Source organism: Rhinoraja longicauda, chromosome 12, assembly GCF_053455715.1.
Source record: "Rhinoraja longicauda isolate Sanriku21f chromosome 12, sRhiLon1.1, whole genome shotgun sequence".
NCBI lineage: Eukaryota > Metazoa > Chordata > Chondrichthyes > Rajiformes > Arhynchobatidae > Rhinoraja > Rhinoraja longicauda.
The window spans coordinates 52061275-52128109 of record NC_135964.1 but is presented as its reverse complement, the minus strand read 5'-3'; the positions used below and the strand labels follow the sequence as shown (position 1 = coordinate 52128109).

The following is a 66835-nucleotide window of genomic DNA, read 5'->3' as shown; positions in this document are numbered from 1 at the left end:
ATATCTCTATCTATCTATCTATCTATCTATCTATCTATCTATCTATCTATCTATCTTATACTACTAAAACTCTGCGGTCCAACATTCCGTATGTATGTATGTATATGTGTATGTACGGAAGATTCCGAAGAATTTCTGTCCATAACTTACAAACCCTACTCCTCCCTGAAGGTACACCAAAGCGCTACGATTTTTGTACCGCCATATTCACCATTAACGTGGGCAACTATTGTAAGTACTTTCGTTCAAATTGAAGTTACCTTTTTAAAGCTAGAGAGATATTAAAGTTTAAATTTTCATTTCTAACCCTTTTCTTGAAGGGGCTTCAGCGCGTGATGTCACAATGGCACCCGTGCACCAATCAGAGATCAGCTCGGTTTTAAATTTACATCTTCAGCTTGTGACGTCACAATGCTTGTGTGAGATTGTTGCAACATTGTTGCGAAAGGCAACTGCCAGTTTTTTAAAGTTGTGCAAGTCACTTAACATACACAGATCAGCATGGGGCCCCTATTCCCTCCCTCCCCCCCCCTTCTCCCCTCAACCCCTTCCTCCCCACTCCTTCCCACCTCCATCCCCACTCCCTCCCCCCCTCCCTCCCCCCTCAATCCCAACCTCCATCACCACTCAGCCCCTAACTCCCCCCCTCCCTCCTTCCCTCCATCCCACCCTCCCCCACTCCCTCCCCCCTCCCTCCACCATTCCATCCCTCTCCCCCTCCCCCCTCCTTCCACCCTCCCTCCCCCCCTCCCGGTTACAATGGAAACTATACGGGGACGGGCCCAACGGGGAAAGAGGGGTACTGGGAAAAGGGGAGGTCCCACTTCCCCCCTCAACCCCTTCCTCCCCCCTCCTTCCCACCTCAATCCCCACTCCCTCCCCCCTCCCTCCCCCCTCAATCCCAACCTCCATCACCACTCAGCCCCTAACTCCCCCGCTCCCTCCTTCCCTCCATCCCACCCTCCCCCACTCCCTCCCCCCTCCCTCCACCATTCCATCCCTCTCCCCCTCCCCCCTCCTTCCACCCTCCCTCCCCCCTCCCGGTTACAATGGAAACCCTACGGGGACGGGCCCAACGGGGAAAGAGGGGTACTGGGAAAAGGGGAGGTCCCCCTTCCCCCCTCAACCCCTTCATCCCCCCTCCTTCCCACCTCCATCCCCACTCCCTCCCCCCCTCCTCCCCAACTCCCTCCCCCCTAACTCCCCCCTCCCTCCTTCCCTCCATCCCTCCCTCCCCCAATCCCTCCCCCTCCCTCCACCCTTCCATCCCTCTCCCCCTCCCCCCTCCTTCCACCCTCTCTCCCCCCTCCCGGTTACAATTGAAACCCTACGAGGACGGGCCCAACGGGGAAAGAGGGGTACTGGGAAAAGGGGAGGTCCCCCTCACTACCCCCTTCCCCCTCCCCTCCCCCCTTCCCCTCCCTCCCCCTCCCCCCTCCCTCCCCTCCCCCTCCCTCCCCTCCCCTCCTCCCTCCACCCCTCCCTCCTCCCTCCCTCCCCCTTCCCTCCCTCCCCTCCTCACGGTTACAATGGAAACCCTACGAGGACGGGCCCAACGGGGAAAGAGGGGTACTGGGAAAAGGGGAGATCCCCCTCCCTCCCCCTTCCCCCCTCTCCCCCTTACCTCCCCCCCTCCCTCCCCTCTCCCTCCCTCCTCCCCCTTCCCCCCTCCCCCCCTCCCCTCCCCCTCCCCTCCTCCCTCCACACCTCCCTCCTCCCTCCCTCCCTCCCCCTTCCCTCCCTCCCCTCCTCCCGGTTACAATGGAAACCCTACGAGGACGGGCCCAATGGTGAAAGAGGGGTACTGGGAAAATGGGAGGTTCCCCTCCCTCCCCCCTCCCTCCCTTCTCCCTCCCCCCCTCCCTCCCCTTCCCCCCTCCCTCCCCTTCCCCCCTCCCCCCTCCCTACCCCTCCCCCCTACCCCCTTCCCTCCCCTCTCCCTCCTCCCTTCCCCCCTCCCCTCCCCCTCCCCTCCCCCTCCCCTCCCCCCTCCACACCTCCCTACTCCCTCCCTCGAAAAGCAACTGACAGAAGCACTAAGTAGCCGCGAATGTTTCAAAACCAGCACTTAACCGCGAATGTTTTTTTAAAAAGCACTTAACCGCGAATGTTTCAAAACAAGCAATTAAAAAGCACTTTTTTTAAAAAAGTATTTTTTTTTATTCCAAGAGAATGGGGGGGGGGTCTGAGAATGGGGACTGGGTAGGGGGACAACAGGGGTCGTTGCGGTGGGGGCTTGGTGGTGGGGGAAAGAGGGGTACTGGGAAAAGGGGAGGTCCCACTTCCCCCTCAACCTCTTCCTCCCCCCTCCTTCCCACCTCCATCCCGACTCTCTCCCCCCTCAATCCCAACCTCCATCACCACTCAGCCCCTAACTCACCCCTCCCTCCTTCCCTCCATCCGACCCTCCCCCACTCCCTCCCCCCCTCCCTCCACCCTTCCACCCCTCTCCCCCTCCTTCCACCCTCCCTCCCCCCCTCCCGGTTACAATGGAAACCCTACGGGGACGGGCCCAACGGTGAAAGAGGGGTACTGGGAAAAGGGGAGTTCCCCCTCCCTCCCCTCCTCCCTCCCCTCCCCCCTACCCCTCTTCCCCCCTCCCCCTCCCCTCCCTCACCCTCCCCTCCTCCCTCCACACCTCCCTCCTCCCTCCCTCCCCCCTCCCGGTTACAATGGAAACCCTACGAGGACGGGCCCAACGGGGAAAGAGGAGTACTGGGAAAAGGGGAGGTCCCCCTCCCTCCCCCCTTCCCGCTCCCCTCCCCCCTCCCCTCTCCCTCCCCCTCCCCCCTACCCCCCTCCCTCCCCTCCCCCCTCCCTCCCCTCCCCTCCTCCCTCCACACCTCCCTCCTCCCTCCCTCCCCCTTCCCGCCCTCCCCTCCTCCCGGTTACAATGGAAACCCTACGAGGACGGGCCCAACGGGGAAAGAGGGGTACTGGGAAAAGGGGAGGTCCCCCTCCCTCCCTCCCCCCTACCCACCTCCCTCCCCTCTCCCTCCCCCCTTCCCTCCTCCCTTCCCCCCTCCCCCCTCCCATCCCCCCCTCTCCCCCCTCCCTCCCCCCTACCCCCCTCCCTCCCCTCTCCCTCCCCCCTTCCCCCCTCCCCCCCTCCCCTCCCTCCCCTCCTCCCTCCCCCTTCCCTCCCCTAACCCTCCCCCTTTCCTCCCCTCCCGGTTACAATGGAAACCCTACGAGGACGGGCCCAACGGGCCCACTCGGTCTAGTCTATATACTACTAAAACTCTGCGGTCCAACATTCCGTATGTATGTATGTATATGTGTATGTACGGAAGATTCCGAAGAATTTCTGTCCATAACTTACAAACCCTACTCCTCCCTGAAGTTACACCAAAGCGCTACGATTTTTGTACCGCCATATTCACCATTAACGTGGGCAACTATTGTAAGTACTTTCGTTCAAATTGAAGCTACCTTTTTAAAGCTAGAGAGATATTAAAGTTTAAATTTTCATTTCTAACCCTTTTCTTGAAGGGGCTTCAGCGCGTGATGTCACAATGGCACCCGTGCACCAATGAGAGATCAGCTCGGTTTTAAATTTACATCTTCAGCTTGTGACGTCACAATGCTTGTGTGAGATTGTTGCAACATTGTTGCGAAAAGCAACTGCCAGTTTTTTAAAGTTGTGCAAGTCACTTAACATACACAGGTCAGCATGGGGCCCCTATTCCCTCCCTCCCCCCCTTCCCCCCTCAACCCCTTCCTCCCCACTCCTTCCCACCTCCATCCCCACTCCCTCCCCCCTCCTCCCCAACTCCCTCCCCACCTCCCTCACCCCTCCTCCCCTAACTCCCCCCCCTCCCTCCTTCCCTCCATCCTCCCCCCCCTCCCTCCACCCTTCCATCCCTCTCCCCCTCCCCCCTCCTTCCACCCTCCCTCCCCCCCTTCTGGTTACAAAGGAAACCCTACGGGGACGGGCCCAACGGGGAAAGAGGGGTACTGGGAAAAGGGGAGGTCCCCCTCCCTCCCCTTCCCCCCTCCCCCTCCCCCCTAACCCTCTCCCTCCCCCTTCCCCCCTCCCCTCCCCCCCTCCCCTCCTCCCTCCACACCTCCCTCCTCCCTCCCTCCCCTCCTCCCGGTTACAATGGAAACCCTACGAGGACGGGCCCAACGGGGAAAGAGGGGTACTGGGAAAAGGGGAGGTCCCCCTCCCTCCCCCTTCCCCCATCCCATCCCCCCTCCCTCCCCTCTCCCTCCCCCTTCCCCCGTTCCCCCCTCCCCTTCCCCCCTCCCTCCACACCTCTCTCCTCCCTCCCTCCCCTTCCCTCCCTCCCATCCTCCCAATGCTTGTTTGAGATGGGTGCTACATTGTTTCGAAAAGCACCACTAACAGATCGCAGTGAGAAGCACTATGTGACCGCGAATGTTTCAAAACAAGCACTTAAAAAGCACTTATCTTTTTTTAAAGTATTTTTTTTTATTGCAAGTCACTTAACATACAGAAATCAGCATTGGGCCCCTATGCTCGTGGGCCACCGGGGCAAGTGTTTCGAAAAAAGCACTGAGAGTGTGTCTGGGGGAGAGAGAGAATGGGGGGGGTCTGAGAATGGGGACTGGGGAGGGGGACAACAGGGGTCGTTGCGGAGGGGGCTTGGTGGTGGGGGAAAGAGGGGTACTGGGAAAAGGGGAGGTTCCACTTCCCCCCTCAACCCCTTCCTCCCCCCTCCTTCCCACCTCCATCCCCACTCGCTCCCCCCCTCCCTCCCCCCTCAATCCCAACCTCCATCATCACACAGCCCCTAACTCCCCCCCTCCCTCCTTCCCTCCATCCCACCCTCCCCCACTCCCTGCCCCCTCCCTCCACCCTTCCATCCCTCTCCCCCTCCCACCTCCTTCCACCCTCCCTCCCCCCCTCCCGGTTACAATGGAAACCCTACGGGGACGAGCCCAACGGGGAAAGAGGGGTACTGGGAAAAGGGGAGATCCCCCTCCCTCCCCTCCCCCTACCCCCTTCCCCCCTCCCCTTCCCCCTCCCCTCCCCCCTCCCTCCCCCTCCCCTCCTCCCTTCACACCTCCCTCCTCCCTCCCCCCCCCCTCCCGGTTACAATGGAAACCCTATGAGGACAGGCCCAACGGGGAAAGAGGGGTACTGGGAAAAGGGGAGGTCCCCCTTCCCCCTCAACCCCTTCATCCCCCCTCCTTCCCACCTCCATCCCCACTCCCTCCCCCCCTCCTCCCCCTCCCTCCCCAACTCCCTCCCCCCTCCCCCCTAACTCCCCCCTCCCTCCTTCCCTCCCTCCCCAATCCCTCCCCCCCTCCCTCCACCCTTCCATCCCTCTCCCCCCTCCTTCCACCCTCCCTCCCCCCTCCCGGTTACAATTGAAACCCTACGAGGACGGGCCCAACGGGGAAAGAGGAGTACTGGGAAAAGGGGAGGTCCCCTCCCTCCCCCCTTCCCCCTCCCCTCCCCCCTCCCCTCTCCCTCCCCCTCCCCCCTACCCCCCTCCCTCCCCTCCCCCCTCCCTCCCCTCCCCTCCTCCCTCCACACCTCCCTCCTCCCTCCCTCCCCCTTCCCGCCCTCCCCTCCCGGTTACAATGGAAACCCTACGAGGACGGGCCCAACGGGGAAAGAGGGGTACTGGGAAAAGGGGAGGTCCCCCTCCCTCCCTCCCCCCTCCCCTCTCCCTCCCCCCCTTCCCTCCTCCCTTCCCCCCTCCCCCTCCCATTCCCCCCTCCCTCCCCCCTACCCCCCTCCCTCCCCTCTCCCTCCCCCCTCCCCCCCTCCCCTCCCTCCTCCCTCCCCCTTCCCTCCCCCAACCCTCCCCCTTTCCTCCCCTCCCGGTTACAATGGAAACCCTACGAGGACGGGCCCAACGGGCCCACTCGGTCTAGTATACTACTAAAACTCTGCGGTCCAACATTCCGTATGTATGTATGTATATGTGTATGTACGGAAGATTCCGAAGAATTTCTGTCCATAACTTACAAACCCTACTCCTCCCTGAAGTTACACCAAAGCGCTACGATTTTTGTACCGCCATATTCACCATTAACGTGGGCAACTATTGTAAGTACTTTCGTTCAAATTGAAGCTACCTTTTTAAAGCTAGAGAGATATTAAAGTTTAAATTTTCATTTCTAACCCTTTTCTTGAAGGGGCTTCAGCGCGTGATGTCACAATGGCACCCGTGCACCAATGAGAGATCAGCTCGGTTTTAAATTTACATCTTCAGCTTGTGACGTCACAATGCTTGTGTGAGATTGTTGCAACATTGTTGCGAAAAGCAACTGCCAGTTTTTTAAAGTTGTGCAAGTCACTTAACATACACAGGTCAGCATGGGGCCCCTATTCCCTCCCTCCCCCCCTTCCCCCCTCAACCCCTTCCTCCCCACTCCTTCCCACCTCCATCCCCACTCCCTCCCCCCTCCTCCCCAACTCCCTCCCCACCTCCCTCACCCCTCCTCCCCTAACTCCCCCCCCTCCCTCCTTCCCTCCATCCTCCCCCCCCTCCCTCCACCCTTCCATCCCTCTCCCCCTCCCCCCTCCTTCCACCCTCCCTCCCCCCCTTCTGGTTACAAAGGAAACCCTACGGGGACGGGCCCAACGGGGAAAGAGGGGTACTGGGAAAAGGGGAGGTCCCCCTCCCTCCCCTTCCCCCCTCCCCCTCCCCCCTAACCCTCTCCCTCCCCCTTCCCCCCTCCCCTCCCCCCCTCCCCTCCTCCCTCCACACCTCCCTCCTCCCTCCCTCCCCTCCTCCCGGTTACAATGGAAACCCTACGAGGACGGGCCCAACGGGGAAAGAGGGGTACTGGGAAAAGGGGAGGTCCCCCTCCCTCCCCCTTCCCCCATCCCATCCCCCCTCCCTCCCCTCTCCCTCCACCTTCCCCCGTTCCCCCCTCCCCTTCCCCCCTCCCTCCACACCTCTCTCCTCCCTCCCTCCCCTTCCCTCCCTCCCATCCTCCCAATGCTTGTTTGAGATGGGTGCTACATTGTTTCGAAAAGCACCACTAACAGATCGCAGTGAGAAGCACTATGTGACCGCGAATGTTTCAAAACAAGCACTTAAAAAGCACTTATCTTTTTTTAAAGTATTTTTTTTTATTGCAAGTCACTTAACATACAGAAATCAGCATTGGGCCCCTATGCTCGTGGGCCACCGGGGCAAGTGTTTCGAAAAAAGCACTGAGAGTGTGTCTGGGGGAGAGAGAGAATGGGGGGGGTCTGAGAATGGGGACTGGGGAGGGGGACAACAGGGGTCGTTGCGGAGGGGGCTTGGTGGTGGGGGAAAGAGGGGTACTGGGAAAAGGGGAGGTTCCACTTCCCCCCTCAACCCCTTCCTCCCCCCTCCTTCCCACCTCCATCCCCACTCGCTCCCCCCCTCCCTCCCCCCTCAATCCCAACCTCCATCATCACACAGCCCCTAACTCCCCCCCTCCCTCCTTCCCTCCATCCCACCCTCCCCCACTCCCTGCCCCCTCCCTCCACCCTTCCATCCCTCTCCCCCTCCCACCTCCTTCCACCCTCCCTCCCCCCCTCCCGGTTACAATGGAAACCCTACGGGGACGAGCCCAACGGGGAAAGAGGGGTACTGGGAAAAGGGGAGATCCCCCTCCCTCCCCTCCCCCTACCCCCTTCCCCCCTCCCCTTCCCCCTCCCCTCCCCCCTCCCTCCCCCTCCCCTCCTCCCTTCACACCTCCCTCCTCCCTCCCCCCCCCCTCCCGGTTACAATGGAAACCCTATGAGGACAGGCCCAACGGGGAAAGAGGGGTACTGGGAAAAGGGGAGGTCCCCCTTCCCCCTCAACCCCTTCATCCCCCCTCCTTCCCACCTCCATCCCCACTCCCTCCCCCCCTCCTCCCCCTCCCTCCCCAACTCCCTCCCCCCTCCCCCCTAACTCCCCCCTCCCTCCTTCCCTCCCTCCCCAATCCCTCCCCCCCTCCCTCCACCCTTCCATCCCTCTCCCCCCTCCTTCCACCCTCCCTCCCCCCTCCCGGTTACAATTGAAACCCTACGAGGACGGGCCCAACGGGGAAAGAGGAGTACTGGGAAAAGGGGAGGTCCCCTCCCTCCCCCCTTCCCCCTCCCCTCCCCCCTCCCCTCTCCCTCCCCCTCCCCCCTACCCCCCTCCCTCCCCTCCCCCCTCCCTCCCCTCCCCTCCTCCCTCCACACCTCCCTCCTCCCTCCCTCCCCCTTCCCGCCCTCCCCTCCCGGTTACAATGGAAACCCTACGAGGACGGGCCCAACGGGGAAAGAGGGGTACTGGGAAAAGGGGAGGTCCCCCTCCCTCCCTCCCCCCTCCCCTCTCCCTCCCCCCCTTCCCTCCTCCCTTCCCCCCTCCCCCTCCCATTCCCCCCTCCCTCCCCCCTACCCCCCTCCCTCCCCTCTCCCTCCCCCCTCCCCCCCTCCCCTCCCTCCTCCCTCCCCCTTCCCTCCCCCAACCCTCCCCCTTTCCTCCCCTCCCGGTTACAATGGAAACCCTACGAGGACGGGCCCAACGGGCCCACTCGGTCTAGTATACTACTAAAACTCTGCGGTCCAACATTCCGTATGTATATGTGTATGTACGCAAAGATTCCGAAGAGTTTCTGTCCATAACTTACAAACCCTACTCCTCCCTGACGGTACACCAAAGCGCTACGATTTTTGTACCGCCATATTCACCATTAACATGGGCAACTATTGTAAGTACTTTCGTTCAAATTGAAGCTGCCTTTTTAAAGCTAGAGAGATATTAAAGTTTAATTTTCATTTCTAACCCTTTTCTTGAAGGGGCTTCAGCGCGTGATGTCACAATGGCACCCGTGCACCAATGAGAGATCAGCTCGGTTTTAAATTTACATCTTCAGCTTGTGACGTCACAATGCTTGTGTGAGATTGTTGCAACATTGTTGCGAAAGGCAACTGCCAGTTTTTTAAAGTTGTGCAAGTCACTTAACATACACAGATCAGCATGGGGCCCCTATTCCCTCCCTCCCCCCCCTTCCCCCCTCAACCCCTTCCTCCCCACTCCTTCCCACCTCCATCCCCACTCCCTCCACCCCTCCTCCCCAACTCCCTCCCCACCTCCCTCACCCCTCCTCCCCTAACTCCCCCCCCTCCCTCCTTCCCTCCATCCCTCCCCCCCTCCCTCCACCCTTCCATCCCTCTCCCCCTCCCCCCTCCTTCCACCCTCCCTCCCCCCTTCTGGTTACAAAGGAAACCCTACGGGGACGGGCCCAACGGGGAAAGAGGGGTACTGGGAAAAGGGGAGGTCCCCCTCCCTCCCCTCCCCTCCCCCTCCCCCCTAACCCTCTCCCTCCCCCTTCCCCCTCCCCTCCTCCCTCCACACCTCCCTCCTCCCTCCCTCCCCTCCTCCCGGTTACAATGGAAACCCTACGAGGACGGGCCCAACGGGGAAAGAGGGGTACTGGGAAAAGGGGAGGTCCCCCTCCCTCCCCCCTTCCCCCATCCCATCCCCCCTCCCTCTCCTCTCCCTCCCCCTTCCCCCCGTTCCCCCCTCCCCTTCCCCCATCCCTCCACACCTCTCTCCTCCCTCCCTCCCCTTCCCTCCCTCCCATCCTCCCAATGCTTGTTTGAGATGGGTGCTACATTGTTTCGAAAAGCACCACTAACAGATCGCAGTGAGAAGCACTATGTGACCGCGAATGTTTCAAAACAAGCACTTAAAAAGCACTTATCTTTTTTTAAAGTATTTTTTTTAATTGCAAGTCACTTAACATACACAGATCAGCATTGGGCCCCTATGCTCGTGGGCCACCGGGGCAAGTGTTTCCCGGTTACAATGGAAACCCTACGGGGACGGGCCCAACGGGGAAAGAGGGGTACTGGGAAAAGGGGAGATCCCCCTCCCTCCCCTCCCCCCTACTCCCTCCCCCCTTCCCCCCTCCCCTTCCCCCCTCCCCTCCCCCCTCCCTCCCCCTCCCCTCCTCCCTCCACACCTCCCTCCCTCCCCCCTCCCGGTTACAATGGAAACCCTATGAGGACGGGCCCAACGGGGAAAGAGGGGTACTGGGAAAAGGGGAGGTCCCCCTTCCCCCCTCAACCCCTTCATCCCCCCTCCTTCCCACCTCCATCCCCACTCCCTCCCCCCCTCCTCCCCCTCCCTCCCCAACTCCCTCCCCCCTCCCCCCTAACTCCCCCCTCCCTCCTTCCCTCCCTCCCCAATCCCTCCCCCCCTCCCTCCACCCTTCCATCCCTCTCCCCCCTCCTTCCACCCTCCCTCCCCCCCTCCCGGTTACAATTGAAACCCTACGAGGACCGGCCCAACGGGGAAAGAGGAGTACTGGGAAAAGGGGAGGTCCCCCTCCCTCCCCCCTTCCCCTCCCCCCTACCCCCCTCCCTCCCCTCCCCCCTCCCTCCCCTCCCCTCCTCCCTCCACACCTCCCTCCTCCCTCCCTCCCCCTTCCCGCCCTCCCCCTCCTCCCGGTTACAATGGAAACCCTACGAGGACGGGCCCAACGGGGAAAGAGGGGTACTGGGAAAAGGGGAGGTCCCCCTCCCTCCCCCCTACCCACCTCCCTCCCCTCTCCCTCCCCCCTTTCCCTCCTCCCTTCCCCCTCCCATCCCCCCCTCTCCCCCTCCCTCCCCCCTACCCCCTCCCTCCCCTCTCCCTCCCCCCTCCCCTCCCCCCCTCCCCTCCCCTCCTCCCTCCCCCTTCCCTCCCCCAACCCTCCCCCTTTCCTCCCCTCCCGGTTACAATGGAAACCCTACGAGGACGGGCCCAACGGGCCCACTCGGTCTAGTCTATCTATATAATACTAAAACTCTGCGGTCCAACATTCCGTATGTATGTATGTATATGTGTATGTACGGAAGATTACTTACAAACCCTACTCCTCCTAGACGGTACACCAAAGCGCTACGATTTTTGTACCGCCGTATTCACCATTAACCTGGGCAACTATTGTAAGTACTTTCGTTCAAATTGAAGCTACCTTTTTAAAGCTAGAGAGATATTAAAGTTTAAATTTTCATTTCTAACCCTTTTCTTCAAGGGGCTACATTTGTTTCCAAAAGTTTACAGAAAAGGATTTAGTTTTCAGCAAGGATTTAGTTTTCAGCTTGTGACGGCGGCTACATTGTTTCGAAAAGCTTCCAAGAAGTCTTTTTTGCTATTGCAAGTCAAGTCAAGTCAAGTCAAGTCACTTTTATTTGTATAGCACATTTAAAAACAACCCACGTTGACCAAAGTACTGCACATCTGATTAGGAAAAAAACCCAAAACATCTGATTAGGAAAAAAAAAAAAAAAAGAAGGCTATAGTGGTCACTTGACATACACAGATCAGGAGGACAGAGTAAGAGTGGGGCTGGGGGAGGAGAGAATGGGGGGTGTGGGGACGGGCCCAACGGGCCCTCCCCAACGGGCACACTTGGAGAGTAAGAGTGGGGCTGGGGGAGGAGAGAATGGGGGGTGTGGGGACGGGCCCAACGGGCCCTCTTTTCCGGGCCCAACGGGCACACTTGGAGAGTAAGAGTGGGGCTGGGGGAGTGAGAATGGGGGGTGTGGGGACGGGCCCAACGGGCCCTCTTTTCTAGTATAATACTAAAACTCTGCGGTCCAACATTCCGTATGTATATACGGAAGATTCCGTATGTATATACGGAAGATTCTAGATTTCTGTCCATAACTTACAAACCCTGCTCCTCCCAGACGGTACACCAAAGCGCTACGATTTTTGTACCGCCGTATTCACCATTAACGTGGGCAACTGTTGTAAGTACTTTCGTTCAAATTGAAGCTACCTTTTTAAAGCTAGAGAGATATTAAAGTTTAAATTTTCATTTCTAACACTTTTCTTGAAGGGTCCAAACCCTACTCCTCCCAGACGGTACACCAAAGCGCTACGATTTTTGTACCGCCGTATTCACCATTAACATGGGCAACTATTGTAAGTACTTTCGTTCAAATTGAAGCTACCTTTTTAAAGCTAGAGAGATATTAAAGTATAAATTTTCATTTCTAACCCTTTTCTTGAAGGGGCTTCAGTGCGTGATGTCACAATGGCACCCGTGCACCAATGAGAGATCAGCTCGGTTTTAAATTTACATCTTCAGCTTGTGACGTCACAATGCTTGTGTGAGATTGTTGCAACATTGTTGCGAAAAGCAACTGCCAGTTTTTTAAAGTTGTGCAAGTCACTTAACATACACAGATCAGCATGGGGCCCCTATTCCCTCCCTCCCCCCCTTCCCCCCTCAACCCCTTCCTCCCCACTCCTTCCCACCTCCATCCCCACTCCCTCCCCCCCTCCTCCCCAACTCCCTCCCCACCTCCCTCACCCCTCCTCCCCTAACTCCCCCCCCCTCCCTCCTTCCCTCCATCCTCCCCCCCTCCCTCCACCCTTCCATCCCTCTCCCCCTCCCCCCTCCTTCCACCCTCCCTCCCCCCCTTCTGGTTACAAAGGAAACCCTACGGGGACGGGCCCAACGGGGAAAGAGGGGTACTGGGAAAAGGGGAGGTCCCCCTCCCTCCCCTTCCCCCCTCCCCTCCCCCCTCCCCCTCCCCCCTAACCCTCTCCCTCCCCCTCCCCTCCCCCCTCCCCTCCTCCCTCCACACCTCCTCCTCCCTCCCTCCCCTCCTCCCGGTTACAATGGAAACCCTACGAGGACGGGCCCAACGGGGAAAGAGGGGTACTGGGAAAAGGGGAGGTCCCCCTCCCTCCCCCCTTCCCCCATCCCATCCCCCCTCCCCTCTCCCTCCCCCCCGTTCCCCCTCCCCTTCCCCCCTCCCTCCACACCTCTCTCCTCCCTCCCTCCCCTTCCCTCCCTCCCATCCTCCCAATGCTTGTTTGAGATGGGTGCTACATTGTTTCGAAAAGCACCACTAACAGATCGCAGTGAGAAGCACTATGTGACCGTGAATGTTTCAAAACAAGCACTTAAAAAGCACTTATCTTTTTTTAAAGTATTTTTTTTTATTGCAAGTCACTTAACATACACAGATCAGCATTGGGCCCCTATGCTCGTGGGCCACCGGGGCAAGTGTTTCGAAAAAAGCACTGAGAGTGTGTCTGGGGGAGAGAGAGAATGGGGGGGGGGGGGGGGTCTGAGAATGGGGACTGGGGAGGGGGACAACAGGGGTCGTTGCGGAGGGGGCTTGGTGGTGGGGGAAAGAGGGGTACTGGGAAAAGGGGAGGTCCCACTTCCCCCCTCAACCCCTTCCTCCCCCCTCCTTCTCACCTCCAACCCCACTCCCTCCCCCCTCCCTCCCCCCTCAATCCCAACCTCCTTCACCACTCAGCCCCTAACTCCCCCCCTCCCTCCTTCCCTCCATCCCACCCTCCCCCACTCCCTCCCCCCTCCCTCCACCATTCCATCCCTCTCCCCCTCCCCCCTCCTTCCACCCTCCCTCCCCTCCCGGTTACAATGGAAACCCTACGAGGACGGGCCCAATGGGGAAAGAGGGGTACTGGGAAAATGGGAGGTTCCCCTCCCTCCCCCCTCACTCCCCCCTCCCTCCCTTCTCCCTCCCCCCCTCCCTCCCCCTCCCCTTCCCCCCTCCCTCCCCTTCCCCCCTCCCCCTCCCTCCCCCTCCCCCCTACCCCCTTCCCTCCCCTCTCCCTCCCCGCCTTCCCCCCTCCCCTCCCCCCTCCCTCCCCCTCCCCTCCCCCCTCCACACCTCCCTACTCCCTCCCTCGAAAAGCAACTGACAGAAGCACTAAGTAGCCGCGAATGTTTCAAAACCAGCACTTAACCGCGAATGTTTTTTTAAAAAGCACTTAACCGCGAATGTTTCAAAACAAGCAATTAAAAAGCACTTTTTTTTAAAAAGTATTTTTTTTTATTCCAAGAGAATGGGGGGGGTCTGAGAATGGGGACTGGGGAGGGGGACAACAGGGGTCGTTGCGGTGGGGGCTTGGTGGTGGGAGAAAGAGGGGTACTGGGAAAAGGGGAGGTCCCACTTCCCCCTCAACCTCTTCCTCCCCCCTCCTTCCCACCTCCATCCCCACTCTCTCCCCCCTCAATCCCAACCTCCATCACCACTCAGCCCCTAACTCACCCCTCCCTCCTTCCCTCCATCCGACCCTCCCCCACTCCCTCCCCCCCTCCCACCACCCTTCCACCCCTCTCCCCCTCCTTCCACCCTCCCTCCCCCCCTCCCGGTTACAATGGAAACCCTACGGGGACGGGCGCAACGGGGAAAGAGGGGTACTGGGAAAAGGGGAGTTCCCCTCCCTCCCCTCCTCCCTCCCCTCCCCCCTACCCCTCTTCCCCCCTCCCCCTCCCCTCCCCCCCTCCCTCCCCCTCCCCTCCTCCCTCCACACCTCCCTCCACACCTCCCTCCTCCCTCCCTCCCCCCCTCCCGGTTACAATGGAAACCCTACGAGGACGGGCCCAACGGGGAAAGAGGAGTACTGGGAAAAGGGGAGGTCCCCCTCCCTCCCCCCTTCCCCCTCCCCTCCCCCATCCCCTTTCCCTCCCCCTCCCTCCCCCTCCCCCCTACCCCCCTCCCTCCCCTCCCCCCTCCCTCCCCTCCCCTCCTCCCTCCACACCTCCCTCCTCCCTCCCTCCCCCTTCCCGCCCTCCCCTCCTCCCGGTTACAATGGAAACCCTACGAGGACGGGCCCAACGGGGAAAGAGGGGTACTGGGAAAAGGGGAGGTCCCCCTCCCTCCCTCCCCCCTACCCACCTCCCTCCCCTCTCCCTCCCCCCCTTCCCTCCTCCCTTCCCCCCTCCCCTCCCCCCTCCCATCCCCCCCTCTCCCCCCTCCCTCCCCCCTACCCCCCTCCCTCCCCTCTCCCTCCCCCCTCCCCCCCTCCCCTCCCCCCCTCCCTCCCCTCCTCCCTCCCCCTTCCCTCCCCCAACCCTCCCCCTTTCCTCCCCTCCCGGTTACAATGGAAACCCTACGAGGACGGGCCCAACGGGCCCACTCGGTCTAGTATACTACTAAAACTCTGCGGTCCAACATTCCGTATGTATATGTGTATATACGGAAGATTCCGAAGATTTCTGTCCATAACTTACAAACCCTACTCCTCCCAGACGGTACACCAAAGCGCTACGATTTTTGTACCGCCATATTCACCATTAACGTGGGCAACTATTGTAAGTACTTTCGTTCAAATTGAAGCTACCTTTTTAAAGCTAGAGAGATATTAAAGTTTAAATTTTCATTTCTAACACTTTTCTTGAAGGGGCCAAACCCTACTCCTCCCAGACGGTACACCAAAGCGCTACGATTTTTGTACCGCCGTATTCACCATTAACATGGGCAACTATTGTAAGCACTTTCGTTCAAATTGAAGCTACCTTTTTAAAGCTAGAGAGATATTAAAGTTTAAATTTTTCATTTCTAACCCTTTTCTTGAAGGGGCTTCAGCGCGTGATGTCACAATGGCACCCGTGCACCAATGAGAGATCAGCTCGCGATGGACAAGCGGCTGCTATTGGGTGTTTACTACTTTAAATTTACATGATTTTTTTTCTGACCTTTTTTTTCAAGGTCTTCAGCTTGTGACGTCACAATGCTTGTGTGAGATGTTGCAACATTGTTGCGAAAAGCAACTGCCAGTTTTTTAAAGTTGTGCGAGTCACTTAACATACACAGATCAGCATGGGGCCCCTATTCCCTCCCTCCCCCCCCTTCCCCCCTCAACCCCTTCCTCCCCACTCCTTCCCACCTCCACCCCCCCTCCCTCCCCCCCTTCCCCCCTCCCCTCCCCCCTCCCTCCCCCTCCACCCTCCACACCTCCCTCCCTCCCCCTTCCCTCCCTCCCCTCCTCCCGGTTACAATGGAAACCCTACGAGGACGGGCCCAACGGGGAAAGAGGGGTACTGGGAAAAGGGGAGGTCCAGCTTCCCCCCTCAACCCCTTCCTTCCCACCTCCATCCCCACTCCCTCCCCCCTCCTCCCCCTCCCTCCCCAACTCCCTCCCCCCTCCCCCTCCCCCTAACTCCCCCCCTCCCTCCTTCCCTCCATCCCTCCCTCCCCAATCCCTCCCCCCTCCCTCCACCCTTCCATCCCTCTCCCCCCTCCTTCCACCCTCCCTCCCCCCTCCCGGTTACAATTGAAACCCTACGAGGACGGGCCCATCGGGGAAAGAGGGGTACTGGGAAAAGGGGAGGTCCCCCTCCCTTCCCCCTTCCCCCTCCCCTCCCCCTCCCTCCCCCTCCCCCCTACCCCCTCCCTCCCCTCCCCTCCTCCCTCCACACCTCCCTCCTCCCTCCCTCCCCTTCCCTCCCTCCCCTCCTCCCGTTTACAATGGAAACCCTACGAGGACGGGCCCAACGGGGAAAGAGGGGTACTGGGAAAAGGGGAGGTCCCCCTCCCTCCCCCTTACACCCTCCCTCCCTCCCCCTCTCCCTCCCCCCTCCCCTCCCCCCTCCCTCCCCCTCCCCTCCTCCCTCCACACCTCCCTCCTCCCTCCCTCCCCCTTCCCTCCCTCCCCTCCCGGTTAAAATGGAAACCCTACGAGGACGGGCCCAACGGGGAAAGAGGGGTACTGGGAAAAGGGGACGTCCCCCTCCCTCACCCCCTCCCCTCCCCCCTCCCTCCCCCCTACCCCCCTCCCTCCCCTCTCCCTCCCCCCCTTCCCCCTCCCTCCCCCTCCCCTCCTCCCTCCCCCTCCCCTCCTCCCTCCACACCTCCCTCCTCCCTCCCTCCCCCTTCCCTACCTCCCCTCCTCCCGGTTACAATGGAAACCCTACGACGACGGGCCCAACGGGGAAAGAGGGGTACTGGGAAAACGGGTGGTCCCCCTCCCTCCCCCCTTCCCCCCTCCCTCCCCTCTCCCTCCCCCTTCCCCCTTCCCCCCTCCCCCTCCCCTCCCCCCTCCACACCTCCCTCCTCCCTTCCCTCCCCCCCACTCCCCTCCCGGTTACAATGGAAACCTTACGAGGACGGGCACAACGGGGAAAGAGGGGTACTGGGAAAAGGGGAGGTCCCCCTCCCCTCCCCCTTCCACCCTCACCCCTTCCCCCCACCCCTCCCCCTCTCCCTCCCCCCCTCCCTCCACCTCCCCCCCTTCCCCCCTCCCCCTCCCTCCCCCTCCCCTCCTCCCTCCACACCTCCCTCTTCCCTCCCTCCCCCCTCCCTCCCTGCCTCACGGTTACAATGGAAACCCTACGAGGACGGGCCCAACGGGGAAAGGGGTGTGCTGGGGAAAGGGGGGGGGAGAGTAAGAGTGTATCTGGGGGAGAGAGAATGGGGGGGTCTGAGAATGGGGACTGGGGAGGGGGACAACAGGGGGCTTGGTGGTTTGGGAAAGAAGAGTACTGGGAAAAGGGGAGGTACCCCTCCCTCCCCACTCTCCTCCCTCCCTCATCCCTCCCTCCCTCCCGTCCCAGCAGCGCTGACCGCCGGGAGGTGTAGTCGCCGTCGCCTCTCCCGCTGTTTGATTTCATTTATAACAAAGACATTTATTTAAAATGAGGAATGTGATTTTCATTAAGTTTGATTTTATTTATTTTAAAAAAGCTGATGCTCTATAGATAAGTTTATTTCCTTTTCAACAAAGAACGCTGTTTATTTTAAAGTAAAATAGACCCTCCCCCCACCCCCCTCCCTCCCCTCTCCCTCCCCATCCCCCTCCCCTCCTTCCCCCTCCCCTCCCCCCTCCACTCCACCCTCCCCTCCCCCCCTCCCTCCCACTTCCCTCCCTCCCATCCTCCCGGTTACAATGGAAACCCTACGAGGACGGGCCCAACGGGCCCACTCGGTCTAGTCTATTACTAAAACTCAGATCTTGTGTATATATATAGATTTTAAAGTTAAAAAATGTCCTTTCAAACTTTTGTCTTAAAGGTCCTCAGCGTGTGTCGTCACAATGTAGACCGGCATCCTTTTAATTGTGCTTCCCGACCCCCCCACCCCCCGGGAGGAGCGCAGCTCCTCCTCCTCCTCCCGCATCTCCTCCAGCACCTGCTTCAACCGACGGCATCGTCGACGACTCCACAAAAATGGCAGCCGCTCTCCATCTCCCACTCCGCCACCTAGTGCGGGCTGCCCGCCGGGAGGTGTAGTCCCAGCTCCCACCAGGCCCCAGCCACCGCTCACTGGCGATCAGTGCTGCACGCACGGGGCATAGGTAAGTGGCTTTCGCCGCTAACGGGTCCACGGATCGGTAGGGTTGCTGCCTCCGTCACGACCCCGGGGGACGCTCCCCGCTCACTAATGGATGCACGGATCGGTAGGCCCGGTGGGAGGGAAAGGGGGAGTGTAGGGGGAATGAGGAGTGGGGGGGAGTGGAGGGGTAGGGGCAGTGGGGGAGATGAGGAATGGAGGGGGAGGGGAGTAGGGGTGGGTGAGAGGGGAGGGGGATGGAGGGGTGAGGGGGGGAAGGATTGGGCGAGGGGGGATGGAGTGGGTGATATAAGAATGTGAAATGTTATATTGTATCTCTTTCAATGTATATTAATCTTGCAGGGGAGGGCGATGTTGGGGCGTCTGACTGGTGCCCGGGTTGAGGGACGGGGTGGGGTGGATGTGGGTGGGGGAGGGGAGTGGGGGGATAAGGGGGATTGAGTGGGAGGAGGGTGAGGGTGCTAGACCAATACAGGAGAGACTTTGGGTCCACGGCTCGCTCTGGTTGCTGCGCTGGCGCCATGGAACCGAGGTGAGTGGCACCCTCTACCCTTCCCTGACCCCCCCTCGATGAGGAATGGGCCCAACGGGTACACTTGGTCTAGTATATATATATATCTGTATATTACTAAACCTCAGATCTTGTGTGTACATATATATGAGATTTAGTTTGTAATTGAAACACAGCCAAAATGGTACACGATAGCGTGATAATTTTAGCACCACCTTAATCACTGTTGTTCTGGCGAGTGTTCAACAAAGTTTCATTCAAATTGGCCTTATGGTTTTCAAGTTAGAGAGATTTCAAAGTTTAAAAATCACCTTATTAAACCGATTGCTTGCCATCTTCAGTGCCTGACGTCACAATGGGACCCGCCCGAGTGACGGCCAATGAGGGAGAGGAGGGCCCATCATGACCGCCGTTGACGGGACCCGCAATAGTGTCGGGAGTCGTGGCCAATGAGGGGGCGGTGTGCTAACTTTAACAAATGCGCTCCCGCCCCCCACCCCCAGGAGGACCAGTGCCTGTCCCAGCATGCCCCGTGCCTGACCTTCCTCCCGTGGTGCAGTGCCCTTCGCCGCCGATCAACGATGGATGCACAGGGCCCAGGTAAGTGTCTTTTCCTTCTCTCCCCTCGCCCGCCCATGGACCCGGGGGACATACCCCGCCCGGCATTGGCTCCACGGGTTGCCGGGCCCGCAGGATTGTCAGTTGCGGTGGAGTTCCCGGCCCGCAGGAGAAACAGGGACGAGACAGGACCGCCCGCAGCACAGTTTTGCCACAGCCCCGGGGGACGCTCCCCGCCCGGCAACAGGTCCACGGGTGGCCGGGCCTGCAGGATCATCAGTTGGGGGAGGGTGGCCGGGCCCCCATGGGAGGTTTCCATCCAACAGGGTTTGCCACGCCCGCAGCAGAGATGTGCACCCAGTTGGTGCAAATCTCCATAGTACTTAAATATATATAGTACTTTTTTCCATTTATTATATTGTTTAGAGTACTTTGTTTACATATTCTGTATATATATATATATATATATATATATATGTATATATGTATGCGTAGAGCAGGAGAAATCACAGAGGGGGAGCAGCGAGAGAGCCTGCCCCCCTGACATCAGTCTGAAGAAGGGTCTCGACCTGAAACGTCACCCATTCCTTCTATCCTGAGATGCTGCCTGACCTGCTGAGTTACTCCAGCATTTTGTGGCCTGCCCCCCTGATCCTTGATCGGATTTTGCTGGCTTTATCTTGCACTAAACGTTATATCCTTATCATGTATGTATACACTGTAAATGGCTCGATTGTAATCATGTACTGAACTGAACTGAACTGAAACACTGGGCAAGAAGAAGGTGTGCAGAGTTACACATGGGGTGGTCCTCCCATCCCCATTGCAGGTCCACACTGCTCAACTGAAGGATGGCAGCACGAGGTGGTGCATTGAGATTAAAACCAGCACTGAGTGACACTAAATGTCTCCCTTCACCAGAGACATAAAGGAACTAAACATGCTGGTCTACAGAAAACAACACAGAGTGCTGGAGTAACTCAGCGGGTCAGGCAGCATCTCTGGAAAACATGGATAGGTGACATTTCGGGTCGGGATCCTTCTTTAGACTGATTGTAGCGGGGGTGGGGGGAGGCTAGGGGAGAAAGCTGGTTCTGGTTGATTACTGCGCAAACACCTCATAAGTGGTTGTCTCGCGCAGGTCGGAGTGAGTGGAGCCGTGATTATATTTTGAAGTCGGCCTTTTTGACCAAGTTGAGGAGATCTAGTTGTTTATTCCCCTTATTACTTAACATCAGGAACAGCACGTGTGTGTTGGGTGGTAACATATTCCATTTCCTTATCGTCCTCGGGTAAAGGGAATATTGGTAACAAAGTTTATTGAAATTTAGCGAGTTGAGTAGGGACCGGTATTTTGTCTTGTTTTATGGCGGTTGGTGCCCTGGGATGACGGAAGATTTGATGGCGTAATTTTGTGAATTTCCTTGTAAATTGCAATAAGTCTTAGCCTGATTCTGCAGAGCTCTAGGGTATCCCATCCGAGAGAAGTCAGCATATTATTCACGCTTGATTTGCGCTTGTAGTCATTACATACAAAGCGAGCTGCTCGGCGTTGTACTTTGTCCTGTGTGTGTGTGCGTGCGCCTGTGTGTGCGTGTGACTGCGTGTGCTTGTGTGTGTGTGTTTTTGAGCGTGCCCATGTGTGTCTGTTTGTTTGAGGTCGGGACACAGAAAGTCACCTATCCATGTTCTCCAGAGATGCTGCCTGACCCGCTGAGTTACTCCAGCACTCTGTGAAACGTCACCTATCCATGTTCTCCAGAGATGCTGCCTGACCCGCTGAGTTACTCCAGCACTCTGTGAAACGTCACCTATCCATGTTCTCCAGAGATGCTGCCTGACCCGCTGAGTTACTCCAGCACTCTGTGAAACGTCACATATCCATGTTTTCCAGAGATGCTGCCTGACCCGCCGAGTTGCCCCAGCACTCAGTGTCTATTTTTTTCTCTCTCTCTTCACTCGTCTGGTAAGATTTGTACTGCAAACCTGAACTACTCCCTGACAAAAGCTGCAATACTCCCCACGCAAAGGCAGAGGAGGCACCATTAAATGCATCAGGAAACTGAGACTTCCCAGGTAGAGGCGATGGTCAGCAAAGGTTGCACGAGTAACTGACGAGATTTTTCTTCGATAGTTTCCAGGATGCTTTTCTGGTACTTTTGATATTCGTTCATCTTCATTTGGATAGAAGACATGATGGTGGACAGGTCCACGCGGATATCCTGAGACATGGTGTTTCTATAATGAAAGAGTGAACAGTGGTTATAGTTTAGTTTAGTTTAGTTTAGAGAGACAGCACGGACACAGGCCCTTCGGCCCACTGAGTACGCGCCGACCTACAATCACCCCGCACATTAACACTATCCTACACACACTAGGGACAATTTACACATACACCAAGCCAATTAACATACATACCTGTACATCTTTGGAGTGTGGGAAGAAACCATAGTTCTCGGAGAAAACCCATCCGGTTACGGGGAGAACATACAAACTCCGTACAGACAGCACCCATAGTCAACATCGAACCCGGGTCCCCGGCGATGCAAGCGCTGTAAGGCAGCAATTCTACCGCCGCGCCACCGTGGCCGCCCACAAGTTTCCATTCAGAAGCTTCAAATAATCACAATTTTGGGTGGCACGGTGGTGCAGCGCTAGAGTTGCTGCCTTACAGTGCTTTCAGCGCCAAAGACGTGCGTTCGATCCCGACTACAGATGCTGTCTGTACGGAGTTTGTCCGTTCTCCCCTTGACCTGCGTGGGTTTTCTCCGAGATCTTGAATTTCCTCCCACGTAACTTTGTGGCAACTCTTTTGCGCAATTTGTATGCAAAAACAAAGAATTTCACTGTACCTAGGTGCATGCGGCAATAAAATATCGTCAGCATCAACCACCGCATCCGCTTCATCTGCATCTCCATCATCTGCATCACCATCATCGGCATCATTATCATCAGCATCATTATAATCAGCATCAGCATTATCATAATCTGCATCAGCATCATCATAATCATCATTGGCATCATCATAATCAGCATCATCATAATCATCATTGGCATCATCATAATCAGCATTGGCATCATCATAATCAGCATTAGCATCATCATAATCAGCATTGGCATCATCATAATCAGAATTAGCATCATCATAATCAGCATTGGCATCATCATAATCAGCATTAGCATCATCATAATCACGATTAGCATCATCATAATCAGCATTGTCATCATCATAATCAGCATTGGCATCATAATCAGCATTAGCATCATCATAATCAGCATTAGCATAATCATAATCAGCATTAGCATCATCATAATCAGCATTGGCATCATAATCAGCATTAGCATCGTCATAATCAGCATTGGCATCATCATAATCAGGATTAGCATCATCATAATCAGCATTGTCATCATCATAATCAGCATTGGCATCATCATAATCAGCATTAGCATCATCATAATCACGATTAGCATCATCATAATCAGCATTGTCATCATCATAATCAGCATTGGCATCATCATAATCAGGATTATCATCATCATAATCAGGATTAGCATCATCATAATCAGCAGCAGCCCAATCAGCATAAGCATCATCAGATTGGATTTGACTTGGATTCACAGCGCCATATTGGGGAAAAACTCTGTTGTACCCAGAGATGGTGCACCTAAAATAATAAAAATAATGAAAAGAGTTAGTTAGAATAAATATAAAAACTTTTCCAGGCAGTGGGTTACAGAAATCAAAGATTTAACTTGCTGTAAACCTTTCATCACATTAATTTTAAATTTCTGACTCTCAGTTATCAACCTTGCTGCTAAAATTTAATTTGATTTGATTTAATTTGATTTGATTTATTACTTTATTGTCATTGTAGTGGTGCGTACAACGAAATTCAGGCACACTGTCTGAGTGGAACTGAAATGTACAAGATAAAAAAATAACAGTCAAAGAGTAAGAAAAATAAAAACCATATGCTCACATGCACACACTGTGACACATACACACAGATTCACACATTATGCCTACATATGCACCCTGATCAGAATACAAGATATTGCATTCAGAAGGTCATTGTTAGAATGTAAGATACTGCACAGAATAGTATTATAAAAATAAATATTATAAATGAATACATCAGTATTGCACAGAGGTAGGTATTGTACAATATAAATATTGTATAAGTAGTGTGCTTTCAGTGCGGAGTTCAGTGTGGAGATGGCCTTAGGGTAGAAACTGTTTGTTAGTCTTGTGGTGTCCGCTTTGTTGGACCTGTAACGCTTTCCTGAGGACAGAAGGGCAAACAAGTGATGGGCAGTGTGAGATGGGTCCTTTCGGATGCAGGATGCCTTCCACAGGCAACTGGAGCTATAGATGTCTTCCAGGGCAGGCAGATGTGTGTTGACGATCTTCAGGGCTGTGTAGATGACTCTGCAGAACCTTCTTGTCAGCCACAGAACTGTTGCCACACCACACCGGGTCTGGACACTCCCATGTGTCAGGACACTCTCAATGGAGCAGCGGTCGGTAGAAGGACACTAGCAGCTGTTGTGGCAGGTTGACTTTCCGGACGGTTCTTAGGAAGTGAAGCCGCTGTTGTGCCTTCTTAACCAGAGAATTTATGTTACCGACAATAGACAATAGGTGCAGGAGTAGGCCATTCGGCCCTTCGAGCTAGCACCACCATTCAATGTGATCATGGCTGATCATTCTCAATCAGTATAACAGGTATAACAGGTATAACAGAGCTTTATTTGTCGTTCGGTACCGAAGTACCGAACGAAACTACATAGCAGTCATAGAAGAAAAAAAAAAGAACACAAGACACATAGCCCCAACACAAACGTCCATCACAGTGACTCCAAACACCCCCTCACTGTGATGGAGGCAACAAAACTTCCCCTCTCTTCCCCACGCCCACGGACAGACAGCTCGTCCCCGACCGACCCGCACAGTCCCCGCACCGGGCGCTGAAACGTCTCGCGGCCGAACCGGGCGATGAAAGGCCCGCGACCAAGCCTTGCGCAGCTAAGTCCCGCAGCCGAGCCGCACCAGCGGTGAAAAGTCCCGCAGCCGAGCCGCACCGGGCGGTGTTAAGTCCCGCAGCCGAGTTGCACCGGGCGGTGTTAAGCCCCGCAGCCGAGCTGCACTGGGCGGTGTTAAGCCCCGCAGCCGAGCTGCACCGGGCGATGTAAAGTCCCGCAGCCGAGTTGCACCGGGCGATGTTAAGCCCCGCAGCCGAGCTGCACCGGGCGGTGTTAAGCCCCGCAGCCGAGCTGCACCGGGCGATGTAAAGTCCCGCAGCCGAGTTGCACCGGGCGGTGTTAAGCCCCGCAGCCGAGCTGCACCGGGCGATGTAAGTCCAGCGGCCAAGCCGCACCGGGATGTAAAGTCCAGCGGCCAAGCCGCACCGGGATGTAAAGTCCAGCGGCCGAGCCGCACCGGGGGATGTTAGGCCCCGCAGCCGAGCCGCACCCCGCGCCGTGAGGAAGAGAAAAGTTCCCCACACCCACCCACCCACACCCACCCCCCACACACCACCACCCCCTCCCACACATACACAACCAAAAAAATATATATAAAAATCATCCCAACACCGACACTCAACAAAAAAAAGACGGACAGACTGCTAGTCAGCCGCTGCCGTTAGGCGCTGCCCCGTTCCTGCCTTCTCCCCATACCCCCTGACTCCGCTATCCTTAAGAGCTCTATCTAGCTCTCTCATGAAAGCATTCAGAGAACTGGCCTCCACTGCCTTCTGAGGCAGAGAATTCTACATGTTGGTTGACCACATGAGATCTTCTGAGATGTGGGTGCCCAGGAACCTGAAACTGGAGACTCTATCCACTCTTTCTCCGTTTATGGTCACCCTGCTTCTTTCTGAAGTCGATGATGAGCTCTTTTGTTTGTTTGGTGTTGAGTGCCAAGATGTTTTCTGAGGACCAGCCTGTTAGCCTCTGTACCTTCTCCCTGTGAGCTGACTCATCGCCCTCAGTGATCAGCCCCGCCACTGTCGTGTCGTCTGCAAATTTAATGATTGTGTTGGTGTTGTGGGTTGGTATCAGCGGCGAGAGGCGAGGTGAAGCCAGGCCAGCGACAAGGTGAGGCTGGGCGAGCAGCGAGGTGAAACTAGCGGCAAGGTGAGGCGAGGCTAGCGGCGAGGCCGGGCCAGAGGTGAGGCGAGGCGAGTACTGCGGCGAGGCCGGGTCAGCAGCGAGGCGAGGCGAGTACAGTGGCGAGGCGAGGCCAGGTCAGCGGCGAGGCGAGTACAACGGCAAGCGAGGCCGGGTCAGCGGCGAGGCGAGTATAGCAGCGAGGTGAGACCAGCAGCGAGGCGGGGCAAGGCGAGCGGCGAGGCGTATGTTTTGCGGAAAAATGTGAGGCGAAATCGGAATGGCGGAAATGAAATAAGAAAGCGGAAACTTTCCGCCAAATTCGGAAGGGTTGGGAGGTCTGATGTGGGGACAATGCACTGTGCCAGGGATGGATTGAAGATGTTTGTGAACACGTCAGCTAACTCAGCAGCGCAGTCTCTGAGAACTCGTCCTGGAACTCCGTCCGGACCAGCTGCTTTCCGTATGTGGATATTCCAGAATGTGCGTGTGACAGCAGTCTGTGATGTGTCTGGCCGTTGGAAGCTGAAGCTGGAGCTGGAGCAGTGGGCATGACAGTCTCTGTTCTCTCCACCTCATGGTGGCCAAAGAAATGGTTGAGCTGCTCCACCAGTGAGGCACTGCTGCTGGTGGATGGGTTGATGTTATTGTAATTGGTGATGTGCCGTATACATTGCCATACACGACGGGGGGCTGACGTGTGGAAGTGGCTCTCAATCCTTTGCTTGTAGGCTGCTTTGGCATCTCTAATGCCCCTCTTCAGGTCGGACCTGGCCGCGCTATACAGCTCTGTACTACCGGACCGGAAAGCCATGTTGCGGTCTTTTAGCAGGAGCTGGACGTCTTTGATCATCCATGGTTTGTTATTGGGAACGATACAGATGTGTTTTGTGGTAGTGACATTGTCTAGAGAGCTTTTTATGTAAAACTGTACAGTGGAAGTGTCGGTGTCAATGTCCTCATCCTCAAGCAACTCTCAGTCAGTGCAGTTAAAGCAGTCCTGCAGTTGCTCAGAAGCTCCCTCATGCCACACTTGTATGTCTCCAGCAGCTGGTTTGACCGTGTTGATAAGGTCTGTATGCTGGAGTTAAAAACAAGATGTGGTCAGACTGGCCCAGATGGGGGAGAGGTGATGCTTTATATCCTTGTTCAATGTTACTATAAACATGGTCGCGTGATTTTTCCTCTTGTGGGGCACTGCACATGTTGATAAAATTTCGGGAGGGCAGTCTTTAGTTTTGCTTGGTTGAAATCACCTGCTATTATAAAAACTCCGTCAGTCTGGGCGCTCTGTTGTTTGCTAATGGCATCTGGTGGTAAGTATACAGCTGTGATTATGGCAACTGTGAATTCTCATGGCATATAGAAAGGGCGACGTTTTATTGATTAATATTCCAAGTCCGGAGAGCAGTGGTTATCAATGACCTTCACATTTGTGCACCAGTTGTTGTTCGTGTATACACAAATTTCTCTTCCCCTGCTCTTACCGGAATCTCTGTTCCTGTTGTAGCGGTGAGCTGCGCGGCCTGCTAGCCTGATAGCCCCCTCCGGGATCGTCGGGTTGAGCCATGTTTCCGTAATGATCATAACGCAGCAGTCCTGTATGTTTTTCTGTGTAGATGTGATAAGTTCCAGCTCTTCCATTTTGTTGGCAAGTGATCTTGCATTCGTGATGAAAAGACTTGGCAGTGGAGGTTTGTGCGGGTCTTTTCCTAGCCTCGAATGTATCCCAGCTCGGCAGCCTCACTTTTGTTCCCTCTCTGCGTCGCCTTTGTCACTTTCCGGGCTTGACAGTAATCCACGGAGACCCCGGTGGTCTGACGAGCTCTGGCAGAATGTTGTGTCCAAAAGTCGCGTTACTAAAAACACAGCCACAGTGCATCGAAGCGATGTTTAGTAGTTCGTGTCGGTTGTATGATATGTTAACGTATGCATACGTGGCACTCAATAATAAATAAACAAAGAATACTAATTTAGGAGCGCGGGCTCGAGGAGTGCTGAGCCGCTGCACGTACGTGCGGGGAGAGAGAGCAGAGAAGATTTAGGAGAATGTTGCGAGGACCTGAGATATATCGGGAGGTTGAGCAGGCGAGGACTTTATTCGTAGGTTCAGAAACTGTAGATGCAATACCCAACCATGTGCGCTAATTTTGCACACAAATCTCTTGTGTGGGACCTTGTCAAAGGCTTTTTAAAAATCCAGACAAACCACATCCACTGGCTCTCCCTTATCCATTCTACATGTTACAGCCTCAAAAAATTCCAGAAGATTAGTTAAGCATAATTTCCCCTTCATAAATCCATGCTGACTTGGACCGATCCTGTCACTGCTTTCCAAATGCACTGCTATTAGATCTTTAACAATCAACTCAAGCATCTTCCCACAACTGATTTAAGGCTAACTGGTCTATACTTGGATGGGTACATGGAAAGAAAATGTTAAGAGGGATATGGGCCACACATCCTGGAAAGTTTCCAGTCAGGTTTCAGAGCCCACCACAGTACAGAGTCTGCCTTGTTGAAGGTACACAACGACCTGCTTCTCGCCATCGACACCAGCATCGACAATCCTGCGCCTTCTCGACCTCAGCGCAGCGTTCGATACAGTGGACCACACCATCCTTATTGACCGTCTCCGGTACGCGGATGGCATTGATGGCACTGCCCTGAGCTGGTTCGTTTCCTACCTCAAAGATAGGAGTTTCGCCATCAACATAGGCAGTTATTCCTCTTCTCCAGCTAGCCTCTCCTGCGGAGTTCCACAAGGCTCCATCCTAGGCCCCATTCTCTTCTCTCTATACGTTCCCCCTTGGCCAAATCATTCAAAGGCACAGCATTTCTTTCCACTGCTATGCCGATGACACTCAGCTTTACCTCCCCCTGAAACCCAACAACCAGTCAAATTTAAACAGCCTCTTACACTGCCTTGAGGACATAAAATGTTGGATGGCACAGAACTTCCTCCAATTAAACGAGAGCAAGTCTGAGGTCATCCTATTCGCCCCCCGACTCCATCAAATCGATAACAGGCAGTCTTGGAAGCCTATCCTGCCTAGTCAAACCGCATGTCAAAAACCTCGGCGTGATATTTGACTCTGCATTAAAATTTGACAAGCAAGTCAACGCTGTGGTAAAAGCCAGCTTCTTCCAACTTCGTACCATAGCTAAAATCAAACCTTTTCTCCAATTCGACGACACTGAAAAAATCATTCACGCTTTCATTTCCTCCCGCCTAGACTACTGCAACTCCCTATACACTGGGATCAGCCAATCTTCCCTGTCCCGCCTGCAACAGGTCCAAAACGCCGCAGCGAGACTCCTGACGGGTACCCGTAAAAGGGACCACATCACGCCGTTTCTGGCCTCTCTCCACTGGCTCCCTGTACGGTACAGAATCAACTTCAAGCTCCTCCTATTCACATATAAAGCCCTAAATGGACATTCCCCTCCCTACATCAAAAATCTTCTAACCCACCTCTCTAACTCCAGGTCCCTCAGGTCGGCCGACTTGGGGCTACTCACTATACCGCGGTCTAGGCTTAAGCTCAGGGGTGACCGTGCTTTTGCGGTTGCAGCTCCTAGACTGTGGAACAGCATCCCTCTCCCCATCAGAACTGCCCCCTCCATCGACTCCTTTAAGTCCAGGCTCAAAACCTATTTCTACTCCCTAGCGTTTGAGGCTCATTGAGGAGGCGCTGTGAACTGTTTTGTATGTGCTGTTATGTTGGTGTGCTACTGTATGTTTCATTTTTTCCTTAGTACCTAATCAGATGTACAGCACTTTGGTCAACGTGGGTTGTTTTTAAATGTGCTATACAAATAAAATTGACTTGACTTGACTTGACTTGACACACAGGCAGGTGGGACTAAGGTAGATGGGGCATGTTGGTCGATGTGGTCAAGTTGGGCCGAAGGGCCTGTTTCCACGCTGTGTCACTCTATGACTATGACTCTCGTGTTTCCACGAATCAGCTCAGCACCTGCTGCACCCCTCCCCATCATCTTTCTACACTGGCCATCTCCCCCTGACAGTCTTGGTCCTGTCTCCTTGCCTCCACAGATGCTGCTCATGCTCAACTTACCCACACCGACCAACATGTCCCATCTACACTAGTCCCACCTGCTTGCGTTTGGCCCATATCCCTCCAATGTAGAGTCCAATGTGAGAGATCGGGGGATTGAGGGAATGATCTGCACACCTCCATGATCCAGGTTTAACATGGGGGTAGACACAAAATACTGGACTGGGGCAGCACGGTGGCGCAGCACTAGAGTAACTCCCCAATGACTCTCACATGTACCTGCCTAAATGTTTCTCAAATGTTGGGATAGTCCCTGCCTCAATTACCTCCACCGGCAGCTCGTTCCATATAGCTAAAATCAAACCTTTCCTCAAATTCGACGACACAGAAAAAATCATTCACGCTTTCATTTCCTCCCGCCTAGACTACTGCAACTCCCTATACACTGGGATCAGCCAATCTTCCCTGTCCCGCCTGCAACTGGTCCAAAACGCCGCAGCGAGACTCCTGACGGGTACCCGTAAAAGGGACCACATCACCCCGATTCTGGCCTCTCTCCACTGGCTGCCTGTACGGTACAGAATCAACTTCAAGCTCCTCCTATTCACGTATAAAGCCCTAAATGGACACTCCCCCCCCTACATCAAAAATCTTCTAACCCCCCTCTCTAACTCCAGGTCCCTCAGATCGGCCGACTTGGGGCTATTCACTATCCCACGGTCTAGGCTTAAACTCAGGGGTGACCGCGCTTTTGCGGTTGCAGCTCCTAGACTGTGGAACAGCATCCCTCTCCCGATCAGAACTGCCCCCTCCATCGACTCCTTTAAGTCCAGGCTCAAAACATATTTCTACTCCCTAGCGTTTGAGGCTCATTGAGGAGGCGCTGTGAACTGTTTGCGTGCTACTGTATGTTTTCATTTTTTTTCCTATTGGAACCTAATCAAATGTACAGCACTTTGGTCAACGTGGGTTGTTTTTAAATGTGCTATACAAATAAAATTGACTTGACTTGACTTGACCCACCACCCTTTGTGTGAAAAAGTTACCCCTCAGGTTCCTATTAAATCTTTCCCTTCTCACCTTAAACCTACATCCTCTGGTTCTCGATTCCCCAACTCTGGGCAAGAGACTCACTGAGTCCACAGTGACCATTAACCGCCCCAATACACCAGCGGCAATTTACGGAGGCCAATTAATCTACACGTCTTTGGGATGTGGGAGGAAACCGGAGCACTTGGAGGAAATCCACAGCAGCATAGGGAGAACATGCAAACTCAACACAGACAGCGCCCGAGGTCAGGATCGAACCCAGTTCTCTGGCTCTGTGAGACATTAGCTCTACCTGCGTGCCACTGTGCCACCCTGGGATGAATATGAAGTTGAAGAAAGATTCCATGGCACTGTATTGAAGAGGAATGAAGTTCTCCGAATGGCCTGGCCAATATTTATCTCCACATAAACCCAACAACTCAGATCATTTGGCTGTGGCCACATTGCTTACAGTGGGAGCTTACAATGTACATATTTGTTACTTCCATTAATCAGTGCCTACAGATAAACTCCTGTGTAGGAAGGAACTGCAGATGCGAGTTTAAACTGAATATAGACACAACATGCTGGAGTAACTCAGCGGGACAGGCAGCAACTCGAGAGAAGGAATGGGTGAAGTTTCAGGTCGAGACCTTAGGAGAATCAGAGTGAGAATCAGGGGAGAGGGAGACAAAGAGATAAGGGTGTTTAAGTGCAAAAATGAGACAAAGGGGATGCAGTTCAAGGAAAATGTAGAATAGATCATTGTTAGCTGGGAGAAGGTAACAGCAAACCAAACAGAGATAAAATGCAATCAAGGGCAGTCAGACCAGTAGGAGAACCGGGAAGGGGGAGGGATGGAGAGAGGGAAAGCAAGGGTCACCTGAAGTTAGAGGTCAATGTTCATACCACTGGGGTCTAAGCTGCCCAAGCGAAAAAGTGAACGTTCCTTCCTACACTATTGGTTTCAATAGTCATTTGGACCTGGTGAGGTCAGGTAAGATACTGAACACTTTTCAACCCGACACAAAACAACTGGTAGGCATCAGGGTGTTTGAAATCTTTCACCTTCTGAATTAGTACCAGGTCACTGTGCAATCATAAGAGAGGCACAGTGGTGCAGCGGTAGAGTTGCTGCATCACAGCCCCGGGATCCATCCTGACTACGGCTGCTGTCGGTACGGAGTTTGTGCATTCTCCCTGTGACCTCGTGGGTTTTCTCCAGGTGTCCTGGTTTCCTCCCACATCCCAAATACAAACAGGTTTGTGGGTTAGTTGGCTATTGTAAATTGTGCGTAGGAGCAAGGAGGTCCTACTACAGTTGTACAGGACCCTGGTGAGACTACACCTGGAGTATTGTGTGCAGTTTTCATCTCCTAATTTGAGGAAGGACATTATTGCTATTGAGGAAGTGCAGCGCAGGGTCACCAGGTTAATTCCCGGGAGGGCGGGACTGACATATGATGAAAGAATGGGTTGACTGGGCTTGTATTCATTGGAATTTAGAAAAATGAGAGGGGTTCTTATAGAAACATAAAATTCTTAAGAGATTGGACAGGCTAGATGCAGGAAAAATGAGTCCAGAACCAAGGGTCACGGGATAAGAATAAGGGGTAGGCCATTTAGGACTGAGATGAGGAAAATCTTTTTCACCCGGAGAGTTGTGAATGTGTCGAATTCTCAAAGTCACAACATCATAGAGTTAGCTGCATCGAAACTGGCTCTTCGGCCCACCATGTCCATTCCGACCAAGTTGACACTGCTTGTCCCATTTACCCAAGTTTGACCGATATCACTTTAAACCCTTCCCATCCCTGTATCTGCCCAAATCAGGAATAAATCTTGTTCAATTTACATGGGAGAGTTGAAGTGATATGATGGGTTTTAGTTTAGTTTAGAGATACAGCACGGAAATAGGCCCTTCGGCCCACCAAGTCCACTAGCGATCCACGCACACTAACACTATCCTACACACACACACGAGGGACAATTTTACATTTACACCAAGCCAATTAACTTACAAACCTGGACGCCTTTGGAGTGGGAGGAAACTGAAGATCACGGAGAAAACCCAAGCAGGTCACGGGAAGAACGTACAAACTCCGTACAGACAGCACCCGTAGTCACGATCGAACCCTGGTCTCTGGTGCTGTAAGGCAGCAACTCTACCACTGCGCCACCCTGTGCCGCCCATAATGTTACCGAAACACATCTCAATCAACACCAAAATACGCATCTTTAACGCAAATGTGAAGCAGGTGTTGCTGTGTGGATCAGCGACATGGAAAACACACAACAAACAGGCTGCAAACACTCATTAACACCTGCCTCTGGTGGAGAGACAAAGTAAGCTATGTGGACCTGTGAAAAAGAACGAGCCAGGATCCCATTGACTTGCAAATCCGAAGGAGAAAATGGAGTTGGATTGGACACACCCTCAGAAAACCTGCAACAAACATCACCCGGCAAGCCCTGAAATGGAACCCCCAAGGAAAAAGGAAAAGAGGTCACCCCGGAAACAGCTGGAGAAGAGGTGCCCAGGCAGAAACGTCTGGGAGTGGGGTCAACTGGGGAGATCTCGAAAGAACCGCCAACAACCGAGTGAGGTGGAGGACATTTGTCAATGGCCTATGCTCCCTAGAGGAGCAATGGGCTTAAGAGGAAGAATAAAATTATCCGAATAGTGGGATAAGGATACACTCTGACTCACAATCAAAATGCATTTGGATCATCTCTTCTAGTAACAATCTAGTCAGGGATGGCCCTTTACAATGCATCTACCCTGGGAAAAATCTTCCTAAATGTTAGCCTATTATTACTCGCTCTACAGCTTTTCAAGAAGAGACCCAGTTCGTCAAGGAGGTTAGCAATGCTGCCTACAGGGTTTTATGCTTCAACCAGTCTCCTTCCATGAATTCCTTTCCCACTTAATGTATATTCCCAATGGAACCAAGTCTTGTTCACTAAGGACTTACCTCCCAAGGAGCTTCTTCACATCCTGTCAATAAAAGTGAAAAAAATAGTCAATACATATTTAAATAAATATAATTCATAGATCACAGGGACAGAATTAAGCCATTCAGACCAACAAGTCTACTCCGCCATTCAATCATGGCTGTTCTATCTTTCCCTCTCAACCCCATTCTCCTGCCTTCGTGCCATAACCCCTGACACCTGTACCAATCAATAAACCTTAGAATAAATATCAATTCGAACCTTCTGAATAATAAAAGGCCTCGATAGAGTGGATGTACAGAGGATATTTCCAGTAGCGGGAGAGTCTAGGACCAGAGGGCATAGCCTCAGAATAAAAGGACGTATCTTTAGAAAGGAGATGAGAAGGAATTTCTTTAGTCAGAGGGTGGTGAATCTGAGGAATTAATTGCCACAGACGGCTGTGGAGGCCAAGTCATTGGGTATTTTTAAAGCAGAGATTGATAGATTCTTGATTGGTAAGGGCGTCAAGGTTACGGGGAGAAGGTAGGAGAATGGAGGTGAGGGGGGGGAAATGGATCAGCCATGATCGAATGGCGGAATGGTCTCGATGGGCTGAATGGCCCAATTCTGCTTCTATCTTATGATCTCATGAATTAAACCAAGAGTGCATTTGCTTCAGTGAAGAATCAGTTATGCAGGTCCTTCAGCCCATTGACTGCCAAGCACTCATTTACACTAAGTACATTTTATTATCCCCAGATTCTCATCAACTCCCCACAGATTCCACCACTTATAGCTACACACGACGGTCAGGTTGAAGTTTATTATTGTCACATGTACTGAGGTACAGTGAAAAGCTATGTTCTGCATGCTATCTAAACAGCTCAGATATACCATACATAAATAAAATCAAGTTAAACTCAAATACAATAGGTAGAGCAAAGGGGAAGATACAGAGTGCAGAATATAGTTCTCAGCATTGTAGCGCATTAATTCCAGAGACAAGGGCAATTTTCAGTAATCATTTAACTCCCCATGGCCTTATATAGAGTTTAGACTTTAGAGATACAGTGCAGTTACAGGCCCTTCAGCCCACTGACTCCATGCTGACCAGCGATCACCCAGTACACTGGTACTATCCCACACACCAGGGACAATTTACAATTTTTACTGGAGCCAAATTAACCTACAAACCTGCACGTCTTTGGAGTACGGGAGGAAACCTGAGGGCCCAGAAAAAAACCCCACACAGGTCACAGGCGAACGTACAAACTCCGTTCAGACAGCCCCCGTACTCAGGATTGAACTAGGTTTGCTGGCGCTGTGAGGCAGCAACTCTACCGTTGCCCCACCATACCGCCCATAGCTCCATAAGGTCACACCTTGTTCTCCTGCACCCCAAGGAACACCTGTATCTAATGATGATCCAGTTGAAAGTAGAAAGGTCCAGAGATGGTGGAAAGCCGACAGGGAGGCGGGAGTCAATGTTTTTGTTGTTATCATGGGGCATCTTGGTTGACCTGATGAGTTGATTGACCTGATGACCTGTTTCAATGCTTGATGACTCTACGATTAAATACTTTAGTTTAGTTTTGAGATACATTGTAGAAACAGGCCCTTCGGCCCACCGAGTCTGTGCCGACCAGCGATCCCCATGCATTAACACTATCCTACACTAGGAACAATTTACATTTATACCAAGCCATTTAACCTACAAACCCATATGCATTTGGAATGTGGGAGGAAAATACTGCCAGTGGCTGGACCAGTACCTGGATAAAGGAGAGAGCATCCTTCTGGTCTTGGGATTCCTTCTCTATTAGTTGAAGTTTATCAATCTTTTCTACCAACGAGTCAGATTCGCTCTTGATCCGGTTGAGCACTCGGTGTTCCTCGTCATCGATCATCTTCAGTACAGTCTTCTCATCTTCTTCCAATTGCTTCCTCCATCCGGAAAACTCAGTCGACAGTTTTCCCCTCATTTCCTTGATGTGCCTCTGAAAATTCAACCAACACAAACATTTCAGTTTAGTTTAGTTAAGTTTAGTTTAGAGATACAGTGCGGAAACAGGCCCTTTGCCCACCGAGACTGTGCCGACCAGCAATCCCCGCACACTAACACTACCCTAGCACACACTAGGGACAATTTACATTTATACCAAGCCAATTAACCTACAAACCCGTAAATCTTTGGAGTAGAGGAGGAAATCGGAGCACCAGGAAAGAACCATTGCACTCACAGGGAGAACGTACAAACTCCGTACAGACAGCACCCATTGTCAGGATTGAACCCGGGCCTCTGGCGCTGTGAGGCAGCAACTCTACCACTGCACTGTCGGTAGAGTTGCTGCCTTACAGCGCTGGAGACCTGGGTTCGATCCCGACTATGGGTGCTGCCTGTACGGAGTTTGTACGTTCTCCCAGTGACCACGTGGGTTTTCTCCGAGATCTTTGGTTTCCTCCCACACTCCAAAGACGTACAGGTTTATAGGCTAATTGGCTTGGTATCAATTTAAATTGTCCCTAGTGGTGTTAATGTGTGGAGATCGCTAGTCGGTGTGGACTTGGTGGGCCAAAGGGCTAGTTTCCACGGTGTATCTTTAAACCAAACTAAAAACTGAAGATCAGGGGATTGAGGAAATTCAAGATTCAAGATTCAAGATTGCTTTATTGTCATCCAAATTGGACGAAATTCAGTCACCCACAGTCCACACTCCAATGAACTGTACACCTCATGATTCATCATGGAGATAGACACAAAATGCTGGAGTACCTCAGTGGGACAGGCAGCGTCTCTGGAGAGAAGGAATGGGTGACCTTTCAGGTCGAGACCATACTTCAGAAACCAATTGGTCACCTATTCCTTTTCTCCAGAGATGCTGCCTGACCCGCTGAGTAACCGCATGGTGTAAACATCATCTCCAGTTCCTTCTAACACATATGGAGAAAATTGGGAATCGGCATCTCTATTTCAAGCGGATACAGTAGACACCTGGTTATGAAACAGGCCCTCTCCCAGTGCAGTTACATGTAACGTTTCTTACCTTTATTTCATTTTCTTGTTGCTTTAGGCTCTGCTGTTTACTTGTGCAATCGTTCTGATGTTCACGGAGATTCTTGACCTCGCTCTGGAGTTTCCCCTGGAACAACAACGGAAATGTTTCAGGAAGAGATGCAAGAACCAGGAGATATATTGACTCCATTTACCCTTCAGGCTGCCTCGGCAAGGCCAGAAGCATAATCCAGAATAAGTCGCACCCCAGCCACTCCCTCTTCTCCCATCAGGCACAAGGTACAGATCTGTGAAAATGTACAGTTTAGTTTAGGGCATTGTCACGCATACTGAGGTACAGTGAACAGCTACAGTGGAAAACACACACCTCCAGATTCAGGGGCAGGTTCTTCCAATTGTTATCAGGCAACTGAACTATCCTACCACAACCAGAGAGCAGTCCTGAACTACTATCTACCTCATTGGAGACCCTCGGACTATCTTTGATCGGACTTTACTGGACTTTATTTTGCACTAAATGTTATTCACGTTATTCCCTTTATCATGTATCTGTACACTGGACGGCTCGATTGCAATCATGTATTGTCTTTCCGCTGACTGGTTAACAAGCAACAAAAACTTTTCACTGTACCTCGGTCAACATGAAAATAAACTAAACTCAACTCAAGTGCATTGCCAGAAAAAAATTCAAGAAAAGCAAAAAGGGTTTCCAACAGAAATGGCCTTGAGAGAAAAGGACATTAAAGTTTCTTCAGTCAGGGTATTGAGTATAAAGGTTAAGTTCTGTTACAGTTATACAAGACGTTAGTGATGCCACATTTTCAAGTATTTTGTTCAGTTTTGGTCACCTAGTTTTGCTATAGGAAAGATGATATTAAACTGGAAAGAGTGCAGGGAAGATTTACGAGGATGTTGCCAGGGTTTGAGGGCCTGAGATTGGGCAGGCTAGGACGTTATTCCCTGGAGCGCAGGAGGCTGACGGGTGATCTTCTGGATATTTATAAAATCATGAATCGAATTGATAGTGTGACGGTGAACGTACGGTGTAGAGGAATCAAGAACTAGTGAATATATGTTTAAGGTGAGAGGAGAAAGGTTTAATCGGAAGCTGAGGGGCAACATTTTCACTCAGAGGATGGAACGATCTACCAGTGGAGGTAGTTGAGACAGGCTTTTGATAAGGTGCCACATAAAAGACTATTACTTAAGATAAAAAATCATGGGATTGGGGGTAATATATTAGCATGGGTAGAAGATTGGCTTTCAAACAGGAAGCAGAGAGTTGGGATAAATGGATCATACTCGGGATGGCAATCGGTGACTATTGGGGTTCCGCAGGGGTCGGTGCTGGGACCCCAGCTGTTTATAATTTATATAAATGACTTAGAGGAGGGGACCAAGTGTAATATATCCAAGTTCGCAGATGACACAAAAATGGGAGGTAAAGCAGGGAGTGAGGAGGATAGAAAAAGCCTGCAAAAGGATATAGATAAGCTAGGAGAGTGGGCAGCGACTTGGCAGATGAAATTTAATACTGATAAATGTGAAGTTATGCATTTTGGAAAAAAAAATCATAAAGAAAGTTATTTTCTAAATGGGGAGGAGCTGCGTGGTAATACAACGCAAAGGGACCAGGGGGTACTAGTACAGGAATCACAAAAAGTTAGTATGCAGGTGCAGCAAGTGATTAGGAAGGCCAATGGAGTCTTAGCCTTTATTGCCAGGGGGATAGAGTATAAAAGTAGGGAGGTGTTGCTGCAGCTGTATACAGTATTGGTAAGACCGCATTTGGAATACTGTGTGCAGTTTTGGTGTCCATATTTAAGAAAGGATGTACTTGCTCTGGAGGCAGTGCAGAGAAGGTTTACACGGTTAATTCCAGGGATGAGGGGGTTGACATATGAGGAAAGATTAAGTAGGTTGGGACTTTTCTCATTGGAGTTCAGAAGAATGAGAGGCGATCTTATTGAAACGTATAAGATCGTGAGGGGCCTTGATCGGGTGGATGCGCTAAAGATGTCTCCGATGATCGGGGAGACCAGAACTAGGAGGCATAGTCTTAGAATAAGAGGGGGCTCTTTTAAAACTGAGATGAGGAGAAACTTCTTCACTCAGAGGGTGGTTAGTCTGTGGAATTCGCTGCGTCAGGGAGCTGTGGAAGCATGAACGTTAAACAAATTTAAAACGGATATAGATTGTTTTTTAATAGACAAGGGAATTAGGGGTTACGGGGAGCGGGCAGGGAAGTGGACATGAGCTATTGTTAGTATAGTAAGACCTGAGTAATCTGGACAAGTTTTGATCGCCTAGCTTGGGGTCGGAGAGGAATTTCCCGGATTTTTTCCCCAAATTGGCCTGGGTTTTTATCCGGTTTTTCGCCTCTCCCAGGAGATCACACGGTTCTTTTGGGTGGGAAGAAGGGCGATAATGGGAAGGGGGTTGGGGTAGGATCAGCCATGATCGTATTGAATGGCGGAGCGGGCTCGAGGGGCCGGTTGGCCTACTCCTGCTCCTATGTTCTTGTGTTCTTGTGTACTATAACAACTTAGCCAGGTACATGAGTAGGAAAGGTTTAGAAGGATGTGGACCAAATGTGGACAAATGGAACTAGCTTAGATGGGGCATCTTGGTCAGACGTTTTGCGTCTATCTTCAGTGTGAACCAGTGTTGCTTTTCACAAATAAAATCACAATAACCATTTATACATTGATTACCACTCGGTGGCTCTGACATCCAGCATCATGAAGTGCTTCAAGAGGCTGGTCATGGCACCCATCACCTCCAGTCTCCGAGACAACCTTGATCCACTAAATTCACCGACTGGCAGAACAGAGCCATGGCAGATGCCATCTCCCAGAACTCATCCCTGGAGCATCTAGATAATTTTTATTTTAGTTAATTTTGTTTAGTTTATGTTAGTTAGTTGCATGCTACCCAGTTAGCGGAAAGACTATGCATGATTACAATCGAGCCGTCCACAGTGGACAGATACAGGATAAAGGGAATAATGTTTAGTGCAAGATGATGTCCAATTAAAGATAGTCTGAGGGTCTCCAATGAGGTAGATGGGAAGTCAGGACCGCTCTCTAGTTGGTGATAGGGTGGTTCAGTTGCCTGATGACAGATGGGGAGAAACTGTCCCTGAATCTGGAGGTGTGCGTTTTCACACTTCTGTACCGCTTGCCTGATGGGAGAGGGGAGGGTGGAGTGACCGGGGTGAGACAAGGACATCTATGTCTGAGTCTTCTTGATTGACTGTAGCTTGACCTCCAACACGATAATCCCAACCAAACTCTTCTTCAAACTCAGACAACCCTTGCAATCTTCCCAAACATGATGAAAATCCCATCAGATCTGGGGATGAGCCTGGTGGACCATTTACTGGGGGATCCAACTCCTCAAGAACTTTGCTCACCTTGATTTTGTCCTTTGCCTCCTCCACAGTCAGCAGAGAGTGGGATTTGTGTTTCCCGATGACAGTGCAGGATATACACACGCACTCCTGGTCCTGCTCGCAGTAGAACTCAAGGACCTTCTTATGAGTTGGGCACTTCCTGGTGGTGAGGTCGGCAATGGGCTCGATCAGCCCGTGGTCCTTGTAGATCGGCTTGGTCAGATGCGGCTGCAGATGGTGGGAGCAGAAGGAGGTTTCACATTTGAGGCACGTCTTCACAGCCGGGGATGGGCTGTCGATACAGTACTCACACATCACGGGGCTGGGCCCGGCAGCAGGGGCAGTGGGCTGGCACTGGCTGTACATCTCCACGATGTTCTGCAGAGTGTGGTTCTTCACCAGGCTGGGCCTGGGCTTGAAGTTTCTGCGACATTGAGGACAGTTGACCCCAAACCTGGTCACTGAATGGTCCCAGAAATCACCGATACATTTGGCACAGAAACTGTGCTGGCAGGGCAGTGCCACAGGGTCCTGGTACAAACCCAGGCACACTGCACAGGTCAACTCTTCCGTCAAGCCTGCAGCCGCCATTCTGCCTTGCTCCAGCAGTGCAGAGCCAGGTCAGAAATGAGAACGTGGATTCCGGGAAATAACTCCACTTACTTTCAGTTTCAATGTTTGTCTGAAACTTAACCCCTCGAGCTCTGTGCTTGCCCAGCCAAGTTACATGTTGAAGAGAGACACAAAGTGCTGGAGTAACTCAGCAGGTCAGGCAGTATCTCTGGAGAGGAGGAATCGGTGACCTTTCAGGTCAAGACACTTTTTCAGACAGTTACATGTTGACATGCATTAAGGCAGGGATGAGTTTTGTCATTTGGGAAGTTTATTTATTGTGTCCAAGCTTGGTGAGTGCACCTTTAAGTTTAGTGTAGAGATACAAGGTGGAAACTGGACCTTTGGCCCATCGACTCCACGCCAACCTGCGAACCACACACACTAACTCTATCCAGGCATGGCGGGACTGACATATGATGAAAGAATAGGTCGACTGGGCTTGCATTCACTGGAATTTAGAAGAATGAGAGTGGATCTCATAGAAACATATAAAATTCTTAGAGGATTGGACAGGCGAGATGCAGGAAAAATGTTCCCGATGTTAGCGGAGTCCAGAACCAGGGGTCACAGTTTAAGAATAAGGGGTAGGCCATTTAGGACTGAGAGGAGGAAAAACTTCTTCACCCAGAGAGTTGTGAATCTGTGGAATTCTCTGCCACAGAAGGCAGTGGAGGCCAATTTACTGGATGTTTTCAAGAGAGAGTTAGATTTAGCTCTTAGGGCTAACGGAATCAAGGGATATGGGGAAAAAGCAGGAACGGGGTACTGATTTTAGATAATCAGCTGTGATCATATTGAATGGCGTTGCTGGCTCAAAGGGCCAAATGGCTTACTGCAGCACTTATTTTTCTATGTTTTCCATGTTTCTGTCCTACAAACACTAGGGATAATTTACAATTTCACAAAGCCATTTAACTTACAAATCTTTACGTCTTCGGAATGTGGGAGGAAACCGAAGATCCCAGAGAAAACTCACGCAGGTCACGGGGACAACGTACAAACTCCGTACAGACAGCACCCGTAGTCAGGATCGAACCTGGGTCTCTGGCGCTGTGAGGCAGCAACTCTAACGCTGCGCCACTGGGACGCACTAATGCCTTTGACTGTCTAGCCTCAGGTTTCTGTGCTGGGCCCATTACTGTTTGTTGTCTACATCAATGATTTGGATCAGAACCTACAGGGCAAGATTAGCAAGTTTGCTGATAATACAAAGGTGGGTGGTTTTGCAGATAGTAAAGATGGTTGTGAAAGATTGCAGCATGATCCTGATTGATTGGCCAGGTGGGCGGAGGAATAGTTGATGGAATTTAATACATAGAAGTGGGAGGTGTTGCATTTTGGGACGTCGAACTAGGGTAGGACCGAAACAGTGATTGGTGGGCCTCTGGGTAGTGTTGTAGAGCAGAGGGATCTAGGAGTGCAGGTTAATGGTTCCTTGAGGGTCGAGTCGCAGATACCTAAGGTGGTCAAAAAAGCTTTTGGCACATTGGCCTTCATCAGTCAGAGTATAGAAGTTGGGATATCATATTGCAGTTGTATAAGACGTTGGTGAGACCGTATTTAGAATATCGTGTTCAGTTATGGGCACCATGTTATAGGACCAATATTGTCAAGCTTCAAAGGGTACAGAGAAGATTTATGAGGATGTTGCCAGGACTAGAGGGTGTGAGCTATAGGGAGAGGTTGAGTAGGTTGGGTCTCTATTCCTTGGAGCGCAGGAGGATGAGGGGTGATCTTATGGAGGTGTATAAAATCATGAGAGGAGTAAATCGGGTAGATGCACAGAGTCTTTTGCCCAGAGTAGGGGAATCTAGGATCAGAGCACATAGGTTTAAGGTGAAGGGGAAAACATTTAATAGGAATTTTTCGTACAAAGGGTGGAGGGTGTATGGAACAAGCTGCCAGATGAGGTAGTTGAGGGTGGGATTATCCCAACGTTTAAGAAACAGACAAGTACAATACAATACAATATATCTTTATTGTCATTGTACAGGGTGCAACGAGATTGGGAATGCGACTTCCATACGATGCAATAAATTAATTAGCTAGTCAGTATAAATTTAGATCCAGTGAAACAAAATTAGAAACAGTTTTGAAACAGAATAAAGTTTAAGTAGGTCTGTGCTGGTTCGCTGTGCGATGTCACCATCCAACTCAGCAGGACCGGTTCATAGCAGCTATGGCCCTGGGGATGAAGCTGTTCCTGAGTCTGGAGGTGCAGGCGTAGAAGGCCTTGTAGCGTCTGCCCGATGGTAGAAGTTTGAACAGACTATTGCAGGGGTGTGGGGAGTCTTTGTGAATGCTGGTGGCTTTTCTGAGGCATCGTGTGTTGTAGATGCCCTCCAAGGCTAGTAGCTGTGTTCCGATAATCTTCTGAGCTCTATAGACTACCCGCTGAAGAGCTCTCCTCTCTGCCTCCGTGCAGCTGAGATACCACACAGGGATACCATGCGTTAGGATGCTCTCTATGGTGCAGCGGCAGAAGGTCGTTAGCAGCTGTTGGTACATGGATAGTACATGGATAGTACAGGTTGGGAGGGATATGGAACAAGCGCAGGCAGGTGAGACTAGTGTAGCTGGGACATGTTGGCCGGTGTGGGCAAGAAGGGCCCGTTTCCACTCTATATCACTCTATGACTCTACCCTCTCCATGTACGCTAAGGGTAATTTCAGAGGCCAATTAACCTGTAAACCTGTATGTCTTTGGAGTGTGGGTGGAAACATCAACACCCGGAGAAAACCCAGGCAAGGCACGGAGAGAACGTACAAACTCTGTACAGACAGCACCCGTAGTAGGATCGAACCCGGGTCTCCGGCGTCTGCCGCCCCACTCATGATACAGCTTTATCAGAGTCATAGAGTGACACAGCGTGGAAACAGACCCTTAGGCCCAACTTGCCTATGCTGACCAACATGTCCCATCTACACTAGTCACACCTGTGTGCGTTTGGCCCAAATCCTTCTTAACCTTATCCTATCCATGTACCTGTCCAAATGTCTTTTACATGTTGTGAAAGTATCTGTCTCAACTACCTCCACAGGTGGCTCATTCCATATATCCACCATCCTTTGTGTAAAAAAAATTGCCCCTCAGGTTCCTATTAAATCTTTACCCCTCATATCAAACCTATGTCCTCTTGTACTTGAATCCCCTACTCTGGGTAAAAGACTGCGTTTATCCGATCTCAACCCCACTGCAAGATCATCCCTCATCCTCCTGCGCTTCAAGGAATAAAATCCTCGCCTGCCCAACTTCTCCCTATAGCTCAGGCCCTCGAGTCCGGCAACATCCTCATACATCTAAGCTAGAATTTGGTAAAGCTGCTTCTCCAGAGCTAATTTAACATTATTCAACATAATCTCTCCATTGGGTGTCAGGGTCAGGAAGTCATGATGAAACTTTGTAGGACTCTAGTTAGACCACAATTGGAAGATTGCGTGCAGTTCTGGTCGCCCCATTACAACAAGGATGTCGAGGCTTATAGACAATATGTGCAGGAGTAGGCCGTTCAGCCCTTCGAGCCAGCACCACCATTCAATGTGATCATGGCTGATCATTCTCAATCAGTACCCTGTTCCTGCCTTCTCCCCATACCCCCTGACTCCGCTATCCTTAAGAGCTCTATCTAGCTCTCTCTTGAATGCATTCAGAGAATTGGCCTCCACTGCCTTCTGAGGCAGTGAATTCCACAGATTTACAGTGTAAGAAAATAAGTGCAGATGCTGGTACAAATCGAAGGTCTATTGTCTATTGTCTATTGTCCACAGATTTACAACTCTCTGACTGAAAAAGTTTTTCCTCATCTCTGTTCTAAATGGCCTACCCCTTATTCTTAAACTGTGGCCCCTGGTTCTGGACTCCCCCAACATTGGGAACATGTTTCCTGCCTCTAACGTGTCCCATCCCTTAATAATCTTATATATCTTATGAAAGGGTAGAGGTGGTTTACTAGAATGGTGCCTGATTTAGGGGTATTAACTACAAGGAGAGGTAGGCGAGGCTTGGATTGTTTTCTCTGGAGCATCGGAGGTTGCTGATAGAGGTATATAAAATTATGAGAGGCATAGATAAGGTAGAAGTCAGAACCTTTTTCAAAGGATGCAAATATCAAAAATTAGAGGGCATAGTTTTAAGGTGAGTGGAGAATCTAAACAAGATGTGGGGGGGGGCAGGTATTTTAGTTGGTAGATGCCTGGAACATGCTGCTGGGGGTGGTGGAGGCGGGAAGGATAGAACCCGGAAAATCCCGGTGGAAACCCACGCGGTCAGAGGGAGAACGTGCAAACTCCACACGGATTGCACCCAAGTTGAGGATTGAACCCAGGTCTCTGGTGGCGTAATGCAGCAGCTCTCCCAGCTGTATCACATGTTGCTATGGTTTCCTCCCACATCCCAAATCCGTGCAGTTTGGTAGTATATCCTGGGACTGGAGGTCAAGTATCCCGACAGGCTTTGGGAAGGATGCTACTAGCTAGAGACAGACAGAGCGAAATTCTGGAGTCAGGAGAACAAAAGAGCACTGTGAAAACGGCCACTTCATTGACATATGGTGGGAGCAGAGCTGAATGAAGGTACCTTCACGGCCAGGCAGTGCGGCCTTGAGAAGATAAGGTGCCTGGAGCGGACATATTGCAAAATGTGTCTATAATGAGATGGAGGTATGAACAAGCAACATAATTAAGAACTCCCGAGCCTGATAAAAAATGAAGACGTGTTTTGTTTATTCAGCCCTTGGAGGAGTGACAGCTTGAAATGATTGACTGTAAAGCCATGAGAGATCCTTGGGTTAGAACAAAGGCTTCCTTTCGAAGATTGAAGGAAAATTAGTATAAAAGAAGGGTGGTCCGAGACATCGGCAGAGACAACCTGGGAACAACCATCGCAAGAAGGAGGGACCTGAGTTCGAAGCTCAGAGAAGACAAACCCCCCCCTAACCAACTGAGTGAATCTGGCCAATTCATTCATACGGGTAATATCTGACTCTAAGTCATGAGCTTTGTGATTTAGGTTAAGAAGTGTTAAGTTGAAATAGTATAGTAAATGAGAAGTTATTAGATTTAGATTTAGATTTTTAGATTAAGAGATACAGCGCGGAAACAGGCCCTTCGGCCCACCGAGTCCGTGCCGCCCAGCGATCCCCGCACATTAACACTATCCTACACACACTAGGGACAATTTTTACATTTACCCAGTCAATTAACCTACATACCTGTACGTCTTTGGAGTGTGGGAGGAAACCGAAGATCTCGGAGAAAACCCACGCAGGTCACGGGGAGAACGTACAAACTCCGTACAGACGGCGCCCGTAGTCGGGATCGAACCTGAGTCTCAGGCGCTGCATTCGCTGTAAAGCAGCAACTGTACCGCTGCGCCACCGTGCCGCCCATTGACTTATTAGTAATCAATATTTGCATGCATGTTTAAAGTTACTCAAGTGTTAATAAAGATTAAGTTGCACTAAACTAAACTAAACCTTGGTTTAGAGTCCTTTGTTCAACACGTCAGTTGATACCATGTAGAGGTAATGGGGTCAACAATAGGTTAATTGGCCGCTATAAATTGCCCCTGGTGTGAATGTGAGCGGTAGAATCCCAGGGGACTTGATGAGACTGTGGGGAGTATTTTCCTCTTTTCCCAAGGTAGTTATATTGTGTCATCATTTTGATCTCTTCAGTCAAGGCCGGTACGTACGGTGGCGTAGCGGTAGAGTTGCTGCCTCGCAGCGCCGGGGACCCGGGTTCGATGCCGACTACGGGTGCTGTCTGTATGGAGTTTGTACGTTCTCCCCGTGACCTGCGTGGGTTTTCTCCGGGATCACCGGTTTCCTCCCACACTCCAAAGACGTACAGGTTTGTCAGTCTAATTGGCTTAGTATAAAAAATGTTAAATTGTCCCTAGTGTGTGTAGCATAATGTTAGTGTGCGGGGATCGCTGGTCGGTGCGGACTCGGTGGGCCGAAGGGCCTGTTACCGTGCTGTGTCTCTGATTTAAACTAAACTAAACTGACCACCTTATTGGTGAATCCCGGCTGTGTTTCCAGACTCCCAAAACGTCACCGATTCCTTTCCTCCAGAGGCCTGACCCGTTGAGATACTCCAGCATTTTGTGTCTACCTTCGGTATACACCTTCCGACGCAATTAGTCTACTCCACTACAAAATCAAAATGCAGGAACAGAGTACTGATTTTAGATGATCAGCCATGATCATATTGAATGGCGGTGCAGGGTCGAATGGCCTACTCCTGCACCTATGTTCTATGTTTCTATCTCAAGGTACGCCTACTTTGAAGTTCTCTTCCTCGCTCCCACGAGAGTTTTGCAACACTCTCTCTCACTGCTCCCCCTCTGTGATTCCTCCTGCTCCGGCCTTTCCCCGCCTCCAGATTATTCCCCCTCTCCCCACCTCAGCTTTCAGCCTGATGAAGGATTCCGACCCGAAACGTCACCTGTTCTTTTTCTCTCGAGCTGCTGCCTGACCCATTGAGTTACTCATAGAGTCATGGAGTCACACAAAACAGGCCCTTCTGCCCAACATGCCCACAGCGACCAACATGTCCCATCTATACTAGTCCCACCTGCCTGTGTTTGGCCCATATCCTTCTAACCCTGTCCTATCCACATTCCTGTCCAAACGTTTCTTAAATGTTGCAACAGTACCTGCCGCAAACCCCAGCACTTTGTGTCTATCTTCAGTATAAACCAGCATCTGCAGTTCCTTCCTCAACCTGCACTCTCCAAGCTTGGAGAAAATAAAGTTCCCAAATGACAAAACTCAGCCCTGCCTTTGTGGATGTCAGTGTGTAACTGTCTGAAGAAGGGTCTTGACCTGAAAGGTCACTTATTCCTCCTCTCCAGAGATGCTGCCTGACCTGCTGAGTTACTCCAGCACTTTGTGTCTCTCTACAACATGTAACTTGGAAGCACAAGAGTGCTTGCGAGCACAGAGCTCGAAGGGTTAAGTTTCAGACTAACATTGAAACTGAAAGTAAGCGGATTTATTTCCTGGAATCCACGTTCTCATTTCTGACCTGGCTCTGCACTGCTGGGGCAAGGCAGAATGGCGGCTGCAGGCTTGACGGAAGAGTTGACCTGTGCAGTGTGTCTGGGTTTGTACCATGACCCTGTGGCACTGCCCTGCCAGCACAGTTTCTGTGCCAAATGTATCGGTGATTTCTGGGACCATTCGGAGTCCTTGGATGGGGTCAACTGTCCTCAATGTCGCAGATGCTTCAAGCCCAGGCCTGGCCTGGTGAAGAACCACACTCTGCAGAACATCGTGGAGAAGTACAGCCAGTGCCAGCCTGCTGCCCGGCCCAGCCCCGTGATGTGTGAGTACTGTATCGAGAACCCATCCCTGGCTGTGAAGACGTGCCTCAAATGTGAAACCTCCTTCTGCTCCCACCATCTACAGCCGCATCTGACCAAGCCGATCTACAAGGACCACGGGCTGATCGAGCCCATTGCCGACTTCACCACCAGGCAGTGCCCAACTCATAAGAAAGTCCTTGAGTTCTACTGCCAGCAGGACGAGGAGTGCGTGTGTATATCCTGCACTGTCATCGGGAAACACAAATCCCACTCTCTGCTGACTCTGGAGGAGGCAAAGGACAAAATCAAGGTGAGCAAAGTTCTTGAGTTGGTACCCGCAGGCTGGTCGCGTGTAGTCTGACATGATGGGATGTGACATGATGACATAAATGGCTAGCATTTATTTAAAGAAATACAAAAACAGGGATGTAATGCTGAGGCTCTATAAGGCGCTGGTCAGGCCACATTTGGAGTATTACGAGCAATCTTGGGCCCCATATCTGAGGAAGGATGTGCTGGCTCTGGAGAGAGTCCAGAGGAGGTTTACAAGAATGATCCTAGGAATGAGTGGGTTAGCACATGATGAGCAGTTGACGGCACTGGGCCTGCACTCGCTGGAGTTTGGAAGGATGAGGGGGGAGCTGGACCTCATTGAAACTTACCGAATAGTGAAAGGCTTGGATAGAGTGGATGTGGAGAGGGTGTTTCCACTAGTGGGAGAGTCTAGGACTAGAGGTCACAGCCTCAGAATTAAAGGACGTTCCTTTAGGAAGGAGATGAGAAGGAATTTCTTTAGAGGATGGTGAATCTGTGTGCCACAGAAGGCTGTGGAGGCCAAGTCAACGGATATTTTTTAAAACACAGAGTTGGGCCATTCTTAACGTGACCAGTCATATTTGACCACTGACATGAAACAAACATTGTCAGTATAACATATAAAAATTTCACTTGCTAAATTTCGACATATATAAGTCATATATATACAGTACAATACAATATACCTGTAATGCGTTCAGAAATAGAAGAGATATAATCCACAATGTTTCACATTTTTGGTCACACGCGTGACTAAGAATGGCCCAAATAGATTCTTGATTAATATGGGTGTCTGGGAGAAGGCAGGAGAATGGGGTTAGGAGGGAGAGATAGATCCGCCATGATTGAATGGTGGAATAGACTTGATGGGCCAAATGGCCTAATTCCGCTCCTATCACTTATGACATTATCAACTGAGTATGGCAAAAACCACTACAACGGACTTTCACCTGAACAACAAGGAAGCTCAATGCCAGCTAACTCACCCTCAGTGGGTCACCCCCACCCTCTAACCCATTTCCTACATACCTCGGGGTGAAACTAGATCGGCAGCTGACCCACAAGCAACACCTTGAAGCGCTCCGTGCTAAAGTCTCGGCACGGAACAATCTCCTGCGTCGCTTGGCCGGATCGTCATGGGGTGCCAGGACATCTACTCTTCGAACCAGTGCTCTTGCACTCGTGTACAGCGCCGCTGAGTACGCCGCCCCAGCATGGTGCCGCAGCGCTCATACCAGCAAGCTAGACGTCACCCTCAACGACACCATGGGAATCATCACCGGCTGCCTACGCCCTAATCCGACGGATCTCCTGCTGGTGCTCGCAGGTATCGCACCCGCCAAGCTTCGCAGAGAGTTCTTCACTCACAGGCTGGTGTGCAAGGCCCCATTGGACGTCAAACATCCTTTGCACCGCCTCGCCCAGGATTCACAGCAACTGGGACCTCAACGCCTGTCATCTCGTCGCCCTTTCTCCCGTCATGCAGTGACCCTCTGTGGCTCCGGTTTCAACATACTAGGAGCATGGAGAACCAGCTGGGAACAGACATCGCCACCTCCTCAATTCACTGTCGCACCGAACACCACAGCCCCACCCGGCTCGGACATGCCCTACAAAGAGTGGGTCGCCCTGAACCGGCTCCGCACAGGGGTCGGCCGGTTCAACGCCAACGTGTATCGTTGGGGGTTGCGTCCATCAGCAGCCTGCGTGTGTGGCGCAGACCAGCAAACAGCGCAGCACGTCATTTTCGACTGCACTGTTCTCCGCGCCCCTGGTGGAGGGGTAGACCTCATGGCCCTCGACACCAGCACATTGCACTGGCTACAGCGCCTGGAGGGCGTTACATAATTTCTGTTGCCTCAAACGCAAGAAGAAGATGAAGAAGACTTTATGGACACTCTAAGGATAAGGAAAAGTAATATAACATTCTACTCTTTTCATTCATTATTGCCAACCAGTCCCTGCCTCTCTCTCCTTACCTCTCTGCACCCCTCTGTACTTCCTCCCCTCTGTTATCAGGCTTCTGAACGGTCCTTCCATAAGCTCGGGTGCTGTCCGATTCACCTCTACCCCATTGCGGACATTGGACTTTGTCTCTGGAACTGATGCACTACAATGCAGAGAACTATATTCTGCACTCTGTATCTTCCCCTTTGCTCTACCTATTGTACTTGAGTTTGACTTGATTGTATTTATTATCTGAATGGTGTCAAGTTAGGAAAAGGGGACGTACAACGAGATCTGGGTGTCCTAGTGCATCAGTCACTGAAAGGAAACATGCAGGTACAGCAGGCAGTGAAGAAAGCCAATGGAATGTTGGCCTTCATAACAAGAGGAGTTGAGTACAGGAGCAAAGAGGTCCTTCTGCAATTGTACAGGGCCCTAGTGAGACCGCACCTGGAGTACTGTGTGCAGTTTTGGTCTCCAAATTTGAGGAAGGATATTCTTGCTGTTGAGGGCGTGCAGCGTAGGTTTACTAGGTTAATTCCCGGAATGGCGGGACTGTCATATGTTGAAAGACTGGAGCGACTAGGCTTGTATACACTGGAATTTAGAAGGATGAGAGGGGATCTTATCGAAACGTATAAGATTATTAAGGGGTTGGACACGTTAGAGGCAGGAAACATGTTCCCAATGTTGGGGGAGTCCAGAACCAGGGGCCACAGTTTAAGAATAAGGGGTAGGCCATTTAGAACAGAGATGAGGAAAAACTTTTTCAGTCAGAGAGTTGTGAATCTGTGGAATTCTCTACCTCAGAGGGCAGTGAGGGCCAATTCTCTGAATACATTCAAGAGAGAGCTAGATAGAGCTCTTAAGGATAGCGGAGTCAGGGGTATGGGGAGAAAGCAGGAACGGGGTACTGATTGAGAATGATCAGCCATGATCACATTGAATGGCGGTGCTGGCTCGAAGGGCCGAATGGCCTACTCCTGCACCTATTGTCTGTGTGTGGTATTATCTGATCTGTTTGATTAGCATGCAACACAAAGCTTTTCACTATCCCAGAACACGTGACAATAATAAACCTAAACCTAAACCATCCTCGATCTCACAAAACTTTCATAAATTTTGGGGAAATCCAAATTTTGTGGAACAGTATTAGGATTGGTAAGAGAATATAATGTCATTGTAAAGAAATAAGTAAAAAATAAGAGCAATGTCCTATTGAGGGGTTTGTGTGTCTGTGAGTGTGTGTGTGTGTGTTTGTGTATCTGTATTTTTGTGAGTCTGTGCGTAGTCTGAAGAAGGTTTCCGACCCAAACGTCGCCTGTCCATATCCTCCAGAGATGCTGCCTGACCCGTTGAGTTACTCCAGCACTTTGTGTTACTTACGCAGGATTCCAGCATCTGCAGTTCCTTTTGTCTGAGATTAGAAAAGTTTTTAAATAAACAGAGGGCATAAGCTTAAAGTGAGAGTGGAACGGGTCTGAGGGTTAACCTTTTCACACAGGAAGGTGCATGTATGGAACAAGCTACAAGAGGAAGTGGTAGAGGTTCCCTTCCCTGTGGCTATCAAACTGTACAACTCCTCCCCCTTCTGTTCTGGGGTAGACTGAGACTGACGCCCCTTACCCCCACCCTCCCCCCAATCCTTTACACTCATCACTTTAATTTCATGTATTTTGTGTTTTTATGACTGTTGAACAATTTCCCTCCTGGGATAAATAAAGTTCTATCGTATCATATAGTAAAATTACAAAGTTTAAAAGATAAGTTCTTGATAAGAAAGTTTTAGATGGATATACGCCAGGTGTAGGCAAGTGGAACTAGCTCAGATGGGCAACTGGTCAGTATGGGTGAGTTGGTCTGAAGGACCTGTTTCCGTACAGTGTAGCTCTATCACTTTGTGTTTCCATTTCATTCTTTTCCAGGAGATAATGAAGAACAAGCTTGAGAACATTCATAAAGTGCAGAAGGATTGGTCAAGTGAACAGCAAGACCTGAAGCAATCAGAAATTGAAGTCAAGGTTGGAAACAATGTGTGGCACTGGATTTAGAGCGGATTTTCCTCAGAATGGTTGATATATCGTTTAGAAGCAGAAGGGATGAGATAGTTGACACCCCTTAGGGCTGTATTCAGACTACACTGTAACCTCCCCCCTCCCCCATGTGTTTGGTACCGGAATGGGGAAATTGAGTAAAAGTTCAGGAATCTTGGCACATTGGCCTTCATCAGTCAGAGTATTGAGCAGGGGTGTCAAACTCATTTTAGGTAACGGGCCAGACTGGGCAAAATGCGACTTCATGCGGGCCGGATCAGTTGTGTACGCGTGAACGCACGCACGCCTGCTCCCACAGCTTTCGTTGCCTTCGTTTTTTCAACCTGCTCTCATGTGTCTCAGTCTCTGATATAACTACAAAGTGTTTCATTTTACGAATTTCGTTTCTTATGAAGAAGATTGCCTACCAAGCATTACTTTTATGATGTGGAAATAACGTTTCCAGTAGTAGGAGGGTCTAGGACCAGAGATCACAGCATCAGCATAAAAGGGTCATACATTCAAAATGGAGATGAGGAGGAATGGGTGGTGAATCTATGGACTTCATTGCTGCAGACAGCGGTGGAGGCCAAGACATTGGGTACTTTTGAGGCAGAGATTGATAGGTCTTGATGAGGTTACAGGGAGAAAGTAGACAATAGAATGTGGTTGAGAGAAAAAATAGGTCAGCCATGGTAAAATGGCAAAGTAGACTTGATGGGCTTCATGGCCTAATTCTGTTCCCCTGTCTTATAGTCTTCCTATGGTGTTTGTGTTTTTCCCACAATAGGCTGGCTGGGTGGTGAACAGCCAAACAGCAGCTACCTGGCATGGTGAAAGATGGTCTGTCCATCATCTCACCTGAAGGCCCCGCTCCCCATCCTTCTCATGTCTTTCTTCCTTCCCCTCACATCTCATGTCCTTCTCTACCCTCACCTTCTCCCTCACCTGCCCTCTCCCTTTCCTCAGCCTATCCCTTCTCTCATCCCCACTTCCTTCCTTCCAACTGCTCCCCCACTCCCCTCCCTTACTTCATCCTCTCTCCTTACCTCCTAAATCTCCTAAATCCCTTCCCTCATCCCTAAACACCATTCCTTCTCTCATCTGCTCCCTTCCTCACCCCCTCCGTCCCTACTTCCTTTCTTTACCACCTACTCCCCCACTCCCCTCCCTCGACACCCTCTCTTCCCTTCCTCATCCCTAAAAAACCTCCCTTCCCTCATCTGCCCCTTTCCCGTTCTTTTACCACCACCTTCTCCCTTCTCCCTCCTATTCCTGCATAACTACCAGCACGTCTTCACATCAAACCTGACCTTAACGCAAACCCAGAGCCCCCACCCTGGAGAGCAGCTCAGATTTTGGATCGCTGGCTGCGGCCCCATTCACAGTGCGGCGACTTCCCACCAGCCTCTATCCACGCACTCACCTGGGTCTCAGGTAGATGGTGGCTGTCTCTGTGGCAGCAGCTCAGGCACTTCCCAGTGTCCACAACAATGCTGAGACTCCTCACCTTCCCCAGCGCCGGCCCCTTCCCGCCTGCATCACCGCACGGCCTGTCCCGGGAGAGAGAGTGGCGAGGGAGGGAGAGAGAGCAGTGAGGGAGAGAGAGAGAGAGTGGCGAGGGAGGGAGAGAGAGCGGCGAGGGAGGGAGAGAGAGCGGCGTGGGAGAGAGAGCAGTGAGGGAGGGAGAGAGAGCGGCGAGGGAGGGAGAGAGAGTGGCGAGGGAGGGAGAGAGAGCAGCGTGGGAGAGAGAGAGAGCAGTGAGGGAGGGAGAGAGAGTGGCGAGGGAGGGAGAGAGAGCGGCGAGGGAGGGAGAGAGAGCGGCGTGGGAGAGAGAGTGGCGAGGGAGGGAGAGAGAGCGGCGAGGGAGGGAGAGAGAGTGGCGAGGGAGGGAGAGAGAGCAGTGAGGGAGAGAGAGAGAGAGCGGTGAGGGAGGGAGAGAGAGTGGCGAGGGAGGGAGAGAGAGTGGCGAGGGAGGGAGAGAGAGCAGTGAGGGAGAGAGAGTGGCGAGGGAGGGAGAGAGAGCAGCGAGGGAGGGAGAAAGAGCGGTGAGGGAGAGAGAGAGAGCAGGAAGGGAGGGAGAGAGAGGGGCGAGGGAGGGAGAGAGAGGGGTGAGGGAGGGTGAGCGGCTGCCGTACAGATACATAATAAATACTCGTGAATATACTTTTCTTTCCCCCATATCATTCCGGGAGCCGGATTGGACCCCTTAGTGGGCCGGTAGGTTGACACCCCTGGTATTGAGTGTAGAAGTTGGGAGGTCACGTTGCAGTTGTATAAGATGTCGGTGAGGCCGCCTTTAGAGTATTGTGTCCAGTTCTGGGCACCATGTTATAGGAAAGATGCCGTCAAGCTGGAAAGGGTACAGAGAAGATTTACGAGGATGTTGCCAGGACTAGAGGGTCCGAGCTGAGTAGGCTGGGACTGTATTCCTTGGAGTGCAGGAGGATGAGGGATGATCTTATAGAGGTGTATAAAATCATGAGAGGAATAGATTGGGTAGATGCACAAAGTCTTGCTCAAAGTAGGTTTAAGGTGATGGGGGGAAAAAAAGGAATCTGAGGGGTAACTTTTTCACACAAAGGGTGGTGGGTGTATGGAACAAGCTGCCAGTGGAAGTAGTTGAGGCTGGGACTATCCCAATGTTTCAGAAACAGTTAGGCAGGTACATGGGTAGGACAGGTTTGCAGGGATATGGGCCAAACTTGCACAAGTGGGACTAGTGTAGCTGGGACATGTTGGTCTGATGGGCCTCTGTCCACCCTACATCACTCTATGACTAATTCATGATGCAGCTTCATAGAACTTAGTGAGGCTACATTTGGAGCACCTCAGCAGAGCTTTTTAAATATTACTAGACCAAGTGGACCCGTTGGGCCCAATCCTCTCCTGCATTGGTGCAGCAGCCTCTCCTTCCCCTCCCCCTCCCTCCCTCCCGTTCACCCTCCCTCCTCCCCTCCCCCTCCACCCCCTCCCCCCCTTCTCCCCTCCCCCTCGCCAACATTCCCCCTCCCTCCTCTCCCCTCCTTCTCCCCCTCCTCCCCTCCATCCACTTCAACCCACCTTATCCTCTCTCCTCCCCCTCCCTCCCCCATCCCTCCCTCGGAGGGACTGTATACACTGGAATTTAGAAGGATGAGAGGGGATCTTATCGAAACATATAAGATTATTAAGGGGTTGGACACGTTAGAGGCAGGAAACATGTTCCCAATGTTGGGGGAGTCCAGAACCAGGGGCCACAGTTTAAGAATAAGGGGTAGGCCATTTAGAACGGAGATAAGGAAAAACTTTTTCAGTCAGAGAGTTGTGAATCTGTGGAATTCTCTGCCTCAGAAGGCAGTGGAGACCAATTCTCTGAATGCATTCAAGAGAGAGCTAGATAGAGCTCTTAAGGATAGCGGAGTCAGGGGGTATGGGGAGAAGGCAGGAACGGGGTACTGATTGAGAATCATCAGCCATGATCACATTGAATCGTGGAGCTGGTTCGAAGGGCCGAATGGCCTACTCCTGCACCTATTGTCTATAGGAGATAGATTTAAACTTTAAAATGTGAATAACTTTAAAGATACAACACCGATTTCAATTAAACTTCTTCCATTAGCACCAAAGGGACGAAGGTGAGTAAGGTGGGCCAAAAATTGTCGCGCTATCGTGTACTGTTTTGGCTGTAGTTCAGGAACAAACAAACAAACAAACGAGAGTTTTGGTATATAGATTTTGTACAGAGGGATCTTGGGGTCCAAATCCACAACTGCCTGAAAGTGGTAACACAAGTAGACCACTCACCAGACGGACTACAGTGGTTCAAGAAGGTGGCTCTCCTCCATCTTCTCAATAGCAGGAGTGGCCAACAATGACCTGGCTTACCAGTGATGTCAAAATTCACAAAGACGTTAAATAAGTGAATCAAAATTGGACTCAGAACGTTCGGGGTGGTCACCAAAGTGTTAGACATGCAAATTGCTGTTATATTCCATCTTCAAATATCTTCCAATATAGAAAATAGACACAAAATGCTGGAGTAACTCAGCGGGCCAGGCAGCATGCCTGGAGGGAAGGAATGGGTGACGTTTCAGGTCGAGTCCCTTCTTCAGACAGGGTCTCGACCTGAAATGTCACCCATTCCCTCTCTCCAGACATGCTGCCTGCCCCACTGAGTTACTCCAGTATTTTGCGTCTATCGTCAGTTTAAACTAGCATCTGCAGTTCATTCCTTCCTGTGTAGCATGGTTCCAATTTTTTTGTGAAGAACATCAGAGCATTTTAAAGTTTTCTTGGCATTATATGGTATGGTACGGTATGGTATGGTACCATGATATAATTGTAAGTTCTTGCGCTGGTTGGGTTTGCAGAGATTCAGCAAGGAGCTGAAGGAAAAACTGTCAGCCACGTTCTCTGAATGGAGGAAGCGGTTGGAAGAAGATGAGAAGTCCTCTCTGAAGATGATCGATGAGGAGGAGCAGAGAGTGCTCTCCCAGATCAAGAGCAACTCCGATTCACTGTTAAAAAAGATGGAAGAAATTAAAATCATAGACAAGGAGTTCCAGGATCAAGAGCAGAAGGATTCTCTCTCCTTTCTTCAGGTACTATTAATTGTGGTTTAACTTGGTTCCCATCCTTTGTAAAGCAGGACTTGAGGGCCTGGCCTTTAGGAGGCTGAGGGGTGACATTATAGAGGTGTACAAGATCATGAGGGGAATAGATGGGGTGAATGCACAGAATAGGGGAATCAAGAACCAGCGGACATAGTTTTAAGGTGAGAGGGGAAAGATTTAATGGGAACTTAGGAGCAACTTTTTCACGCTCATACTCATTCTAAACGTTCTCTGATCTGAAGTGCAATTACTCCTGCTTTCTTTGACTTTAATTGATTTCCTTTCTTTCATTGACAGGATGCAAAGCAGCTGCTTTCGAGGTAAGTCTCAGCGTGTGATATGAGAGAACAGGGAACGGCTGGGCTTTAAAAGGTCATTGATTAGATTGGCTGCTTTCACAAGGAAGTGTGAAGTGTAGATGGAATCGATGGTGAATGGGAGAGGAAGAGTGGAATACGAGCCAAATGCAGGATACGAGATTTCTGTAGATAACCATTTTGGTTGGCATGGACGAGTTGGGGCCGAAGAGCCTAATTCCATATCGAACGATCCTACAACTACGATTCTATGACTGTGAATCTAGTGATGGAATGGATGAATGCACAGTAAAATATAAAAGAGTGCTCTCTGGACATTTCCTCGCTGGGTAAATGGTTCTGACTGTCTACCCCTATCTATGACCCTCGTAATTTTACATTCTTCTGCCAGGTCTTCCTTCAACTTCCAGTGTTCCATAGAAAACAATCCAATATTGTCTAACCTCACCTTATCGCTAATGCCCTCTATTCCAGCAGCATTCCAGTAATCCTCCTCTACACACTTTCCAAAACCTCCACACCCTTCCTGTAATGGGGGCGGCCAGAACTGCACGCAATAATCCAAATGCGGCCTGACCAAAGTCTGATAGAGCTGCATCATGACACCCTGACTCGTGCTCAATGCCCCCCTAAAATATAAATTAATTTAATTATATCATGTGTATAGTACTCACTACATTTCAATATTTTTAGATTTTCAATTCCTAAATGTCACTGAATTTTAGTTCATATATATAAATATATTTTACTGTTGCTTGTTTTTTGAAATTCTTGCTTTCATTTTTCAAACATGTTGTCGATTCTAGATAACAGCTTGTATTTTTTTTAACATTTTAGACTTCCCATATTTGAAACATCTGAACCCACAGTAACCCAGCAAGTGGGAATTCGCTTGAACATATATGATGATTCCTATAATCTTAGTGAAAAAGCAGGAAGACGCAGTCAAAGGTATGTTGTCATCTCTCTCACTAAATGAAAAGCATTGGCTTTTATATCTGAACTGCTTCTAATGTTAGCTTTTGGATCTGCAGAAGTTTAGAGAAACAAATCTTTAAGATGAGGGGACACCTGACAGAAATTCATAAAATGATGAGTGGCATCAAAAAGGTAGACAGTCAGAACCTTTATCCCAGGGTGGAAATGTCAAAGATTAGAGCGCATAGCTTTAAGGTCAGAGAGGCAAAGTTTAAAAGAGATGATATTTTTTTACACTGGGTGTTTTGGAAAGTGCTGTGAGGGGTGGTGGTGGAGGCAATAGACAATGGACAATAGGTGCAGGAGGAGGCCATTCGGCCCTTCGAGCCAGCACCGCCATTCAATGTGCTCATGGCTGATCATTCTCAATCAGTACCCCGTTCCTGCCTTCTCCCCATACCCCCTGACTCCTCTATCCTTAAGAGCTCTATCTAGCTCTCTCTTGAATGCATTCAGAGAATTGACCTCCACTGCCTTCTGAGGCAGTGAATTCCACAGATTTTACAACTCTCTGACTGAAAAAGTTCAATTACGATGCAAAACAAAAACTGCAGTAAACCATTGAAAATAAAGTCCCGATGTGATTGCAAGGAAATCTATTGCGTTTACATTGCGAATCCTCTTCTAATTCTTGGTGTAGGAAGGAACTGCAGATGCAGGTTTACACCAAACTTTGAAAATGACTATGAGTGCTGTCTGCGCGGAGTTTGTACGTTCTCCCCGTGATTGCGTAGGTTTTACACAGATACATTAAAAATAGGTGCAGGAGTAGGCCATTCAGCCTTTCGAGCCAGCAACGCCATTCAATATGATCACGGCTGATCATCCACAATCAGTAACTCGCTCCTGCTCTCTCCCCGTACCCCCCCGACTCCACAAGCCCCCAGAGCTCTATCTAACTCTATCCCGAATACATCCAGTGAATTGACCTCCACTGCCCTCTGCGGCAGAGAATTAGAGAATTCCACAGATTCACAACTCTCAGGTGGATGCTGGAGTAACTCAGCGGGGCAGGCACAAAATAAGTTTGTGTTGACTATTGGGGGGGGTAGTACACTCCCTACAAGGTGATCGTCATCTTATTATTTCTCCATACGATACGATAGTGGTGTTTAAGAAGGTTTTAGATCGGCACATGGATATGCATGGAATGGAGGGATATGGATCGCGTTCAGGGAGAGGAGATTAGTTTAACGGCATCATGTTCGGCACGGAGATTCTGTATGATAGAGAGGATCTTATAGAATTTCTACATGCGAACAGTGGACAGCATATTGACTGGTAAGAAGACTGCAAAAAGTTGTGAATACTGCCCAGTCCATCACGGGTACTGACCTCCCCACCATCGAAGGGATCTACAGGAGTCGCTGCCTTCAAAAGGCAGCCAGCATCGTCAGAGACCCACACCACCCTGGCCACACTCTATTATCTCACCCCTGCCATCAGGAAGAAGGTACAGTAGCCTGAAAACTGTAATGTTCAGGTTCAGGATCAGTTTCTTCCCTGCAACCATCAGGCTATTAAACACTGCAACCTCAAATAAGCTATGAACTACATAGACTATTATTGTTATTATTGCATTATTATTGTTTGTTTTTGTATGTGTGTGTGTATATATATATATTGTGATATGTGTGTGTGTATATATATATATACTGTGATATGTGTGTGTGTATATATATATATTGTGATATGTGTGTGTATATATATATATACTGTGATATGTGTGTGTATATATATATATACTGTGATATGTGTGTGTATATATATATATACTGTGATATGTGTGTGTGTATATATATATACTGTGATATGTGTGTGTGTATATATATATATACTGTGATATGTGTGTGTGTATATATATATATACTGTGATATGTGTGTGTGTATATATATATACTGTGATATGTGTGTGTGTATATATATATATACTGTGATATGTGTGTGTGTGTATATATATATAATGTGATATGTGTGTGTGTATATATATATATACTGTGATATGTGTGTGTGTATATATATATATATATACTGTGATATGTGTGTGTGTATATATATATATACTGTGATATGTGTGTGTATATATATATACTGTGATATGTGTGTGTGTATATATATATACTGTGATATGTGTGTGTATATATATATACTGTGATATGTGTGTGTGTATATATATATACTGTGATATGTGTGTGTGTATATATATATACTGTGATATGTGTGTGTGTATATATACTGTGATATGTGTGTGTATATATATACTGTGATATGTGTGTGTGTATATATATATACTGTGATATGTGTGTGTGTATATTTGGGAGTATGTGGATATATACACACACTGAACTTTTATTTTCTCTTGTTTATTATATTGTTTTTCAGTGTACTATGTTTACATATTCTGTTGTGTTGCTGCAAGTAAGAATTTCATTGTTCTATCTGGGACATATGACAATAAAACACTCTAGACTCTTGACTACCTCAGTACACACGCGGAGTAAACTTGATGGGCCGAATGGCCTAATTGTGCTAATATCACTTTTGACATGACAATAAACCTAAACCTAAACCTGAAGACACAAACCAGGATATGAAAGACTACCCAAACTGTGCTAACCTTGGGAATAAACTTCTAAAGTAGATATCAGATGTGGACAAACCTCTGTGAATTATTTCCTTAGCTCGTATTCCTTTAAATGTTTTCACTGTTCAACTATTTTTAGATGGTCAATTGCTAATTACCACTGCATTTTAGTTTACGTATCCAATTATTATATATTACTGATTCTTATTTGTGAAACTATTGCTGCTAATTCTCTATCATCTATTTTTTGCAAATTTACAATTTGTATTGTTTATTATTTTAGCCAGCCAATATACAAAGTACAGTCGGTACGTAATGCTGCGCCATCTGGTTCCTCTGTGATTCCTTTGTGTTTTATTCCAGGGACCAATTAAGACAACTCATTCGTGGGCAGGTCACGCCATCCAAAAGGTACTTTGACCAAAAAATGTGCTGGAATAAATCAGCGGGTCAGCATCTCTGGAGAAAATGGACAGGGTGACATTTGGGGTTTGGACCCTTCTTACAATTGAATATGGTGGAGGGAAATGGGCCAAACACAAGCAACTAGGATTAGCGTAGATAGGGCATCTTGGTCGTCATGGGCAAGTCGTGCCGAAGGGTTTGCTTCCGTGCTCTATTACTCCACGGCCGGGGTGGGAGCTGCCTTACGTCCTCGTTGTCTACCCTGGGTAGTTCTACACAACTGGCAAAATTCGCAGCAAAGCGCCAACTACAGTACTCTGAAGCACCAATTGCCACTTTTGATTGTTGTAGTTGACATACGAAAGAAAGACTATGGCCCTTGCTCAGTAACTTCAGTTTTAGATGCCTGCTTTCTTATCTCGTTACTGTATCCCCCAGTTTAATATTATCCCACGACAGCACAGCAAAGTCAGGGTGGCGCAGCGGTAGAGTTGCTGCCTCACAGCGCCAGAGACCCGGGTTCGATCCTGACTACAGGTGCTGTCTGTATGGAGTTTGTACGTTCTGCCTGTGATCGCGTGGGTTTTCTCCGGGTGCTCCGGTTTCCTCCCACCCTTCGAAGACGTACAGATTTGTAGGTTAATTGGCTCGGTATAAATGTATACATTTGTTAAAATTGTCCCTAGTGTGTGTAGGGTAGTGAAAATGTGCGGAGATCTCTGAATAACACAAAAGTGTGTTAAATACTAGAGGGCATAGGTTTCTCATATACTGGAGGACATAACATTAAGTCAAATACTAGAGGACACAGCTTTAAGGAATACCGCTGTCCGTGTGGAGTCTACGTTCTCCCCGTTCTCCGGGTGCTCCAGTTTCCACCCACACTGCAAAGACATACAGGTTTGTAGGTTAATAGGCTTTGGTATAATTGCAAATTGTCCCTAGTGTGTGTAGGACAGTAATAGTGTGCGGGGATCGCTGGTTGGCGTTGACTTGGTGGTCGAAGGGCCTGTTTCCACGCTGTATCTCTACAATCTAAAGTTGGAGCAGGAATAGACCACTTAGACCCATCATCCTGGTGAATTGCCTTCCCATACCAGAGACAATCTGGCATGGACAAATGTATTCTGGCATTGAAAATATCATCCGAATCCCTTGAAGGTGTGAATGTACAAAGAACTGAAATGTCCTGGACTTTCACATTTGTCGTCTGAAGAAGGGTGTCGAGCCGAAATGTCACCTGCTCCTTCTCTCCTGAGATGCTACCTGTCCCGCTGATATACTCCAGCATTTTGTGTCTATCTTCGGTGTAAACTGGCATCTGCAGTTCCTTCCTGCACATGCAGTTAATTAATCGGGAACATAATGTTTTATGATATTTGGGGTTTCTGAATCTCAATGTTTTCATGGATAATACTACGGTTCACCTTTTTATTACAGCACCTCACAGCGAAAGCATCATACCATGAATCTGTCCAATATTGCCTCCATTATCCAGAACAGCTTCAACAAATATCAGAAGTACCAGACAACTATAATGGACATGCTAAGTAAGGCAATTCAACCCATTAACCTTAACCATTCACTCTCTCCAGCTGGGAATGTACATGACTGTGATGTGTTGCACATGCAAATAACTACATTTACCAAAGCTTTAAAATTACTAGTTTAGTTTAGAGATACAGCACAGAAACGAGATTGAGTCTGCGCCGACCAGCAATCCCGCACACAAACTCCATCCTACACACGCTAGGGACAATTTACAATTATACCAAAGTCAATTAACCTACAAACCTGTACGTCTTTGGACTGTGGGAGGAAATCAGAGCTTCCGGAGAGAATCACACACAGGTCACGGGAGGAACGTACAAACTTCGTACAGACAGCACCCAGTCAGGATCGAATCCGAGTCCCTGGTGCCGTAAGGCAGCAACTCTACCGCTGTGCCAACATGCCACCCCATTCTAGTTCTACGTTACCTTCCCGAACATCAATTCTATGTTATCCCACTTTCTCATCCACTCCCTACACACTAGGGGCAATTTTACAGAGTGGGCAATTAGCCTACAAACCCGCACGTCTTTGGGATGTGGGAGGAAACCGGGGATCTCGGAGAAAACCCACGCAGGTCACGGGGAGAACGTACAAACTCTGTACAAACAGCACCCGAGGTCAGGATCGAACCCAGATCTCTGGCGCTGTAAGGTAGCGGCTCTACTGATATCTCCTGATAACTAGGGGTTATTTTCAGCTTGTATTTTGTCCTAATTCACAGATAAGACAGAGTGGAGATAAATGTATTTTGCGGTTTTGTCTTTTAGGATGATCCTGCTGAATAAACCGATCTCAGACTAAGTCGACTTCCATCAATAGATGGCCATGGAGAAACTGTATTAGCGTTGAAACTCAATCAAAAAAAAAAAAAATTTAAATAAAAAGTTGAAACTTGAGTTATGGGTTGGATGTACAGCTGTGGTTTTTGTCTCCCGGATCTACTCCCGTTAATTTTTATTGTTAGATCCTTTTTTAAAAAAATTTAAAAATTTTTTTTTAACCCTCTTACTCTCTCTCCCCAAGTTTATAGTTTTATATTTTTATTTTTACTTTCTCTCTTCAAAAATTTTAAAATGGAAGCTATGTAAGAACTTTGTAACAAATGTGTTTTTTCTTATTTCGATTTGTACATATGCTTTTCAAAAATAAAATTAAAAAAATTAAAAAAAACGCTTTGGATTCAAGGCACTGAACAACAAGCCTCATATTTGTGTCAATTGTTTTTCTTCATCAATGGGAAGCATGAAGTTCGGTAGATTTACTCATCCTGACGATAGACACAAAGTGCTGGAGGAACTCAGCGGGTCAGGCAGCATCTCTGGAGAAAAATGATTGGTGACGTTACGCGTCGGGACCCTTCTTCAAACTGAAAATTGGGTGGGGGGGTGAGAAAAGACCATCCTTTCTCTCCACCTGACCCGCTGAGTTCCTCCAGCACTTTGTGCCTATCCTTGGCATAAACCAGCATCTGCAGTTCCTCGTTTCTACATTTACTCATTCCCATGTGTTTGAGCATTGATGGATACAAAGTGCTGGAGTAACTCACTGGGTCAGGCAGTGTATCTGGAGAGAAGGAATAGGTGACGTTTTGGGTCAGGACCCGTCTTTCATACCGCTAGAGATGCAGACTCAGACTGAAACATCACCTATTCCTTTTCCCAGAGATGCTGCCTGACCCGCTGAGTTACTCCAGCACTTCGAGCCTATCTCCAGTTTAAACCAGCATCTGCAGTTGCTTCCTACACATTCTGTTTGACCATTGTTTTCTGATATGTCCATTTACAGTGAAATTGAGGGTTAACGCATTCCAATCAGAGGGAGTAATCATTCATAATGTGGGTCTAATAATCTCGAATATAAAAGGTTTTTGATATTGATTTCGGGTGGAGGGTTTGTGGATCATTGGTGAGGGAGCTTTTGTGATCATCTATGTGGAGCCACAGGAGATGGTGTCAATGAGGCTGTAGGAGCCATTTGTGTTTGGACTAGCTGTTTTAGCATATTATATTATTTTGTATCTTGCTGTATTATTTTTGGAGACAAGGGGGTTGTCATGAGATGAATACATATATGGACATAATGGACTGGGAGGAGCCAGAATTAGAAGTATATCTGGGAATGCAGAGACGGGAGGCGCCAGACACAGAGGAGCCATGGTGAGATATAGTCCTTACCAGACCTTCGACGAGAGAAGAGTTTGGATAGATACAGATCTGTTTGTATTACTACAATAAACGACTAATTAAACTGAAACGTCTTTAAGAACTCCGTTGTTGGTTTGTGTCAAGATCGATCACCCCACCTTCTGTGAAGCTGAGAGGACTTCAGTGGGAAGCACCGAAGTTGCCACTACAGAAGCTGCTTGAGGAGGTTGTTGAGGCAAGTACCACAACAACAGATAAAAGATACTTGGAGAGGGGTTGAAGGGTTACAAAAGCAATGGTGCTCATTTTGGAAAATTTAAAAGTCATTCGGGCAGGTACATGGATAGGAAAGGTTGAGAACGATATGGACCAAACATGGGTAAATCCTCTTGAGTTACATTGTGTCTTTGTATACCAGCATCTACAGTTCCCTCTTCCCTACAACTTACCAACTTCTACAGATGCCCCATAGAAAGCATTTTATCAGGATGCATCACGGCTTTAGAACTGAGATGAGGAAAAACTTTTTCAGTCAGAGAGTTGTGAATCTGTGGAATTCTCTGCCTCAGAAGGCAGTGGAGGCCAATTCTCTGAATGCATTCGAGAGAGAGCTAGATAGAGCTCTTAAAGATAGCGGGTATGGGGAAAAGGCAGGGTACTGATTGAGAATGATCAGCCATGATCACATTGAATGGCAGTGCTGGCTCGAAGGGCCGAATGGCCTCCTGCACGTATTGTCTATTGGTTTGGGAACAGCTCCATCCAAGACAGCAAGAAATTGCAGCGGATTGTGGACACAGCCCAGACCATCACCTGATGGGCCGGCCAAATGCATAATTCTATTTTTCTTTATGACCTTATGATGTGACAATAAACTAAATTAACTAACTAATTAACCTTGCTATGGACAACTGGGACCATTTTTGATGGGCTGTCTTGGTCGGCAGGGACTAATTGGGCTGTGGGGCCTGTTTCTGTGCAGTATGACTTTGTAGTGAGTCCAGACGAGTGGTATTATCCAAATACTTTATTGGTATAAAACCCGTGACAAACGCAACAGACTTCTTTCTGGACGAACACTAACTTCACTCACTAATCTAATCTCTAACTCGTGTTTGGCGCCAAGCCTTTAAATACCTCACGCTTCCTCACCCCGTGACCGTAACCCAATCCGAGGGTTCTATTACCTGGCCAATCCCTATGTCCCTACATGACCCCCCCCAGAACCCTCGAAACCATACCTCACGGGCGGCCGAACCTCCTGCCCAGAACGTGTACGGAGGGGGGAAACCGATACCCCCAGCGTGACAGGAGGCGGGGTGGACGCCGCCGCTGGAGGCGATGGGGGGTCCACTGGAGCGGAGAGTGTAGGTGACGGGGGGCACTTGATGAACAACGGCAGCCCGGGACCAACCATAGGCGGCGGAGGCCCAAGAGGTGGTAAACTGGGCGCCGCTGACGGGACCAGTCGAGCAGCCACAGGCCGGCCCCGGCGCGGCGGCTGAGCCACCGACACGGGGAAGTCCTGGTCCAAATGGGCCGGCTTGAGACGGGACACTGAAACAAGCTCCTGACGATTTCCTACCTGCAAGGTGAAGGTTACAGTCCCTCTTTTGAGCACCTGGAACGGGCCCTGGTAAACCGGCTGGAGAGGGGGGCGGTGGCAATCTTTCCGAAGAAACACGAAATCACAGCTCCGCAATTCCGAAGGAACGTGAACTGCTGTGCTTCCGTGACTGGAGGTCGGGACTGGAGCCAGAGAACCCACCCGTTCCCGGAGGGAGCCCAAGACTGACGTGACGGATGGCGGCAAGGCGGGAGTGGAAGGGAGAATGTCGCCCGGCACCCGCAGGGGCGAACCGTAGACGAGCTCGGCCGAAGATGTGCCCAGCTCAGCCCGCGGGGCCGTACGAATGCCGAGGAGGACCCAAGGCAGCTGGTCAGCCCAATCGTAGCCAGTCAGGCGAGCACAGAGGGACGCCTTCAGCTGCCGATGGAAACGCTCAACCATCCCGTTGGCTTGGGGATGATAGGCGGTGGTCTGCTGTAATCGAGCACCATACAGCTGCGCCAGCGCGGCCCAGAGAGACGAGGTGAACTGGGCTCCCCGATCTGTAGTAATGATAGCCAGGACCCCGAAACGAGCCACCCAATGCAACGCCAGGGCCCGTGCACAGGAGGCCGCCGAGGTGTCCGACAACGGGAGCGCCTCTGGCCAACGAGTGAACCGATCAACCACCGTCAGTAGATGAGTGTAACCCCTAGAATAGGGCAATGGACCCACCAAATCCACATGGATGTGGAAAAAACAGGCGGGGGGAACCTCGAATCTCTGGTGCGGGGGCTGGACATGACGATGGACTTTGGAGGTCTGGCACGGAATGCAGGCGCGTGCCCAGGCTGCCACCTGCTTTCGCAGGCCATGCCAGACAAAACGGTCAGCCACCATGGCTGAAGTCGCCCTGATGGACGGATGTGCCA

General features: G+C 50.7%; 2 protein-coding genes across 2 annotated transcripts; one reads left to right on the top strand and one right to left on the bottom strand.

Moving 5' to 3' along the window:
* Positions 1 to 19473: 19473 nt before the first annotated feature.
* On the bottom strand, positions 19474 to 40183 carry LOC144598610 (uncharacterized). The gene is made up of 6 exons (XM_078408811.1): positions 39580 to 40183; positions 36196 to 36291; positions 34924 to 35148; positions 33190 to 33212; positions 21905 to 22717; positions 19474 to 21290 (listed from the first exon to the last, which is right to left on the bottom strand). Exons 1-6 carry the CDS (start codon positions 40147 to 40149, stop codon positions 21107 to 21109), a joined length of 1911 nt encoding a protein of 636 aa, XP_078264937.1. The 5' UTR covers positions 40150 to 40183; the 3' UTR covers positions 19474 to 21106.
* Positions 40184 to 47215: 7032 nt separating this feature from the next.
* LOC144598609 (E3 ubiquitin/ISG15 ligase TRIM25-like) lies at positions 47216 to 63283 on the top strand. Its single transcript, XM_078408810.1, has 8 exons — positions 47216 to 47792; positions 51670 to 51765; positions 56130 to 56360; positions 56670 to 56692; positions 57527 to 57640; positions 60615 to 60662; positions 62097 to 62206; positions 62978 to 63283. Exons 1-8 carry the CDS (start codon positions 47232 to 47234, stop codon positions 62980 to 62982), a joined length of 1188 nt encoding a protein of 395 aa, XP_078264936.1. The 5' UTR covers positions 47216 to 47231; the 3' UTR covers positions 62983 to 63283.
* The last annotated feature ends 3552 nt before the right edge of the window (positions 63284 to 66835 follow it).

Coding starts and splice junctions, on each gene's coding strand:
- LOC144598610 (XM_078408811.1), bottom strand. CDS start 40,149: ATGGCGGCTGCAGGCTTGACGGAAGAGTTGACCTGTGCAGTGTGCCTG. Junction 35,149..36,195: donor AACAAGAAAATGAAATAAAG/GTAAGAAACGTT, acceptor TTGAATTTTCAG/AGGCACATCAAGGAAATGAG. Junction 33,213..34,923: donor ATGCTCTCTCCTTTATCCAG/GTACTGGTCCAG, acceptor TTTTATTGACAG/GATGTGAAGAAGCTCCTTGG.
- LOC144598609 (XM_078408810.1), top strand. CDS start 47,232: ATGGCGGCTGCAGGCTTGACGGAAGAGTTGACCTGTGCAGTGTGTCTG. Junction 57,641..60,614: donor GCAGGAAGACGCAGTCAAAG/GTATGTTGTCAT, acceptor GTTTTATTCCAG/GGACCAATTAAGACAACTCA. Junction 60,663..62,096: donor CAGGTCACGCCATCCAAAAG/GTACTTTGACCA, acceptor TTTTTATTACAG/CACCTCACAGCGAAAGCATC.